This window comes from Helianthus annuus, chromosome 9 (genome assembly GCF_002127325.2).
Source record: "Helianthus annuus cultivar XRQ/B chromosome 9, HanXRQr2.0-SUNRISE, whole genome shotgun sequence".
In the NCBI taxonomy this organism is placed as follows: Eukaryota; Viridiplantae; Streptophyta; class Magnoliopsida; order Asterales; family Asteraceae; genus Helianthus; species Helianthus annuus.
Window position 1 is genome coordinate 91,101,799 of NC_035441.2, and position 72,089 is coordinate 91,173,887.

At 35.4% G+C, this 72,089-nt stretch overlaps 2 protein-coding genes and 1 long non-coding RNA gene across 7 annotated transcripts; 2 read left to right on the forward strand and 1 right to left on the reverse strand.

The window, feature by feature from the left end:
* The first annotated feature begins 23,112 nt into the window (after positions 1-23,112).
* Positions 23,113-30,828, forward strand: LOC110877731 (protein ENHANCED DISEASE RESISTANCE 2-like). Of its 3 annotated transcripts, none has more exons than XM_035977308.1 (19): positions 23,113-23,454; positions 24,328-24,402; positions 24,475-24,536; positions 24,626-24,715; positions 24,785-24,915; positions 24,986-25,035; positions 25,537-25,637; positions 25,731-25,826; positions 25,898-25,962; positions 26,083-26,154; positions 26,466-26,612; positions 27,676-27,923; positions 28,574-28,816; positions 28,890-28,991; positions 29,078-29,128; positions 29,224-29,367; positions 29,443-29,538; positions 29,804-29,905; positions 30,547-30,828. In XM_035977308.1, exons 1-19 carry the CDS (start codon positions 23,302-23,304, stop codon positions 30,646-30,648), a joined length of 2,130 nt encoding a protein of 709 aa, XP_035833201.1. In that variant the 5' UTR covers positions 23,113-23,301; the 3' UTR covers positions 30,649-30,828. The 3 variants fall into 3 exon arrangements, with proteins under 3 accessions (XP_035833201.1, XP_021981617.1, XP_035833200.1); XM_022125925.2 differs by having other exon boundaries at positions 23,114-23,454; positions 24,475-24,528; positions 24,612-24,715; XM_035977307.1 differs by having other exon boundaries at positions 23,114-23,454; positions 24,475-24,528; positions 24,612-24,715; positions 25,540-25,637.
* A 5,656-nt stretch (positions 30,829-36,484) lies between these two features.
* On the reverse strand, positions 36,485-40,161 carry LOC110874352. 3 transcript variants are annotated; one of them, XR_002555867.2, is made up of 5 exons: positions 39,893-40,161; positions 39,617-39,704; positions 39,227-39,393; positions 39,044-39,131; positions 36,485-36,779 (listed from the first exon to the last, which is right to left on the reverse strand). It is a non-coding gene; the product is annotated as an uncharacterized LOC110874352 (long non-coding RNA). The 3 variants fall into 3 exon arrangements; XR_004866395.1 differs by having other exon boundaries at positions 39,044-39,393; XR_004866396.1 differs by lacking the exons at positions 39,044-39,131; positions 39,227-39,393; positions 39,617-39,704; positions 39,893-40,161 and adding an exon at positions 38,021-39,037.
* A 10,410-nt stretch (positions 40,162-50,571) lies between these two features.
* On the forward strand, positions 50,572-51,297 carry LOC110875725 (uncharacterized mitochondrial protein AtMg00310-like). Its single transcript, XM_022123930.1, has one exon. The coding sequence runs from the start codon at positions 50,572-50,574 to the stop codon at positions 51,295-51,297; it is 726 nt and encodes a 241-aa protein (XP_021979622.1).
* Positions 51,298-72,089: the final 20,792 nt, after the last annotated feature.

Consider the following 72,089-nt stretch of genomic DNA (forward strand, 5'->3'; position numbering starts at 1 on the left):
TTGTTGAGCAATCTGATGATAAATTGCTTTTCTATGATAATCATTGTTTCCAAACGGATCTTGTCTTCCGGTTGCCTCTTTGTTTGTACGCTCTCGTTTAAAATGCCCCTTTTCTCGGCAACGGAAACAAGTAACCTTATATTTATCAAACCCTAACGGAGATGTAGCAGCATCACGAAGATCATCTCTACCCATGATTTGTTTGAATTTTTCTGCTCTTCTTACAGCACCGGCTAAACACCACTTGAGGTCCATCAACTCAAGTTCCTCAGGATCAATCTGGTCATAATCCTCCTTAGTAAGCATCGGATTTCCAATTCTTCCAGAAACTAAGCTTTCATAAGATTCTAACATAGTAACAAGTGATGCCATGTGTTGCTTAGCCATTTCTGGAGAGAAATTTTGACCATTTTGAATATAAAATGTAACATTGCATTGCAGATTTGTTGAACTCTGTCGTTGAGAACTTGGTGTTGGGAAATTTGGATCAAAACTTAAATAACCACTCTGAGTCATAGTGCTAACATTTGTTCCTGAAGTACTATCAGCACTGAACGCAGTCTAAATCTTCGGACTCAGAGTAGTCTCAACTCTGCTTCCTCTATAGTATAAACGTTCATCTTGTTGAGCACTGGGATTATTCATGATAGCAGTTTTCTGAACATCTAATTCATGTTCTTCAATCTTCTGAATGAACTTACACAAATTCAAACTTTCAGATTTTCTCATATGTTTTAAGATCAACAGATATGTTCCCCATTTATCTTGTGGTAACGCATCAGATAGCTTATCAACCCATTCATCATCTTCTTTTGTTATCTCCAATCTTTTCATTACCTGAACAAGATGACAATATCTATCGATAGTCTTCTTAGTCGTTTCACCTTTACTAGCTGTAAACATATCAAAAGATTTCTTTAGTAAAGCACGTTTATTTTTTATCATATCAGCACTTCCCTTAAACTTTTGAAGCAATGCCAACCAAATTGATCTAGCAGTGTTCTCATGTTGAAGCAAAACAAATATATCTTCTTTTACTGCTTGTTGGAGAATGCTAATCATCATTTTCTCACTGGTGTATTTTAACTTCTCATTTGCTGAATAGTCACTTAAAGATTTTTCATTTCCACGGTCATCTTTTGGTTTTTCATAATCTTTGTCCAACGAAACCCATGCATCAAATTTATAAGCTTGCACCCAAGTTTCAAAACGGTTTTGCCATCCTTTAAAATCCTCGATGTACATAAGCTTTGGAGGCTTTTGAGACGTTCCCGTTTCATTTTCGATTTCAACAGTTTCGGCAACTGTAATTGCTGGAGCGGTAGCAAATGCATTATAAAACTCTTCTTCCATGTTTCGGTAAAAATTTCCACAAATTCACAAAGTTCAAGCGAATTGGAGGTTCAAACGAACTCGACTACTTTGATGCGAAATGCCTTTGGTGCAAAATGGACCTTTGGTGCGAAATGAACCTTTGGTGCGAAATGGAACAAATTCAAGCGAACTGGGGAATCAAACTTCAATCCGTGCGAAATGAAGTCACTTTCAAACGAAATGAGCCGAATCTGTCCAATACGTGCGAAATGGTGTCTCTAAATGACCATTTCGTGCGAAATGAGGGGCACTTTCAAGCGAACTGACACTTTATGCAATCTAGAAGTCCAATTCGTGCGAAATGGAGGTCTGATTCACACGAATTGGGCCATTTCGTATGAAATGCTGCTGATGTCACTCAATCGGACGGTTTTTGACAAAATTTATCAGGTTTTAGGTTGATTTTTTGTCTGATTCTTTCAAGGATTGTTTAAAACTGTGTTTCGCACGTTATATGTAAAAATCAGTCCATTTTAACCGTAAAATCTTGTTTAATTTTGAAAAATGTGAAGAAGAATGAGTAGAAGATAGAATTTTCGGTGAAATAAAGCTAAATCGGTAAGAACACTTTCTCCTGAGCTCTGATGCCACTTGTAGGATCGTTTGCACGACCAAATGAGTCGTTCAGAAGAGATCTAGATCAATACGAGAGGCGGAAACAAACGTATCGACTTTGAATCAGCTTGATTTAGACACATAATCACTTTAATTGTCTTGTATATTGATATAACACGGTTACAGATCAAATGACACTTCAGCAGCACTTCGGCTGTGGAATCAGCAAATGTTACAAATGAAATGACAGCTCAGGTATATGTAGGGAATGGCATTTCGCATGGAATGGCCAAGATCCATTTCGTGCGAAATGGATAAAGTCCATTTCGTACGAATTGGCTCTTGCCATTTCGTGCGAATTGATCCAAAACCTCTAAAACCCTATTTTCTATGCTACCGAGCTCCATTCTATCCAATCTAGATACAAGACTCGATACAAGACGAAGTTGACAGACATATGCACCAACAATTATACACTTCATAATAATCATATTTTTGTGTTTATAAACTGATCAAAAATTATTTCTATCAATTCATTTTTAAATCATCATTTCATGCTTTCATATCATCATGCATGTTCATGTATGTGCATCTAATGCACTCATACAACATCATTATCATCACTTATGATCTAATCATACTCAAGAGCATATTAAATCCATGTTCTTATAAATCATTACGTATATCATCCATTATCACATATTCATTCATACATAAATGCAAGTGTTCTTACCTTTATGAATATATGACCAAAATTACATGCATGCATACACATATACATACATACACACGAAATATATACACCCACATAACCTTACACATATATATATTCATCCATTTTTATTTATCCAAAAACCCATTTGTTTTAGATTTCAAGTTTGTGATTAAATTCAAGAACAAGAGAAACTTCTATCATCATCAAGATCATTAAGAATCAAAAACAAGATTTTTAAAATAAATTTTATACCTTCAAGTTCTTGAATGATTTTTAGTAAATATTTGATGATATGGGACTTTATTGTTGCTTGAAACATCTTGAAATCATTTCTAAATCACTAAATAGACTTGAAAACACCTTGGAATGGATATGAATCTTCAAGATTAAATTTGAAAATGATAATGGAAGTGCCATAGAGGGTGTTCGGCCGTGGATTTGCAAGAGAGAGAGAGTGTGAATGAAGTTCTGAATTTGTGTCTTGGAATTGTGAAGTTTATGGAAGGGTTTACAAGCATCATCATCACTTACATTTCTATACCAACATGGGTAAGAGAGAGGAGAGAGAAGGCATGCATGGCTGCCATCTCAACCCTTTTGTCTCATATCTCTCACACACCTCACATATATACGTATATATATATATGTAAATTAAAGTTAAAACTGGTATTTAACTGGATACCAGGTATTTTATCTAGCGTTTTAACCCCGTTTTAGTGCGGTTTAAATTATTTTTAACGCTCTATAAAAATAAAATCACCAAAATATTATTGAACAATATTTTGTTTGCCGGAACTGGCGACGTTGCCGGTATTTGGCAGTATGCGCGCTGTGCTGCGCGTTACGCGCTTAAAATCGCAAAAATAGGAATTTAAGCGTTTTTATTTATTTTTATCGTTCTATAGTAATAAACTCATCAAATTATTACTAAAATGATTATCAGTTGTCTTGACAGGCTGTGTTGACAGTATTTTGTCGGTACACGCGCTGCATCACGCGGTACGCGCGCTGCATCACGCGGTACGCGCTTAAACTCGAAAAATAGAGTTTCTTAGCGTTTTAATTTATTTTTCCTCACGAATAGGATTAAAATTATTATTCTAATCATAACAGACTATTTTTAGGATTTTAACACTGATCGGGTGGTCATCAACATTCGTTTCGCATTTTAACCGTTACGCGATAAGCGTTTATCTTACCATTGCCAACATAATTTTTACCAAGGTTTAAATTTACCAACTCATTAAATTTCACATATAAACGTCATAATCAGTCAAATATGGCATTTTATCTATTCACAACACGTGTTACAATTGTACGGTACGGCCTGAAAAGCCGGGTGTCACAGTCTCCCCCTGTTTAGGAAACTTCGTCCCCGAAATTTTACTCTACAGGTTTTATTTTCGCACTAGGTGGAAACAGTAAAAACAGGTTTAATGAATATAGTCTTATAGTTTCTGCGAGAAACTTTGATTCTTACAAAGAATCTTTGTAGAACTATATTACATACACTCTTAATCCCTAATCTCACATCTCACCGCTCTCCACCCTTTCAAGGTTCAACATTTACAAGCACTTAATCAAGAAGATTAAGTCAAAATTCCACTAATTCGGGTTCTACGTACGTATATTACATATACATTACCCTGTACCTAAGATAGTCTGAGTTTACACCTGATTGATCCAACTCGAAATGGGCTCTCGAAAGAATCAAATCTCATGAACTCGTCTTCCTTCCTTCTTGCATTCAATTCAGATATCCACAAATCGCCAAATCAACAAATCGTATACACGACTAGAATGCTGTAATTGCCTGTCCGGTTATTAGCATAACTCCTATAGCTATACAAACTGCTTCTACGGTGCTTCGATAAACTTCCGTTTATCTTCCAAACAAATCTCTATAAAGAACATAATCTGTGTATTATCCATTATACACTTTCTCAACTGAACCCAAACATTACATCATGTACACTACTCCATCCTTCTGGTAGCTTGAGCCTATAAGCGAATGATCTAACTCAAGATGGGCTCTTGAAAGGACCTAATCATGGTGGCTCAGCTCTTCTTCTCTCTGCTAAACCTAATAGCACCTCTGCAAGATAACTCTTTTAACAGAAGTAAATCTTTAATCTGGAATCGCAATAATTCCTTCAATTGTCCATGTAATCCTTCTGGTGATCAATTGGCGACTTTTAATCTTCCCTCGATCTAGGCAATTCCTGTCGCTGGTTTCCTAGATAAACTAGGGTCTGGTTAATTGTCCTTTGTCACGTTAGCTCATCGAAGTGGAAATTAACATTTCCATCCATACAAGGCTTCAAACAGAGCAACCTCAATACTAGCGTGTTAACTATTATTGTAAGATAACTCTGCCAAGGGCATGTGAGTATCTTACCTTCCTTCGAAGTCCATCCTACACGCTCCCAACTTTTCTTTCAAGGGTCCGAAAAGCTTCCTACTATCTTGCTGTCCAATTAATTTCCCTTTTCCCTTTTGGGGTTATTAGTGTCGAAGGCTGCACTAATTTAGAGAAATTCTTAATAGATCTCCAGTAGCACCTAGCTAGTCATATGGATCATCATACTCCCGACGGGTCTTTGGCGCTCCTCATCATTCACCAACTCCATAGTTAACTTCAAATGTTACTCATGATTCTCCTTGGTTCGCACGTAGGCAAGTATGTCGTCAATGAATATTATCACGAATTCATCCCATTAGGGTTTCCATACCCTGTTCACAAGATCCATGAATATAAATGGCACATTAATTAAGTCAAAAGGCATGACTAATAACTTGTAATGGCCATATCGTGTTCGAAAAGCAGTCCTTGGAATATCTTCGTCAGCAACCTTCAACTGATGATATCCTAATCGTAGATCGATCTTCGTGTAGCAGTTGGATCCCTGTGGCTTGATCGAACAAGTCGTCAATCTTCGGTAAAGGGTACCGGTTCATGATAGTCAACTCGTCCAGCTTTCTGAAATCATCACATACCCTGAAGGATCCATCCTTCTTTCTCTCTCTCCACAAAACAGATGCGCCTCTAAGCAAAAAGCTTGATCGAATGAAACCCTCATCCAGTAGCTCTTGAAACTGACTCGACATTTCTATCATTTTTAAACGGTGCTTAATCTATAAGGAGATTATGCAATTGGGTGCAGCACCGGATGCTAGATCAATTTGAAATTCGATCTGTCTCGCAGGGGGAAATCCAGGTAAGTCTTTTTAGGAAAACTTCTGGATAATTAAGAACAATAGGAATCTCTCCAGTATTCCTACATTCGGCTTTCGTATCCACCACGTTAACAAAGAATGCTAGACAGCCTTTACGCAACAAATTAGGCATCCTCACAATACTAACGACTCTCAACTATCAACACTCAACACTCGAAACTCGTCTTCACGAACAACTACTACCTTTCTTCCGTCATCGGTACGAGATATCTCAGCTAAATTCTTCAAGAGATAGTCCCTGCTTCGTTCTTGGATAATCAATCCATCCTCGCATCTACGTCAAAGCTTCCCACCTCCACTGGAGATAAACCAATACTAGAACTACGATCACCTAACTAAATACTACAACTGCAAATGACCTTACTAGTTTCTATCAACTTACTAATTGCTAGTTCTATCGGGCACTTTATACCCAGCTTACTTGTTGGTGAACACAAAAATGGTTCATAGTTTCTCGAACAAAACTCAAGTCAGCTTTGGTATTAAAAGTATGAACATAGATTGGTTTTTGATTTGAAACATACCAGAAATTTACAGAGCTTGTTTTAAGTACTAAGGCTAATCAAAATTCGGAGTGTCTACATCAACACCCGCAACAAGTCTATATGAAATTTCCTTCTAAATATCTGAAAATTTGGCATGCAAGCCATAAATAGGGTTCATCAAATGAGACATACAAAACAAACAACAGAAACAACCAACAACTGTGACACCTGTGCCTCCACGGCCATCAAACAAATACCAAATCAATGAAATATTGTATTTCATACTTGGGATTTGTATAAATATGTGTATCATTTGCACATATCAATTCTTGTTCGATTTCGAGCTCTAAATCGCTTTCTGGAAAGTTATACTCGCACTGATGCGTAAACGTAATCAGTTTAACTCGACAAACACTCCGGAACAGTGACATGGGCTTAACATACCTTAAATAACCTTTACATGACTTAAAAATAAGTTTTGGAAGGTTTGGAGTGCCGAAATCAAGTTTATTCGCTTACAGGGACTAATTTCGATAAACTGCGAAAGTATGTCGATTCGTACTGTAACAAACATTTCGGAACTTGATCATAAGTTAAACATACCCTAAATATCCTTTACATAGCTTAGAAATAGGCTTTGAGGGGTTCGGTATGCTAAAATAAACTTTTTGGTCATTCAGGGACTAAAAGCGTCAAAAAGTGCATAAGTTTGCATTTTCGCGCATATCTTACGTTCTGAATATATCCGGACATCCAAAAATTTATGTAATCATTAAAATATTTTATTTTAGTGATTGGCATGATAAAATTCCATTCGTCACGTAATTTGGATCGTTTTTCGCACCCGTTCGTGTTTCGTTGTAATTAACCGAACAACGCGATTGTACGACCAAACGAACCGACATCTGACATATTTTTGAGCATTTTTCAAGTCCCCTATGTTTAGGCATCATTGTAGAGCCTTAAAATTGGCTTAACGGGCCTTAAATGGGTCAAAATGGGGCTTAAACACTTGCAGGGACCAAAACTGCAAATAATGAAATTATTTTGCTGATCTGAAGTTCAGGCCGGCCGCGTAGGCCTTCTCTGATTCCTACGCGGGGCGCCTAAAACTGCCAGATGTGCAGAAACTTGAAAACAGCTTGTTCCAGCTGTTCCACACACTTGCAAATGGTTTTTATGCATTCTAAGGGCTGTTTTGGAGTGCCCAAGGTATTACAAAACAGGGGGCACACTTGGACGGCCTAGATCGAAGCACGTTTTTCAAGAAACGATCCTAACGCTCTTGGTTTTCCTATAAATACCCAACCTACTTCATTTTCAAACCCACACCTTGATCTGATTGCTCTCTAAGTTGAAGTAATTACACTTCATACCTGAGAATAATTGGATCAAACTTCCATTCTTGGACCTTTTGTAAGTATTCTTTCGTTCTTTTACGCGTTTTTAGCGTGAAAGTCAAACTTTGTTTGACTTTCTGCATTGACCAGTTTATGGTCAACACGAATTTCGTTTGAACTTCATAACGTGAGCGTAATCACGATGGTTTTAGTCTCTTGTGACTATACCTACTGATTACCACGTTATCTAGGCAGAGTGACGAGTCGTAGTTTCGGCCAGAATGCGTATTCTTGCGTATTTTGTAACCAAACTACTTTTAGGTATCAAGACCCTTTGTTTTGATACCAAAGCTGTTTTCAAACCTTGTTAAACATGTTTTAGCATGTTTAGCTCGTCACTTTAGGTTTAGTGCTTATATAGGGTCGTAAGGTAAGCGGTCTAAACAACCGATTAGACTTCCGAACCCGACCCGTTTGGTCGATCATTAGGATCCGACCAAACACATTAGGTGACCATAGTTGTATAGGGAATAACCTTTCGAGGTTATACCTTATGGTTACTTCGTTTAAGTAGTTGTATGATAGGTAGTTTATATGCCTTAGGAAAATTACCAAAATACCCTTTTCACACATAAATTCATTTTAAGCATATTTAACCTAAATTTTGACATCTAAACTAATTAGGCAACATTATTAGACATGTTAAGGCATATATTACTTGTCATAGGACTAGTTAGACAGTCCAAGTGCGTTTTACGTGAATGACCCGTTAAAATAGCATAAGCTACCTAGACGGACCGTAATGGGTCATAAGCACTTAGGATAGGTTTCATTTTAGAATGTAGGCTTTGTTAAACCATATTACATGAGTTCCTATACTCATTTGGTTTACGAAACCTCATTCTATTCGATCTTCCGATTTAGGTCTGGTTATTTATGTAGTTACCTATATTAGGTGCCGTTTGATTCCGTGATCCCTCTAGCTTTGCTTGGTTGTTGTTCAAGACTCCTAAGCACCCTCAAGTGAGTACATAGTCCCCTCTTTTACTGTTTTTCAAGCATTTTGGGGTGAAACACATGCGCCTACTTGTTACTTTCGTGCTTTCCATGTTTTCATATCATATGCTTGTTATGTTCATTAGTACACTTATAATACATGATTTCATTGTGTTTTTGCTATGTGTGTCCATTTAGTGCATACTTAGTACATTGTTTTACATCACATGCTATGTGTGTCCATTGTTGCATACTTAGTACATTAGTTTTACACCACATGCTATGTATGTCCATTTGTTGCATACCTAGTACATTTGTTTTTCATCACAGGCTTACATTTTGGTATGACATTTGGTTTGTTTAAATGGGACAAAAATACGTTCATTAACATTGGCCATGCCGTTCATTAGTAGGTAGTGGTACCATAGGAATTGACAACTCCCGTTCCTGACATCCTAGGTATGTTTAGATGGAAGGAATGACCGAATTCGATACACATAACTCAGATAAACCTTTATTTTGTTTAAGGGTTTATCGCCACAGTCTCAAGGCTTGAATGTATGCATTTTCACAATACCACATAGATGTTTGTATCAGTAAAGCATGCATTATTTTACAAAACATAACTTTTGGTTATAATTCATCAAATGCATTGTTTTGTACATTTCTTCCTTATAGGGTTGAGTAAAAGCTTTTAATCAATAATTGTTTTTATTCACTATACATTACATTTGGTTATACATGAACATTTTTACATTGATGGTTTGTTTTGGTAAGTGATTTAAATAATGAGGCGTGTGTAATAAGATAAAAGCATGGTGGATACGCCGCTGGTACTTCCTATATATAAGTGCTTTTATAGTATTACATATCGTAGCATTATTTAAACCATTTTAGACATAATACATTTTTTTACACTCATATCATATCTTCATGAAACATTGTTTTACAAACAAAATATTTTATACAAACTCGTTTTACTTGGTTATTCATTTCATTATGCATTGTTCTTTTATATTATCTGATTTCTTATCACTTTTCTATAATTATAAAAGAAAACATTTTACAAGGATCATGACTGACTTCTGTTAAACATCTTTTTCTAAACTTATAAGTCATGAATCCTATTTTCAATAAAACCTATGTATCTCACAGGCATTTTTATGCTGACGTACCAATTTTCACATGTGTTTCAGGAAATGATGCATATGATTGATGAAGTTACACATAGGCAGACTCGGGCCTTAGTGACAATAAAAGATGCAAGACTAGTTAATTATGTTATGCTTCCTTGTTGTTAAGACATTATAATTTCTTTTAATCAATAAAACAACATTTAAATTTCCATGTGTTATGAAACAACGATTCTGTTACAACACTCTCCGATGATTCCGCCACGATTTGTTGTTTTACGTGGTCGGGGTGTGACAACAACTAACGCTTCAATCCCTGGAAGTCCAACATCTTCCTAACAAGCTCTTCTAGCTCATCATAACAGTCCATCTGTCCCTCTGAGTCCTTTCTCGTCTCCATGTCTCCGCGTAATGTGGCGAACTGGCGATCACAGTGAGAGCGATTGACCCAAATCTCCTTCTGCTTCTTCAAAGCGGACACTGTCACAGCTCTCGAAGTCGATGCGATATCTCTAACGGGTCAAGTCCTCTTCCTACGGCGAGTGTAGACTAAAAGAGGTGTGGTAAAACATGTGACTCGAATAGCAGAACAAACAATTCTGTAACAACGGACGAAAGAATCTTAAGCGTAGGCTCGACAGCATCAGTGAGCAGGACTACTGATGGCTCTATAGACCGAGACGTGACATATCGTAACCGTACAAAGTAAGTGTGTGATCAATATGAATAGTAACACATAAGTCCCAAATAAACGGAAAATCACGTATGCACATAAACACATAAGGGTTTTCATACATGATAAAATTTTCCATGTTTATTTAAAAATCTTGGCTTCGAGAATTCTGGACTTTAAATCTCAAAATTCTAAGGTTGAAGTCTAGTGTTTTCCTCCGAAAACATCTAGTTCGCGAACAACCAATGGCTCTGATACCAACTTCTGTCACACCCCAAAAACGTCGCAGCGGAATATAAAACGTCGCGGCGGAATATAAAGCGTAGTGGTGACGGAAGTTGGTGCCCATTTATATCTTGATGATCGATGCATTAATTTGTTGGACATATTATCTTATTCAAAACCTAAGTTTTAAACATTACGTTTTAAAATATGACACAACCATGACATAGTTAAGTTGTTTTGATCCTTATGGATCTTATTACATTCGTCCCAGAAAGTTTTAAAAATCAGTCCAACATTTTGAGTAACAAAACATGCATCAACAACCACAAGATACGCCATGATTCCCGAAGCCGAACTCAAGTACCTGTAGAACACGTTGAAATCAAGTGTCAACACAAATGAAGGTGAGTTCACATATTCACTTACAAACAATTTTATTCCAAGGAAAACTTTCTGTTTAAGTGTTTATTTGGAAAACATCCATATAATTTTAGAAAGTCCATTTTACTTTCTTAATAAAATCCATGGGCCTTCCGTCGCAGTTTCAAGAACCCGACAATATTGTTACTACCCTGGTTTTGTATATTAAATTATTGCGTCAACTTACAGACTCGTACGTTAGCTAGACGATACGAACTACATATTAACCATGCAGGGATAATCAAAGCTAGACAATAAACAGAATATTAATTCGTCGTTTGACATTAACACGGGGTGACCGGTCACGACGGGGTTGTCAACCCGATAGATCTACCAACAATTCATCGCGTGCAATACTTAACTGATTAAACGACATCATGGGCGCATGGTTGTCTCTTTGAGAACAATATGATGTCTGCCTCACGTATAATATATATATCCTACTAATATGACAATTTAATACACGATGTTGTACGAATCCCCTGAATCTCCATTATTCGAGACCCAGGCCGGCATCCGTCCCAACTATACGGTGATGTTTTGCCTAGGAAATACCGTATCATCCCAATGTCCAACATTTATTCATAAAAAACGTTTTTACTTCGAAACGTATGACTTATCAAATTTCATATATTTTCAGCGAAAATATATATTTTATATTAAAAGGTATGTTTTATTTCGAAAACATTATTAAACCCTTTTAACGACGTGTTCTACCCCCAAAATATGTACAAAGCAGTAAAAAGAGGGGTTTAGTGACACTCACCTTTGGGTGCGTATTTTAAATAGCGCAATCCCCTGGAGTAACTCGAGAACCAAACGTAGATGTTGCGCGAGTTCGGTTTTAGACTTCGAATAGATAAGGATATCATCGATGAACACGATGACGAAGCGGTTAAGAAATGGTTTGCACACACGGTTCATCAAATCCATGAAAACCGCAGGTGCATTGGTTAAACCAAAAGGTAATACAACGAATTCATAATGACCATAGCGGGTTCGAAAGGCGGTTTTCGGAATATCTTCCTCCTGAATGCGTAACTAGTGATAACCTAAGCGTAAATCGATCTTCGAAAAACATGTAGCAACTTGCAGTTGGTTAAACAAATCATCGATTCGGCACAAGGGATAGCGATTCTTGATAGTCAGCTTATTCAACTCCCTATAGTCGATGCACATCCGGAACGACCCATCTTTCTTTTTGACGAAAAGGACTGGTGCGCCCCAAGGAGAGGTGCTAGGGAGAATGAAGCCTTTGTCAAGCAATTCCTAGAGTTGACTCGAGAGTTTGCACATTTCGGACGGAGCGAGGCGATAAGGAGATTTAGCAACAGGGTTGGCTCCAGGAATGAGGTCAATACGAAAATCAATATCACGACTCGGCGGTAAACCATGTAGATCATCAGGAAAGACATTGGGAAATTCACGAACTACAGGCACCTTATCGATTGCCTTAACTTCCTTTTTCTCCGCTACTACTACGTGAGCCAAGAAAGCTTGGTATTCCTTGCGGAGATACTTGCTAGCCTGGATACACGACATGAGTTGGAGTTTCTTTGACGCGACTTCACCATAGACACATAATAAATCACCATTAGCGAGCGAGAAGCGGATCATCTTATCGAAACAAACAACTTCGGCACGATTTTCCTGAAGGAAATCCATGCCTACTAGGGGTGTGCAAAAAAATCCGAATCCGAAACCGAATCCGAATTATCCGAAATTTCGGATATCCGAAAATTCGGATATCCGAATTTCGAATATCCGAAAATTCGGATTCGGATTCGGATTCGGATAGTGATATTGAAAATTTTTGGATATTTCGGATATCCGATATCCGAAATATTAATTAATATTATTTTTAAATTATTAAATATATATATAAAAAATAATGGTTGCCCTAAATTCTATCCATTCCTTTTCCAGATCTCTCCCCACCCCCACGCCCCCACTGCAGATCGATTTGAATCTACTCCTTTCCTTCGATCTAGAGATCAAATGTTTACAGAATCGTTCGTCAACATGTTGTGTCACTTTGTTCGATTACAGAATCCTTCGAGCTAGCACGGGGAATGTGACATTGTTCGATCTAGCCCATGGTTTGTAATCATCGTTTGAGTTCATTTAAGTAATTATCGTTAGTAGCAAGCATCTAAATCAATTATGTTTTAATTTCATTTTTTAGTACACGATTTCTGATTTCTTTTTAGTTCTACTGCAGGTCTCTTTAGTTTGGTTCTTTCACGATTTTAGCACTCTCATTGTTCCACTAATTTGGGCCAAGGAATTAATTTGTTATAAAATTATCAAATCTCCAATCTTATCTTGTGTTATTTTCTATTTTTTTAATCAAATTTTCATGAATGTGTGGTATATTGTAAAAGCTGTTTGAATTTGATTGTGATATCGACATTTTAAGTTTTGATTGGCATATGGAATTCATAACTCATTTTGGTAAAAAAAATAGTTTTAAGAACTTTGGATATCCGTTTTACTATTCGAATCCGTATCCGAAATTTCGGATACCCGAAATTTTGGATACGGATTCGGATAGAAAAAATTAACTATCCGAATTTTCGAATATCCGGTTTTGAACACCCCTAATGCCTACTATGACGTCAAAACTACCGAGCTGCATCGGAATAAGGTCGAATGGAAAGATGTGATTGTTGAGTTCGAGAGTACAATCACGAAGAACAGAATTGACGGCGACGGTTCTTCCGGTGGCAATTTCAACATCGAATGACGAAGGGAGATGGGCGCGCTTACGATTAAGGAGCTTTTCAAATTCTAACGACACAAAACAGTTATCGCCTCTAGTATCAAATAAACACAAGGCATATATACCATTCACAAGGAACGTACCATTAACCACATTGTTGTCGATCTGAGCTTGGCGAACGTTGATGTTGAAAGTACGTCAGCATACTACTTGTTGCTGCTGCTGCGGTGGCTGCTGTTGTTGGGGCTACTGCTGTTGTGGCTCTTGCTTCACCACTCTGTTCAAGCACATGTTTGCGAAGTGGTTGGGATCACCACACGCAAAGCAAGCTCTAGCGTGGATCGCGGGTGCAGGAGCCGCTTGTTGGCCTTGAGGAGCGGTAAGAAGAGCTTGTTGAGCAGGAGTTGGAGCTTGGCGAGGACCTGTACGGCAGTTGGCGGAGAAGTGGCCGTACATGTTGCAATGCACGCAGTATCTGCAGGCGATTCCCACCGGGTGATGATAAGTACAAGTCGGGCAAGCCGGGTGAGGACTAGTATAAGCACGCTTGGCCAGCGGTGCTTGAGTAACCGGTGCCGCGACTTGGCGGTGTTGAGGTTGCTGCTGAGCTGGTACAGCTTGGAGCGGGGCAGCAGTGGTGACGGCGCAATTTTTGCTACTGTTGTTGTTCTTCCTCTTGCGACAAGAGGACTTTGATGACTGCGGCGCGGCGGCGGTTTCAGCGGTTGCAGCGGTTGTAGCTTGATGCAGACTCTTCGAAGCTTTATCTCAATAACCAGCTTTGACTCGCTTATCGTTGATTTCAGCAGCGAGTAGGAAAGTCTCCTCTATGGTTGACGTCTTGGCAGCTTGGACGAAATCAGCCACACAATCCGGAAGAGCACAGATGTATTTCTTGATGGCGATTTCGGGCGTAGAGACTTGCCCAGGGCAGATTATGCTGAGCTGCTTGAAGTAAGCAGTCAAAGCAGCGTTTTCACCATCCTTCTGCTTCAGATGCCAGAACTCGTCCTCCAACTTTTGGAGCTCGTGGGGAGGGCAGAACTCTTTAATCATCAGGTCCTTCAACTCATCACACGTCAATCCATAAGCTGCGTCGTTTCCTCTCTTGTTTCTCTCGGCCGTCCACCAGTCTAGAGCGTGGGACTGGAAGACCCCGGTGGCGTTAACAGTTCGGAGGTTGTCAGGACAATTGCTCTAACGCAGAGTGACTTCAATTGAATCAAACCATTGAAACATGGTCGTAGGACCATCTTCGCCGGTAAATTCCTTTGGGTCGCAAGCTTTGAACTGTTTGAAGCTAAAAGTAGCTTTTTGGCGAATCTGTCTGGGATTCTTCAGACGATTTGCTAGCGTTTTCGTTCAATTCACTGACGATCTGGGGGATGACTTCCGCTATCTGCTTAGCGACCAGAGAGGCGATGCGTTTGTCATCGTGGTTGCGGCGCGCTGATCGTGAGTGAAAAGATCCAAATGACGACATTGTCTGCAACAGATATCGCCATAGGATTCAAAACGCTATTTCGATTAAGCCTAACATGGTCTAGCGAAACACCAAAAGCTATTTATATAAAGCACAGGAACACGTCTACCATACAAGCACACAATCACATAATCACAGAACACATAAGCACGTAGGAGCACATAAGACACAGAAGCACGTAAAGCATAGAAGCACATAAGCACATGAGGCAGTCAGAATACAGAAACCTATCATTCAAAGTTCACGCGTTCGAGAATAGCGATTGCAATTAGCGAGTACACCGTGAATAATATAGCATAAGTGAGTAACATATCATGTGATCACCCACAAGTAGCAACGATTTGGTGTGTGTTGATCAAAGTGAGAAGCGTAAAAAGCGTAAAAATCACCAAAATCGAAGCACATAAGCAGGTAAAACCACATAAAACACATAAAGCTTCACATAAAATCGACAAATATTAGAGTCAGCAGTTGCGGGCTCAGAATCGAAACACATAAAAATCAGCGATTGCGAGCTTGAAATCGGAAATAGATTGTCTAAGGCTGGATAGACGTTGACTACCCAAAGCGATCCGACTATTCTCAAGGACTTCGAGTATACGTTTTGGCCTATTGGACTATGCTCTATCATCGGCATACGGTGAACGACACGCACCCTTTCGGTTATTCACGCAATTCGAGTCGTTGGAATCCATCGAGACTTTGGTGAGAGTTTTGTAAAAACCAGATTAAGGAGCGGAACGAGTCATCAAGGTTCGGGTTTCACCCCTAACTTAGCGACTACATTCCTGTTTGTGGGATGAGATCACGAGATTTAGAGAAGAATCTGCGCCAAAGTACGAATTTCACTCCTGATTCAACGCAAATTCTCGTGTTTTTATAGTAAAAATGTGGGTCGAACAAGCGATTTAATCGAGAGTTTGCGGTTTTCACACCTAATCTCGATCTAATTACTCGTTCATTTTTGAAAACAGTGCGGTGTGACTACCTTAGGAAAGGTAGTGTGATAGTATAGCGTGAGTGCATGTCGATCGAGGAATAGCAATCAAGCTTGTATGAAACCCCTAACGGGCTCGCACAAGTCGGTCTGTTGGTACTTAGACTATAGACTAGGTCGTTTCTAAGACATCGACCCGGACTAGGTCGAGTCTTGCCTAATTCCCTATAGTTATGGCTCTGATACCAATCTGTCACACCCCAACCGATGACGGAAACATCGGGGCATGGCACTTTGCGAAACAGATTGCCAAGAGAAATTCCATAACAACTAAATTACCGGATAGTTAATATTACGTCCCATACCATAATCTATCAAGCAATCAAATTATTACAGACATTGTTATCCTCAAAACAAAACATGTTCCAACAACTCAGATTTAGGTAAATAAATAAATTGTTTTTGTTTATTTCTAGACCCATCCTATCTTGATTCCACAAAAGACAGTAAGCAAGCACGGCATCCTAAGCATTCAAACACCTGTCACATATGTTAAAATAGAGGTCAATACACATAGTGTAAAGGTGAGCATACAAGTTTGATAATAGTACTAGAGTTCAAAATCGTTTACGCATAACCAGCATGTAACATGTACAAAGTGAAGGCAAGTAGGTTATCAACAGAGAAATATGCACAGACGTAACTGTGAATTATAGAATGCGCAACACATATCCCCACTGGGACATGTGAAGTAAAGCCCTTAACAACCCATGTCCACGACAGGTGCTGAGTCCAAACTATAGTACTATCGTTGCTAAGGTGTCAGGCAACAATCATTGTGTTAACATAACATACTAGCATTCATCGAATAACACGTATAACATGCGAGAGTGATTAGCGTATAAATAGTGTTTGCGTTGTGTGTAGATTGTGATTTGGAATAAGTAACGTATGTAACACCCAAAAGTGCATAAAGTAAAAAGGGTTCGAGTATAATCACAGATAGCGTTTAACAAGTAAACACTGCCTTGGATTGAAGGGAGCGCTGAGAGAGATTAGCCTGAACAGTTAACGATAGCATAAACGATAAGCGGTGCGTAAAACAGTGCAAAGTACCAAGTGTCGGATGGTAATCGGCCATCCGATCGGATGGCCAGTCGATCGGATGTCAATCCGTTCGGATGGTCATCCGATCGGGTGACCATCCGATCGGATTGGCATCTTGTTTGGTAAGGATGTGTTTGTGTATGATGGCTTTGAAGTTTTTGTTGTAGCATTTTGAAAACAGAGAAGTATCTCTACCCTTCAGGTCGATCGATCGAACGACGGTTACTGATAAGTATTGAACATGATGAAATTGTTAAGTGTTGAATCTCAAGTGTGGTTCGATTGGATGGCTGTTCGATCGGATGGCAATCTGATAAGACGGCAATCCGTCCCAACGACCTGATCGTCTTGGCACTTGTTTATTTTTGAAAGTTTTGTAGTTTTGATCGAGACGACGTGATAACGTGCTAAACAACAGAAACCCCATCAAGACCCAAATGGCCCGATCGAACAGGAATCACCCTAGTCCGACCAGTCCACTGTTTCAAGACGGTTGTTTGTTTAACCCGAAATCGGTAGTCTCGTCGATAGAAACCAGATCTTGAACCAACACATCACAAAGGAAGAGTAGAAGGTCAGAACGAGCTCCGATTCTATCGGTTTTGAGTGCATTGAGTGTAAAATAGTTGAAAGAAAGTTGGAAAACCATCTTTCAATCCTTTTAACCATAAATATGTATAGATTTATGCGAAAACATTGCTTAATCTTGTGGAAATCCTTCAGATCTGAGTTGTTCTTGGTGGAATGAGGCCAACACTTGAAGTTCATAAGAACTCCATGATGACATCACCCTAGAGCACCTCAACTCCATTGATTTCACGGTTAAAAGTTGAGATTCAAAAGAGAAAATGATGAAGAAGTGTGTGTAGATCATAGAAGTACAAGATTTAGGTTGAAAACTTACAAGAATCGCGAGAAAACAAGAGAAATGAGAGCTTGAGTGCGGCTGGTCGAGTGGAGAGCTGTCACATCACAAATGATGTGACAGGAAGGTATTTATAGGGTTTCCTAAAGAGGAAAGTGCACTAGTGTCGAATGGGTCACCGATCGGGTGGCGGCTCGATCGGGTGACAATCCGATCGGATGGCCACTCGGTCGGGTGGCCACTCGATTCGGGTGTCCGGCATGTTGAGTTTTGTCGTTTCGATTCGTGTGTTGAGCGTTGCGATGCGTTTCGAGCCAGGTTGCAATGCACTAGCATTAGACCATAATAACCTATCCATCGCTCGCTATATCTAACATACAATCATCATAATTAACTGGCGTTTAGCTTTTGCGATTCAATTGCGTTGCGATAGAGTTGCCCAAGTAACACATAAGCAACACACACACGTAAAACAATATTCAGAATCTATAATTCAAGGCGCGAATGCGATTGCGATGCGATAGGCGAATAAGTGATAAAACATGCGATAAATAGCGATTAAACCTCGATTAATAACAAGTACTCCACATAATACAGCTAATGCGATAAAATAAATAGATTAACTACAAGTCAAAGAAGTCAAAACAGGAGTTGAGCAAGGGGTGACAGATCGCAATTAGCAATCTTTTCTTCCTTTGACTTCAATCTTGACTTTGACTTTGACTTCCGTAACACGGGGTGTTACATATTCGGTTAGATTGACGGTTTTTTGTTTGGTTCATTTAATTTCATTAAATAGCAAAAACCTAACTTGGGCTAAAAACTTTTGCTTAGAAAGATATGAAATTGAGGTATAAATACACGAAATGAAAGTATAAATATATGAGATGGAGATATAAAATATGAAATACATGAACTGGGTATAAAAGCTAGAAAAATATGAAAATATGAATGATTCGGTTCGGTTCAGTTAACTTTGGTTAAACGAGAGTACAAAAAAACTGATAACCGGTTTTTGGTTAATTCGGTTTTTTGTTGATTTCGGTCCGGGTTTCGTCTATTTTCGGTTTGGTTTAGGTTAACAATTTAGTTATTGCTCACCGATAACCGGTTTGGGTTAATAATCAATAGGTGCGCACGCGATGCGGCGGGAAAAACAGACATTACCACAGTGTGCATTGTTCGGTTGGTTAGATTATTATCCTCAACCGAAAATGAGTTCATCGATTAGTCTATTTTATTAAGCAGTCCGTTTTCAGTTAATCGGTTTGGTTCATTCAGTTATATTCATGGTTTTGGTTTAATTCATTTAATTTCGATTAATAGCCAAAACCAAACTTGGGCTAAAACTTTTGATTAGAAATACATGAAATTTAGGTATAAATACATGAAATAGATTTATAGGTACTTGAAATGGAGGTATAATACATAAAATGGGGGTATAATATGAAATACATGAACTGGAGGTATAAAAGCTAGACATAAATGAAAATATTAATGGTTCAGCTCATTTAATTTTGGTTAAATGAGGATACAAAAAAATCGATAACCATTTTTGGTTAATTCGGGTTTCATTTAATCAGTTTTAGTTGATTTCGATTCGGTTTCGGTTAACGATTCAGTTATTACTCACCCTAAGACACTGCTAGTCACGTAATATATCAATTTTTCAATTAAAAAAAGCTATAGCAATAATATACTCAAATTAAAGAGAATAAAATACTCGTTTTGTATACTGTTATTTATATATATATATATATATATATATATATATATATATATATATATTAATATATATATATACATATACATATTAAAGTACCAAAAAACTATGACCGTTTAAAAATCGTGAGGGGATGGGGGAGTTAGTTTTTTATAAGGGGGTAAAGTGTAACTACTAACTAATTATCGATAATTTTGTTAAAGATGAGGGACTAAAGTGTATTCTGGATGAGATGATTAAATTGTCGGTATTTAATCACTTAACATTTTTTAGCTATTAAACATTCGCGAATAATGACTAAGTACGTTAGGCTTTAATTGCTTGTGCACTAAGGCATCATCTACTTGTACCTTTTAATCTATACGTCAATACTGACCAAGACAACTATCGAAATGTCGACAAAAACGAGTAGGTCGCCATGGTACTTTTGGATTTTTTAAAACATTATGGTTTATAAGATATGGCAAGAATACGTAAAAGAATTATAAGTTTGTTGTGGAGAGAGGAAAATGTAACTAGTTATCCATAATTATGTTAAAACTAAGGCATTTAAATGTAATAAAACGGGAGGGGGCTAAAATATAATTATTGTTTAAAAGACCAATTTACCCTTATTTTAGCGGTATATTTACAAATTAAGAGGAAAAGAGTTTTTATTTTTTAGTATCTTAAAATAGCCATTCCTTATGCATTATAATATAGTGTAGATAACAGTGACTTATTTATAAATTATGGTACTTGTATTTTTTGCAGATATCATATAATATTACGGCTTTAATCTTTACGAGGCATTTGATTGTCAAAATTCATTGTATTAAAATTTGAATTATATTCTTTGCACGCATGTTTTGTAAAGTTTGTTGTAATCCAAATTGAATTATCTATCTATACATATAATAAAGTAAATTAATTTGAGACATATGAAAATTAGTGAGGCTATCGAGAATTCTATTTTCCCGCCTGAAACATAATCCTTTAAGTTTCATTAGTTAATCTTAAGTTCAAAAAAAAAAAATCCTTAAATTTTAGAAAAAAATAATATAAACCCTACTTAATATTTTTATCCAAATCTTAATTTTCAAATTCAAATTAATACGATGACATTTTATTAATATTGTTATACTTATTTTTGTAATTTATAATTGATTGCATTTTATTAATATTGTTATACTTTCTATTTATATTTAATGTTATTGTACATAAAATATTATATTTTTTTTAATATAACTGTTAATATATATATGTGTGAAAAAAAGTAATATTGTTTTATTAATACCATTTACAGCCACTGATAAGACCTAAATCAGAACCGATAGGTCAGATCTGCTGATTTCTACCAGAAAACCACCATCTACAGCCGCCGATGAGGCCTAAATCGGAATTAAAACTCCACAAATTATTAAACAAAATCGTAACAGAAAACCTGGGAGAGAGAACGAAGGTTAACCTAAGATAAAGAACCACCATCTACAGCAGCCGATGAGACCTAAATCGGAACCGAGAGGTTAGATCTGCTGATTAGGGTTTGCTTGAACGGTTTAAATCAGAAACTGCTTCATCGAGAGGTCAGATCTTACCACCAATAACCTTGAATTTGAATGTAGAGGTCAGATTTAACATGGATCTGGTGAAATCTTCATTAACAGCCGTGAAATTTCTAGAATCGCTAGAGAGAGAGAGAGAGCGCAATGGGGGTAGAGATGAATTATGAGATGAGAAAAAGTGATAATAAGAGAAACCCTAAAAGGGCAATACTGAACGCATGTTTTTATTAAAGAGGTGTACATGTGCTTTAGAGGGTTGTACATCATGCATTAACGGTGTTTTAAGGGAAGTGGCAAATTACCTTAAGATGCCCCTTAGATATGCTTATATATATAGTATAGATAAGTAATAACAACAATGATAACAAATAATATAAAACAGTATCAAGTTTAGCCGCATCTTTCCTCTCTCCTCTTCACATCCGCAAGCTTTCCTCACTCTCTCTTCCACATGTGCGCCCACCAACCTTGGTTTTAAAAAGCGCGCCTAAGTGCAAAGTGACCTAAGGCGCGAAGGGGATCGCCTTGAGTGACATAAGGCGAGCTGTGTACGAAAAGCGAGCGCCTTTGTCTCTTTTTCAGGTGAAATCGAAGGCGCAAAGCATGCGATTTATGTAGAAAGACGTGAAATTGAGGTTTTATACTCAAGAATGGTGATGCAGATGAAAAAAATAAACCTTACCTGCGATGATGATGAACCCTAGTGAAAATGGAGCAGACGATAGAGATGGAGGCTGTAGATACTGACAACTGCTTTTCTTTCCTCTATTTTAACCTAAAACTCTTTTATTTACATATTTCATCCTCAATGTTTTTGTTTTCATAAATTTTAACCTAAATCTCTTTTTATTAAGTTACATATTTCATACTCAGGCCTTAATATTTTTACTTTTTTTAATTTAACCTAAAACGTTTTTTAATTGTTTATTTTTTTTCTTATTTCACTAAGGGTTGTGCTTCTTTAATTTGTACCTTTAGCTTTTTATGTTGCAAATAGAGGTTAGTTAAGATTAAATGATATATCTTTTATTTATTTAAAGTTTTATTGTAAAAAGATTAATATAATAGTAAATATTAGATAAATCTAATTTAAAAATGTTATATTAATACTTTGCGCCTCGCGTACGAAAATCTATCTGCTTTCGCGCTTTACGCTTCGGTTTTAGAGATCGTCGCTTTTGTACGTTTCACGCTTTTTAAAACCAAGCCACCAACTCCATAAACCATCATAGTTTTTGTATTTTAGCACTATATTAATCATTAAATACACTAAAAACTTTTCTTTTGTATTAAAAGAGCAAATTTTCTTTTGAAGATGATTTTTTGTTGCATTGGCAGCCCAATGATCTTCAAAAGCGAAGGTTATGGGTTCGAGTCTCACTTGGAGCAAAATTGCTTTAGGTCGAGCCGACTTTTACCACAGTAGGTCTTTGCACAGTGAGTTTCCTCTAAGATGATAACGGGCCGAGTGCATCTATGTTCACAAGCGTGATTGACCTTTTGCTATTTGATTTACCCGAGTAATCAAGCTTTTCTTGGTTTGTTTAAAAACAACAAAAATATATATGAAAATTTATTACACATCCTACTCAAGAAACACTTGAAAACCAAAACGGTTTATGGTTTCTTGTTTACTTTCGAAAACCCTTTACTCAACAATCTCTCTCTATCAAATTCAATCCCTAATTGGAACAGTGAATAACCACCGACCCATTTTTTTTACATTCGATCAGTACCCACAAAGCAACCCTTGTTAATTCAATTCAAATGGATGTGCAGAAGTCGGATGAAATTACGCAGGGTTGGTTGTATCTAATTCGATTTAATCGGTTTGGATTGCAATATGCTCGAAGAAGGTATTTTGTTCTTCAGAACCAGTGTCTCAAAAGCTTCAAATCGGTACCTTTGTCTGACACTCAGGTATAATTAGGGGCTGTTGACTTGAAGGGTTTTGGTTTTAAATGGTGTTGGTTATGTTTCTTTCTTTCTTTCATTTGTTTTTTTTTTTAATTCTTGTTTGTTTGTTTTCGTTTGTCATCTTTAGTGGAAGTATTGCCTGTTATGATAAGAGGGTGTTTGGGATTATGTTTTGAAGTGATTATTTGATTATTGCGATTGTAAAACATAAATAATCTAAAAAAGTGTTTGGATGAAAAAGTGATTATCTGCCTCCAAAACGCAGTGTTGGGGAAGCATGTACCTACATGTTTTTTCACATAAAAATCTATTTTGAAAACGCATAATCTATTTTGAAAACGCAATACCAAACACCCCTTAAGATCCATATATGAACTATGAATAAGATATAAATATATTTTAAAGTATCCGATACATATATATAAGGTAAATTGGATTTTAATAATTTGAACTATGATAATAGTACATATTGGCACTGTGACCAGTGTGGCAGTGCCACTTTGAAGTTGGAACTTTCACTTTTGTTGTTAAGGGCAATCCGGGTCACATAATCATCATAGATTTACACTCGATTGACATTTGATTTCCACTTGATTTCGCTCGCAAGGAAGGAACATTTCCCTATTACGCACATAATCGTCCCTATGAGCGAAATCGAGTGTATTACGATGATCATGAGAGTGAGATTGCCCTTGGAAGCGAAAGTGAAAGTTTTGAGTGTCCGTCAGTAAGGATTATTAACGGCCAATGAGTCATGGTTTGAATTATTAAAATCTAACTTGCCTGTATATAAATATAAAATATTATAATATTATGTAGATAAAGTTTCGTACACATGAAATTTCGGGTCATATCAAGATTTTGAATTTTGTTCAGGAGCCACTAAGAAGTGCGATTGTAGACTCGTGCATACGCGTCACAGACAAAGGAAGAGAGAGTTTCAAAAGAAAAGTATGCGTGTTATCTCATTCTCGTCTTTCATTTATATAACTGTTTATGCTATTATATGTTTTCAATATGCAGGTCTTTTTCGTTTTCACCATCTACAATACTTCTAATCACAAAGATCACCTTAAGGTGCGCGGGTATTCTTCGAATCAAGTTTCCGCTTATCGTTTTTCGCTTATTCAATTTGAATTTTATAAATTCTGATTATAAAGTTAGGAGCAAGCAGCCCGGAAGAAGCTGCTAGGTGGATACATTCGTTACAGAACGTTGCAGCGGAAACAGGAACAGACTCAAAAAGACGATGGCAGCCTTTTAGGTAAGAGATAACGTTGGTTAATTTATTTTAAAAAATATATGAAAAATTATCATGAATTTTTATTTACAGATTAAATGATTCTAAAAGTGCAAAGCGTACAAATTCTGTTGACTGGACCGTATCCGCAACAAGGCATGTGGATGCGATCATGCCAGATGTGATAGCACCGTCCCAATGGAAAATTTTCGGTTGCCAAAATGGTACAAACTGGAATTGCTATCTCAAATTTAGATATATAAACGGATAATATTTTTCTTTCCGCTTTTGCAGGGCTTCGCCTCTTTAAAGAAGCAAAAGATAGTAATAATTCAAGTGAGAGCGTAAGTTTCCCTACTGTTTAAAAATGTTGATAATGACAAGAGTAAACTACAAAAATCGTCCTTTATGTATGTCACTTATTGCAAATTGTGTCCTTTGTCTTCAATAATTACAGAAAACGTACTCGATGTTTACAAACCCTTGCAAGTTATGTCCTTTAGCCCTAACTCAGTTAATTTTTGTGGTTAAATCTGAACAAATGGACCCCACATGACGCTATTTTTGTGGTTAAATCTGACCAGATAGACCCCACATGAGTAAAATGACCAAAATACCCTCATGCGAGGTCTATTTGGTCAGATTTAACCACAAAAAATTAACTGAGTTAGTGCTAAAGGACATAACTTGCAAGCGTTTGCAAACATCGAGTACGTTTTCTGTAATTATTGATGATAAAGGACACAATTTGCAATTATATATATAAAGGACGATTTTTGTAATTTACTCTAATGACAATTGACTCGAAAATTTATTTTTTTGAATTATGTTTTTGTTATTTTTAGCAGCGGGCTGGTCAACCAGCTATAATGGCGGTTGGTGTGGTTGAGGGAACATCAGAGGCCGTTTTTAAAATCCTCATGTCTATCGGTCCCTCTAGATACGAGTAAATATATTATATATACAAAAACTTCGTGCTTCTTTGTTGTTTTTAAACTTGTGTAAATATCACATTTCCATGTGTTGACGACTTTCGCAGATGGGATTTTTGTTTCCATGGTGGCACGGTGGTTGAACATCTTGACGGTCATACAGATATAATACACATGCAACTATGTAGAGATTGGCTACCATGGTTTAAACTCTTAAACTCGAGATTAAATATCAACTAGAAATAGAGTTATTAAAGCATTCTACGGTTTTCAGGGGAATTAAACGAAGAGATTTGCTCTTGAGGCGATATTGGAGAAGGGAAGATGACGGGACATATGGTATATAATATTTATTCCAAATCAAGGGCTCTTAGATTTATTTTTGTTTTTTATGTATTATTTTTTTTATTAAGTATAGTGAATCTTATGCTTTTGTTGTTACTTTTGGTTTTTAAATAGTTATACTATATCACTCGGTGATCCATAGCAAGTGTCCACCACAAGATAGTTACATCCGAGCTTACATTCACAGTAAGTATATGCTTCCAGTTAGAGGTGGTGATAAGATGAGCAGGCCAGACGGGTTGGGTAATATGTCAAATACAATTGTTTTTTTAATTTTGACCCAGTTGAGATAAAAAGCAACGCATATTGACCCGTTTATAAGTAAATGGTTTGAGATTACACGTGCTTCCGATCTTCCACATATGAAGATTTTATTCAACTGGTTGGAACAATTTGCTTAGAATTTTGTTATTATTATTATTATTACTATTATTATTATTATTATTATTATTATTATTATTATTATTATTATTATTATTATTATTATTATTATTCAGGTGGAGGATTTGTGGTTAGCCCTGTGAATCAAGGAAAAGAATCTGTTGTTAAACACATGCTTTCGGTTGATTGGAAGTTGTGGAAATCCTATTTTCCAAAAACGTCTACAAGGTCTCTGACAATTTGTATGCTTGGTAGAGTTTCAGGTATTCTTGAACAATATAAATATAGAGTTAAGTTCTTGTGGAAATAAAATTATCGTACGAAACGTACGAAGTGAAAGAAAGTCAAAAAAGTGGCGGTGACATTTTGGTAATTATCAGCAACTTCAAAATTACTCTAGTAGAGTAATTTTGAACTTCTGTAGGGTAATTTTGTAAAAGCTCAAGTAGAGTAATTTTGGTCGTGTAGGGTAATTATCAAAATTGTAGGGTAATTATCAAAATTACACTAACCCCCCCCCCCCCCAACCCCCCAACCCAAACTAAAAGCTAAAAACTAAACCATAAAGCTAAACCCCATAACTAAATGCTAACAAAATTACTCTACAAGACATTTCCCAAAATTACCCTACAGAAGTCAAAATTACTCTACTAGAGTAATTTGATAATTACCCTACATTTCTCAAAATTACTCTACAGATGCTCAAAATTACCCTATTGATGCTCAAAATTACCCTACTAGAGTAATTTTGAAGTTTTTGATAATTACCAGATTGCCACCGCCACTTTTTGCTTTTCCCCAGTACAGTACTTTTGAAATTGCTGATAATTACCATATTGCCACCGCCACTTTTTGACTTTTCTTTCAATTCGTACAGTTCGTACGTTTATTTTATTTTTATTTGATCTTTTACCTATAAATATATGTCATTCCATTAATTATCCTTTGAGTAAAGTACACAGATGGTCCCTGTGGTTTACCAAAAATTTGGATTTGGTCCCTAGCTTTCCAAAAGTACATGCATGGTTCCAATGGTTTGCACTTTGTAACGCATTTAGTCCCTAACTTTACCAAAGGTCACATGGATGGCCTCTGTGGTTTGCACTTTGGAACACGGTTAGTCCCTAACTTGGACATGCTGAAACCTTTAGATTCGTTGGCTGGGGACCAAATGCGTTATAAAGTGCAAACCACAGGGACCATCCGTGTAATTTACTCTTATCCTTTTCTTGAAGATATATGGATACGGACAAATACTGAAGTTACCATCCTTAAAACACAAAGTCAATATATTTATAAATGTAAATCTCTTTTGGTGTTGGTTAGCATTGAGAGAACTGTTTAGAGCCAGAGCAGGGGAGCTATGTAGTGATGATTTTTTATCTAGAGAATGCGTGTCAATTCGTATAAATGAACAGCAGCAGCAGGTGAAACCAGAGGGTGGCCAAATAATGCCAATGGAAGAAGTCAAAGAATCACCGGTTTCAAATGCCTCTGATGAGTTTTTTGACTTCCCCGATCATTCAGATGATGAACTTGAGTGGGATTCTGAAAGCTCACAACATTGCTATGTGGTACTAGTTACTATACTGTTAAAATATAATGTAGATGTGGAAAATGGGTTTGTCGTAAAAATACGCCATTTTTGTACAGATTGAAATGGGTTGGGTATGGTACGCCCTAAACGCTTTTGCCCAAAATTCTTGATCTTTTAAAAGTTAGTTACTGGCTCAGATATGGATATACATATAATACACAAATAATACTTTTTCAATAACTATTTAAAGTTTTAGATAAAAGTATGTAGGAGGTTTTATGAATTTGAAATACACTTCAGTTGACTTTTGACTTTAACAACCTATTTAACTTTATTTAAGCTAAACGGGTTGACCTGAGTTGACCTGTTCATAAGTAAACGGGTCAAAAAGACAATCTCCAATAGATGTGTGTGTGTGTATGATAATTATAATTATTTTTATTGTTTTCTATTTAAAGGTAAAAAAGAAAACTAAAAAAAATAAAAATAGAAATATAAATAGGTGAATTGCCAAAATCGTTCTTGAGTTAACGATACATTTTAACTGGGTTTGTGATCTGGATAGAAACGACATTTTAACGGGTTTGTAATTTGGATAGAAATGGCCACAAAATCAAAATGTTAGGTATCCAGATATAAAAATAACACTTTTAAACCTTCTTTGACAATCAGTCTCCATCTATGCAGGAAAATTGTCAGCCTAAACTGTCATCAGCAGCTGGATTTGTGAAAAAACTGCACGATCTTGCAGTTCAAAGAAAGGGTTATAAGGATTTACAAGAAGTATTACGGGAATCAAATCCATCGTCATATGAATACGGATCAACGTTTCCAAAAGACTCAAACTGTAATCTCCCTTGCAGTTGGGCATCTACCGATCCTTCCACATTTCTTATTCGTAGTGATAGTTATCTCGAAGACCAACGAAAGGTATCATTTCGTTTTTACGTATCTATTTTTACACACAAAAAGAACGAATCGTCAATTTAAGAATTACGTGCAGTACAAAGCAAAAGGCACCTTGATGCAGTTGGTTGCTGCTGATTGGTTAAAATCTGATAAACGTGAAGATGATCTTGCAGGGCGTTTTGGTGGAATTGTTCAGGTTTGATCCATGTTTCATGATACTTTTATTAGTTCCACACCCGAATGGTTTAATAAGATATCGTTAAATCTACACGGGTTTTGCAGAAATACGCAGCACATGGCGGCCCCGAGTTTTTCTTTGTCATTAACATACAGGTGCAAACTTTTAACCCGTTTGACACGTTTAACTCGATCTGCTTTTTGTCAATTTTTTTGTGACATGTTTGAGATAAAACGCAACCCGAATACAGGTTCCAGGAACGACGACATATAGTCTTGCTCTATATTACATGATGAGAACTCCTTTGGGATCTTGTTCATTGCTCGAACATTTTGTCAAGGGTGACGATTCATTCAGAAACTCAAGATTTAAGCTCATACCATATATATCCAAGGTTAATATCATGGGATTTGCTTGAAAATGAAAGCCAAAATGTTGACTTTGACTTTGAGGATGCTTTGACTTGTAGGGATCGTGGTTGGTCAAGCAAAGCGTGGGGAAAAAAGCTTGTTTGATAGGTCAAGCACTTGAAATCAATTATTTTCATGGGAAGAATTACATTGAGGTAACGTACTAACGTTCTTCGTTTAGTTCCAAGAAGAGGTTGACTTTTGAAAGTCAAACAACCTACTTTCGGTTTCAGAGTTCATTTTGAACTTCATTTCATTTTTTTAAAAGGAGTTCGTATGGGCATCAAGATGTATAACATTTACCATCTATAAAGAAAAAACAAATGCTAAATAATTTAAAGAACCGGTATGAAAAATTGCATCTTGTAAATACTACGTTTTGACTTTGACTCATTGTATGTCTTCAACACTTTTATGCAGCTTGGCGTTGATATAGGTTCATCAACGGTGGCAAGAGGGGTGGTCGGTCTTGTTCTTGGTTACCTGAACAATTTGGTTATAGAAATGGCTTTCTTGATACAGGTGCGTGTGACACACCTTTAAAACATGACTTGCAACCAGTTTTGTATATATAAATTTCACTAATTATTTAGAGTAAATTACAAAAATCATCCTTTATGTATGTCAATTATTGCAAACTGTGTCCTTTATCTTCAATAATTACAGAAAACATACGCGATGTTTGCAAACCCTTGCAAGTTATGTCCTTTAGCCCTAACTCAGTTAATTTTTTGTGGTTAAATCTGACCAAATGGACCCCACATGAGAGTAAAATCACATGAGGGTATTTTGGTCATTTTACTCTCATGTGGGGTCTATTTGGTCAGATTCAACCACAAAAATACCCTCATGTGGGATCCATTTGGTCAGATTTAACTACAAAAATTAACTGAGTTAGGGCTAAAGGACATAACTTGCAAGGGTTTGTAAACATCGAGTACGTTTTCTGTAATTATTGAAGATAAAGAACACAGTTTGCAAAAAGAGACATACATAAAGGACGATTTTTGTAATTTACTCAAATATATATGACATCATCCATTTTGAAACTGGTCAAACTAGTGTACTCGTAACGTGGCCGGTCCATTGACCTGTTTGGTTATAAACAAAGTTATGAAACATTGGCATAGAACGCAACCTAACTAATGTTCTATCGTTTACAGGCTAACACACATGAGGAGCTACCCGAAACCCTTTTGGGAACTTGTCGATTGAATCACATGGATGCATCCAAATCGATATCCGTAGACTCCATGAACATCTAGCTTAAAGATTTTGATTCCGGTATAGGCGATTCTTTAATTCAAGTTAAATAGATGCATTGTATTGCACAATGAAAACATATTTTTACTTGGTTGTCTGTATGTTATTGTTGTTGTTTCATTTAACAACACTTGATTCATGAAAGTTGTATAGTGTATAATCATCCATTTGAATTCCTTCTCCTTCCATTTGATACATTTGCTTCATAGTCTCCCTACATATATTAATTAAAGCACTTTCCACAAACACATTAGATAAAGCACAAGCTATATGATACATATTTTGGAGTGTTTTTAATAATAATAATAATCAAAATCCACATGTATTAACCTAACCCTAAGTTTCAATATTAATTTCGAAATAACAATTTATTAAAATAATTCTGGATTTATTAATAGTGACAATAAATTTTTTACATTTTGAAATCCAATTAAAAAGGTGAAAATGGTAACATTTAAATCAATAGGATTTTAGGATTATTTGTTTTATAGATTTAATAATGTGTATAAGAGGACTTTTTAATAAGTTGATAATATATGATGTTATTATTTAGTTAAGTTATTATAAAATTAATTTAACTTAGCATGTGCTCCTTTGGGTGTCCCAAGTTAGTTGGTGTAGGTGGGGGAGAGCAGCAACTGGTTTTATGCAACAAAAGGTTCCTGAGTAAACTAAATGAGACGATTTATAGGATTGCAGTTAGGCCAACAATGTTATATGAGACACACTATTGGGCTATCAAGAAGTCATAAATGCATAAGATTGAAGTAGCAGAGATGAAGATGTTGAGATGGATGTGTGAACACACAAGATTAAACCAGATTAAATATGAGGCTTTTAGAGAAATGTTACGAGTGACTAATATATTAGATAAGATAAAGGATGGGAGACTGAGATAATTTGGTCATGTGAAGAAAAGGCATGCGACGAAGCTCATTAGAGCAATGGAAACACTCATTGTGCAGGGGAAGAGGAGTAAAGGCAGACCAAAGTTAACTTGAGATGAGCGGATTAGACAATATTTGCTAGAGTTGAACTTCTCTGAGGACATGGTCCAGGATAGAAGATCACAGAGACGTAGAATCAAGATTAATGATTTTTTTTTTCTTGAGAGGGGTGGGGCTTAGATTTTCCTAGACTTTACATATGTGTTGCTCTTCGGCATTTTATATGTCTATTTTTATCAAGTTACACTTTGACCACTTTTTTTTTTTTTTTTTTTTTTGTTATAGGTAGTTTTCTGTTGGTATATCTTCAGTTCTGTTTATTTTGGAATCAAATTTATTGGTTGTTGTCTGCTTGAGGGATAGTGAGCCATGTTAGAGATAAATATCAAAACAAGTTAACCGACCCGAATTGGGGAAACCGGCCTGAACCAAAACCGGTACCATATAAAATGGTTCGGTTTGTATTCCAAACCATAGGTTCGGCACTGTTTCCACACCCCACATAAAAAAACGTCCCGAACCATTTTTTGCCAAACCGGTTTAGGACCGGTCCAAAAATAGTACACACAAATTTGACTTTTTTTACCGTTAAAAAATGGTCATATGACCGCTCGGGGCTGTTTATATCGTTTTCTTTACCACCAATTTACCATTTTGCCCTGCTAAGTTACTATAAGTATTTGATGTTTTTAGTTGATCATAACACCAAAAAACCACTCATCTTGCAGACAATTCACTTCACCATACTTTCAAGCCGTTACTTCAAACCTACCAAATCTTGATGAAACCGAACCGATTTCAAACTGAAACCGATCAAAGTCAAAACCGGTTTGGGTTGAAAAAAAAACGATGTGTTCACCTTTAGCCCACATACATACATACATCTGGCCGAAGTCCTTTTAGGTGTCCATTTTTTTTGACACCTCATGTCTTCTAATAAACAACCTATCTTACATATTGGGCTCGTTCACTTTCTCAGAATAAAACCTAGGGGTGTATACGGTTCGGTTCGGTTTGATTATTAGCATTATCCGTAACTGTAACCGAAGTTATCGGTTAATTGGTTCGGTTAATTCGGTTAATTTGTCGGTTTTCGGTTCGGTTCGGTTAAATTTCGGTTAATAACCAATTCAAACAAGGGTTATTTTTTTTTTTGCTTAGAAATACATGTAATGGAGGTATAAATACATGAAATAGATGTATAAGTACATAAAATGGATGTATAAATAAATGAAATGGAGGTATGAATGCATGAATAGATGTTTAAATAAATGAAATAAAGGTTTAAATAAATGAAATGAAAGCATAAATAAATGAAATACATGTGTTACTACATGAAATGAAAGTATAAAACATGAAATACATGAAATAGAGGTATAAAAGGTAGAAATATATAAAGAAATAAATGATTCGGTTCGGTTCGGTTAATTTCGGTTAACCAATGGTAAAGCAATATCCGTTAACCGACTTTCGGTTAGTTCTCGGTTCGGTTCGGTTAATTTCGGTTAACCAACGGTAAAAAAAATATCCGTTAACCGACTTTTGATTAATTCGGTTCGGTTAATTTCGGTTCAGTTTTATCGTTTTTTGGTTCGGTATCGATTAACGGTTCAGTTATTGCACACCTCTAATCTCACCCAAGGCCTAATATTCTTATCCTTGTTGAATATTTTCATTACTTACTTGGGGCACGTTCTCACGCATTATTAGGAAATAAATTAACTCTTTATACGGGGATTTCAACTTTTATTTGATAGAAAAAAAGAAAACTTATTCTAATTTGGATGTAACATTTCTAGATTATTTTTTTTGCTAATCACACGGGAGAATCCAATCAGATTTTGATCTATGAGACCTGAAAGCAGGTCATGTTCCACTTGTAGTTTAACAAAAGGATGATATTTAGTTAGCCCATTTAATATTCATGTTGTGTTTAAGTTGGTATGTTTAATTAATGAGTTAACCCTTTAACCCGTTTATGGGTTTATCAAAATTTTCTTATTTGGATTTTATTTGAGGTTATGTAAAAATGTTAAATTTGATACTTTGATTTCAAAGTTTACACTCTTGAGGCTATGCACTATGGTATAACGCCCAGGTGATATAGCATTGTGAAGGGCGTGATGGGGGTTGCATGAGCCTCCTCATGGTGTGAAAGGGGTATGATGATGTTATAACAACCCTCGAAAACATCCTATAACGCTTCGTAATCACGAAACCGAACCTGTATAAGCTTATTTTTTATAAAAAAACAAATAAAATATTAATTTTTACTCGGTCGCCGGTCGCGACGGGATCTACCCAGGTGTGTCGCGGGGCGCGACAGGCCCTTTCTTACCGGACACTGCTTGTGCCACGTGTCAGACACGTGTTGGACCTAGCCACTGACTCGACAACCCTAGCCGTAGCTAGGGTGCCCTCGCGGGGCGCGAGAGGACCCCCCTTAGGCCGGTCGCAGGGCGCGAGAGGACCCCCTTGGGCCGGTCGCGGGGCGCGAGAGACCCCCGGAAAAGCTATTAATTGAGGTGATCAGCCACAGTCTCAACCCGCTCACAAATCTTTCTTTCTCTCTATAATTTCATACGAAAATAACAGATAAATACCCCCTAAATCACGAAGCTCTGCCCCGTTGTAAGTATTTTAACCCCCGATCACTAATTCGATACCTTGTCCGATTGATCTGGAACCCAGCAACTGATGTCAAAGTGCTTCCTGTTTAGGGTTATGCTTTGTAAACTAAGTTGGGGTTATGTCTCGTGACGTATTGATAAGTTGAATTTGGGTTATTATACTAACGTGCGTGCATTGTATGTCTTTAATAGGAACTCAAGAATATTAGCAGAAAATACTTACAGGAAGCCTGTAGAAAAACATAAGTTTACAATGTGACTCATTCTCCTTTTTATCACATTTTTGTGATACATTTATATTTAAAATGCTTTACAAAAACCCTAAATGTTTATCAGTTATATTTACAGTGATTAAGTTTTTGTATTCTACAATTACTATCGGTATGTGGGGTTTTGTATACATTACTTGTCACTCGTTAATATTGGATAAAGAGTTAGCCAATATTAGCATGACCACAAGCACGAGGGAAAATGGTGCCCCAGTAGCAATACTGTTTGGGAAATTGGTAGATATAAACAAATGTAAAAACTCTTGATGCTGTAATGTGAGTGCATAATGTCTATCACTTCCGTCAATCACGTATCGCAGCTTATTAGATGAAACAAGACCGGTGTTGAACTGTACAAAAGTCAAAGTTGGTGTATACTGAAGTGCATCCGGACGAATGGACATATAGTCCATTCGGACAGATGTGCATTCTGTTCATTCGGAAACTTATTGACTTAGTCCATCCGTCCGGATGGAGGCCATCCGCTAGGTTGATGCGTCCGAATGAGCACTGCTTATAAATAGGAGTGTAAGGTCTTGTCATTTGATAACTTTGGTGATCAGAGTGGGGAAACTCTGTCCATTTGATTTCGTGGTTTTGTATTGTCACAATATCAATAGAAATCAGTTTATAATTACATCTAAGTGTCTGATCCACACATATGATTGGATTCCGCAGAACTCACGTGTTCGTATGCATTCAACGGTCAAGGAATCGATCCAGAATTCGAATTCACATCTAAAATATAGCAATGTGCCTTTTCATAAATCGAATGTACTCGCCAGTATTTTTGCTGATAAAATATTTTTAAAACGCGTTTCAGGTAACTTGATTGGAAGCTAAAAACTCAGCTACTGAGCACTGAAGGCTTAAAGAAAGTGGCTATAAAAGTTACCTAAATAAAAGGAGGAGTTTATGTTTTCAGCAAACTAGGGTTTATCCCTATAGAAATATTATAAGTGAAATATGGGTTTTATCCCATTTGTTTAATACAAACAGTTTGGTGTTTTGCAAACTTTGAATTTATTTCCTGACTACGATCCCGATGTTTTAATTCCGCTGCCAAATTAATAAACACTGATACCACCGGCTCGTGCTCGCGGCGCCCGCTCCCAGGGTGGGATCGGGGGGTTGCGACAGATGTGGACCGTGTTTTTTAACCAATTAGAATATTTTTTTTTTGTTTTTTAACTTATTTAAAAGGAATATTGGAATTTAATAATCTCAATTATTCGTGATTTCCCGCCAACAGTCCCAACTTCAAAAATAACTACTGATAGTCCCAACTATCACCAATGGACCCTGACTAACATAACCCTAACGCTGTTAGTCTCCGGTCACCGGAAAACCTTTTTTGGCCAGCAAAAGGTTTTTAAAGCTTGGATCTAAGGTTACAAAGAGGCTTGGGACGAAAATGTTGAGTTTTCCGGCCAAAAAGTTGAGTTTTCCGGCGACTTCAATAATCGGGGCTTTTACTAGAAAAAAGTTCCTAAAGGTCCGTAATAAGGTTACAAAGAGTTTTGGGACGAAAAGGTTTAGTTTTCCGGTCAAAAAGGAGTTTTCCGGCCAAAAACGTTTTTCTGGCGACCGGAAACTAACGACGTTAGGGTTCTGTTAGTCAGGGTCCATTGGAGGCCAAAATGTTAATAGTTGGGACGACAATAGTTATTGTTGAAGTTGGGACTGTTAGCGGCCAACGATAAATAATTTTTATTATTAAAATCCAATATTCCTACTTAAAAAAAGTATTATTTTAATAGGTAGTGGGTAGTAAAAACTAGTGAAACCATAGTGAGTGTTAGTGAATATAAGTGATGTGAAGAGGTGGTAGTGACGTAGAGTGAAAAAATGTGAATGATAATAGATTGTTCAAACATGAGTTACTATTTATTTCGAGAATTGAAAATATATTTTTCACTTGAACTACCTACCATCTCTACGTTTCGTCGTTTCAGTAGCTTTATTTGTTACTCTAAATTACATATTATCAAATAGAAGTGTTACCCGCCGCAATGCGGCGGGATTATATTTATATTTCTGCTAAGCCGTTTGCTAGTTACATCCTCGTCAAAGTTACTTAATTACATAAGTTTTACCAAAAAACAACATCTCATGTTATGATTGCAAGTTATGTTAGTTGCATAACCTGTGCAAAAGATATTTTGTTAGGTGATGTGGCTTCTATTCATACGGCTTCCAGTTGCGTTGGTATCCTACTGTGCAACTGTACAAAAGACGTTTTCCCCTTCGATCATTCCCAGCGTCCTCTTTGATGCACTGCTAGAATCTGAGTTAGAAGATTGTTAAAGTTAGTAGGATTTATATGTTAACATACAACATACTTAAGTAAGAAAAGTATTGGTGGATGACATTACTTCCTTCATGTGTGTGTAATTCTTCCTTCATGTGTGTGTAATTCGCAAAAGACATTCTTCTTCAATACTCATTTTTATAATAAAATTGTTTGATGAAGCATTAATATAAACTTTATCACCGCTCGGGACACGGCCAACCCCTAATACCGAAATAAACTAAAAAAGGGTAAATGCACGGTACCCCTGACCGCGGGAGGGATCCCCCTCCCCAGTTTGCTACCCAACCAAGCGCCCTAGCGGCAGTGGCGGATCCAGGAATTTTTTTCACTGGGTTCACTTTTTTAGGACTGAACATAAAGAACTTCGGGTCGGTTCGACGGTTCGCGTCGGGTAAGGTACATCACATGTAAAATGGATAGTATTTCCTAGTTTTACAACCAATAAAAATAAGCGGATTAAACGGGTCGCGAACCTCCCAGGGTGTCCTGAACATGGCATATTTAGCTAAACTGTGTTTGCGGGTTCGATCCTAAACTGACCCAAACCTGTTTAGGCTAAACTCAAACCTGTGAATTTCATGTTATGTTTGTGTTGTGTCAAATGATTATTTGTTCAATTAGGCATATAGAAGTTACTATTCAATTCGCATTTCCACTTAGCAAAAACATTGTTGTTGGCTAAGTTGTAAATTAGTTACTTGTTCAGTTTATTATTCCCGAATATAGGAAAATGGTTTACAATATTGGAATTCGGTAAAAGGTCCCAAGTTTTCAATTAATTTTAGGACTCTACTGCAGAGTTAATAGTAATATATTTTGATCTTATCTTACTCCATACTTCATGTTCCAAACAGTCTTCTGATTAATGCAAGCAATTGTTACACTAAACAGTAATCGTTTAGAAGATCAGACATGATGACTTGAAAAAGTAATCACCAAAAGAGCTTTCTCTTTCATCTAAAGATTAATACATAGAATTTTAGTGAAACAAACAGATGGTTAACCACTTAATCGAACTGTTTCGGTAGCAATAAAACATCAAAAGCTGAAACTTTCAGCAACAATATTAACTTAAAAACCCAATTTCAAACCCAATTTATGTAATCAACAGATTATAAATTGTAATCACTGATGTAATCAAAAGCTGTAATCACTGATGTAAAACAAACAGATGTATAACAAACTGTAATCACTGATGTAATCAAAATTCTAACCTTAATCGCTGATTCGAATAAGAAAAACAAAGTGTCTGGCAGCAATCGGCAGAGGCGGAGCAGCCGAGCAGCCGAGCAGGGGAGAGGAAGGACGTCGCGGTGTTGGCAGACGGCAGCAATCGGCGGAGAGGAAGCCAGTGGGAGGTGGACTGGTGGAACTGCTGATGTTGCTGTTGGTTACTTGTTATGTGGCTGTGCGGCGGCGTGTGTTTTGTGATATAACCCTAAATGGGTTTTATTACATTAATAAAAAAAATTAAAAAGAGAAATAAAAAAAAACAAAAAAAAACACTTGATACGGGATTCGAACTCGGGTGAGTTAGAAAGAAAAGCGCGGACATAACCGGTGGAACCAAGGCTTTTTTTGTTTATGGGTTTCCTTTATAATTTACTTATGGGTTCCTTTTCAGTTTCTTATATATATTTACACTAAAAATTAAAAACCGAATGGGTTCCCGGGAACCCGTAGTTTCTACATAAGTCCGCCCTGCCTAGCGGTGAATTCCCCGGTCTGCTCAGGGTAAGAATCGAACTTGCGACCTCCACCTTGCAGGTTTTAAGATGGGTGTCGGTGGCCACTGGGCTGACACCCAGTGGTTAATACCGAAATAAACTACCCATGACTTAAATAGTTAAAACTGACTTCGTTACCGAAGCGAGTCGCAACAGGATGAACCTAATCATATCTAGAGAATGCGGATCACGGCTGCAGCTGGGTTGCCCACGGCTAAGGAATGGAGCCGCAACTGCAAGCTACAGTTGGGTGTTGTGAGGCTGTGAGCTGTAGCTGGTGCTGCACTTTTGTCACTTAAGCTTCACAGTTTATACTCCACTATCTCACTTAAACTTTGCTTGTCAGGCATAAAAAATGGCTAAAAAGTTTCGCAATGCAACACTATATTCATATGCTAATTCTACAGCAAGCATGTAATTGCACACGTGATTATATAACAGATGAATAACTATAAGAAAAATTAGAGAACTACATTGAAGAAACCTTTCAAGAAATCAACAATGCAATACCATTTATCCAAAAGGATATAGAAGTTTTTCCTTGATAGACTCCCGGCTCGAAAAAGAGCAAAGTTTTTTTTTGAAATAATATAAAAATCTGCAACATAGTACCAATATTAGAAACCGATTAATATAAGAACAATAATGCATAAAAATCCGTAATACTATAGTAGCTTATTAAGTCTCACTTACCAATGATAATCTATGTGAAGTGCATTAAAACAATATAGGATGAAAGTTTTAAGTCCTGTACAATTCCACAAATCTAAAATTTTCACTGCTATGGAATTTTGTACCAGGATGGATCCATGTATACAATCAGCGGCCAACATATTGGGTATTTGTTGCTTCTTTGTGTCCTGGTTGGAAGAAAATCCCAACAAAAACCAAACGTGTAATGGTCATGAATACGATGTTCATCTATAATTATGTATAAAATACCAAATCAACAAACGACAATATTTGATTATTTAATGTCAAAGAACCCAGAAAAGTAAATCAAAATGTAGAGCCTTGAACCAAAAAGTGAGAATACAAATCAAAGTAACACAAAATACGAATGAAGACCCAAAATACACATACCTGAGACTTGGGAGGTGACTTAAAACACGTAAATTGAAGCGAACACGGGTGAATCAGGAGTTACGTCGGTGCAAGAGAAGGCAAAACACTGATTTAGGGTTCTAAAATTAGTCCATGGAAAAGTAAATCAATACCAAAGAACAAATAATTAAACCAAACCAAAACCCATTACAATTCTGGCAAAAAGATGTGAAATTTCACATGGGAACAAAGAATTCGCCAGAACCAAACAAAACCCTCGACCCAAAAATAATAAAGATTAAAGATTTGTCAGACCTGATGATCAGAATTAGGACCAGACCAGCCGATTAATGGATTGCATGTGTCCGCCCAAATAATCCCCAAATCAAAGCCCTTGAGATCGATTTATTCAATAACCTGGTGGTTGATACGGTGGTTATGTGGTGGTCCCTCCAAGCGGGGATGGATGTGAGCTTTTAAGAGAGAAAGAAAAAGTTGGTGGCACTATTGTGAATAGCATCCTAAGTATGTCTAATTTGTATCCTGTTCATAAGAACCTACCGCAAATGTTATATAGAATAATTCTTCATTCTTCAATTGTTTCATTTGGCGTCTATAATCTTGAGCTAAATACACAAAGATAAGTTTGTTACCTGAGAATGTAAGAAAAGAAAGAAAAACAAAGTAAAAAGGTACAAATTTTATTATATTATAATATATATATATATATATATATATATATATATAGGGGAAGGATGTATAGAAAACCCACTTTAATTTAGAAAACCCGGGAAACTCAAAGCTCCCGATGTTTTTTTATTTTGAAAAAAATTATACATGTTATATACATGTTTTTAATGGTTTTGGGCAAAAAAAAAAATCAAAAAAGCGCCGAGTAGATATTTTTTAAAAAAATAAACAAGTTTTGGTGTAACATATGTTACATTCATCTGACATATTTGTAACATGTGTTACACCAAAACTTGTTTATTTTTTTTAAATATCTACTCAGCGCTTTTTTGATTTTTTTGCCCAAAACCCTTAAAAACATGTATATAACATGTGTAATTTTTTTAAAAAAAAAAATTTGGGAGGTTAGAGTTTCCCAAGTTTTCTAAATAAAAGTGGGTTTTCTATAGATACTTACACTATATATATATATATATATATATATATATATATATATATATATATATAGGGTAGGGTTCAAGAATGAACATTAGGTTGAGAGTGAATTGTGTGAACTAATCTGGGCCATTGGATTACATCATCTAGAGATTTTTAAAAATGACAAGATTGTAATTATAATGTTGTAACTCCCTTTTAAAATAAATGACAAAAGGGTATTTGTGTCTTTTGTAAATTGCATTTATTAAACAATATAATCAAAATCCCTAAAATCTCGCAAGTTTCCGTATATACAAGATACATAGTTGTTAGTGTATACACATGTGTACAGTCTCGCTAGTATCAGTTTATACAATATACACAGCTGTTAGTTTATACACATGTGTACAGTCTCGCTAACTATCACTTTATACAAAATACACAGCTGTTAGCTTAACACATGTGTACAGTCTTTTATACATCTGTGTCTTATATTCAGAAATGGTTACATATGTGTATATTAACAACATATAGTATATTAGGCATACACACGAGTAGATTCATACAAAAATTATGAAATTAATGAAAATGAAACATATCACATGTATGCAAAAATAAATAACTTCATCCCATATTAAAAAAAATAAAAAATTAATGCCCAAAAATAATTACAATTTCAATCTCAGAGAAACTTTTTAATGTTTATTGAAAATTATAAAAAGTTAAAAACAATGTATTATGATATCTATATATACAGATAATAAAAGAAAAACAATATTCAAGTTAAAATAAGAAAAAAATCTATGGATAAAGAAATAATGGAGAAATAATTAAAAATGAGAGAGAGAGAGAGAGAGAGAGAGAAAGAGTTAAGGTAGTGTTTGGTATGCAGGAATGAGAGGCGTAATGGAATGGATGATTACGATGGAATGAAGAAAATGGTGTTTGGTTAGTCAATGGAATGGAATCACCCATTCCAAAAGCCATTCCATTCCCTCAAAATCATTCCATCCATCCCCCATGTTTTTTTTTCATTCCATCCCCTCTTTCACCATTCATCAACAACACCACAACCCACCATCTTCGCCACAACCCACCACCACCCATCACCGACGCCATTGCCGCCACCCGCAACCCGACAACCACCTTCGCCGCCGCCGCCACCCACCCGCCACCGTTACCACCCACCGTCGCGACCAACCGCCAACGCCCCTCGCCGCCGTCACCCACCACCATCGTCGATGCCACCCCCACCACCACCAACCACCGCCACCTCCGCCGCCACCCACCACCAATGGCCGCCGCCACCGCCACTCGTCATCGTCGTCGCATCGCCACTCGCCGCCACCACCACCACCTATCGCCGCTGCCGCCACCCACCACTGCCACCTATAACCACCCACAATCACTACCACCGACCACCACCACCACCACCACTCACCGCTAATTTTATTCCTTCGTTTTTCTTGCCACCAAACAATACACAATAATAATTCATTTCATTCACACATGGTAACCAAACAAGACATGGAATGGTAATGATCCATTGCATTCCCTCGTCCATTCCATTACTTCGTCCATTCCATTCCTTCGTCTATTCCATTACCCCATACCAAACAGACCCTAATAGATGAGAAAATTAAGGGATTTTAATTAAATATACTTGGGTAATGTCAATCTTACCCTTTTAATCTGAAAAATGATCAATGGCCAAGATTAGTTCACTCAGTTCACTCTCAAGAAGTTGTTCACTCTTGATCCTAATCCTATATATATATATATATATATATGTATATTGTTTTTGAGGGATGATGAATAGTTAATTTATTTTTATAATAATATATAGTTTTTAATTATTTAATATATTATAATATAATAGTTTTTTATTACATTTATGTTATGAATATATCATTTATAGTGACTCTCCGCATTCTTAATAGAGGCTATAAATAGAGGCTTTGTATTTCATACATGTACATCAATAAGAAACTCATTTCTCATTCTCCCATTCTTTTCTATACATTGCTAGTAGGTCGCTGTTTCACAACATGTTATCAGCACAAATTGCTTTTGAAGTTGGATTGTATCAGCACAAGACACCATGTCGTATCAACGTTGGCGAAAGAGATAAAAGGCAAAATTGTTGATCTGGTATGAAAACCCTTAATTGTTTTAATTTTATTTCCTCTTTTCTCATCGATTGTTGGTATGATAAAACTTGAAAATTAATTTAAGCTTTTCTTGATATTTTTTATTGGTTATTATTTAAGATTAAAATCATCATGAACAACATTGACATCATCCTTATTTAACCAGGATCATAATGTTTTTATTTCTTTATTTACTTTCCTAGTTACGTATCTGAATAGTTTTCTTTCACAAACAAACACCTACGAAAAACATTGAGATGTGAAGAAAAGAAAGCAAAAGTAAACCAAAAACACAATGGTTTTTTTATCAAGAAAAAGAATCTTTCTAGTTTCTCTAATTGATTATTTACAATATTGTAACTAATTTATTACCCACCTTGGTTATCTTTTTTTTTATCATTAAACATTTTATTGGACTTCAAGGGAAGTTTTGGTACACTAAACTGAATAGGTATGTTTCATTAACGGTTTGAAAAGTTGCTGTATCTAGTGAATTTATGCTTTAATTTAGTTGCCCAAATATGCAATATATATTTAAATCTCCACAATTGGTCATTTTGAAACTACTCTAAAGATTTTAATAATATAATTCTACTTGTATGTCAACTAACTCTTGAAAGATGTAGTTATGTATGGTATGTATTAAACGTGAAATTATTTAGATTGGGAATGTAGTATGCCATGATATGCCGTAGTAGATACATGTTATACATCTTTGTAAAAGCTAATAAATTAAGTTGTATATCAGTTTTGGTTTTTGAATTGTAATCGACTTACTACTTGTGGGATAAATTGTTTTTATTATATTTTATAGTTAGTAATTAATTAGCCTTTTATTGTTCTAAATTTTATACAACGAATTACGTTTTTGGGGTTTCAAAGAGACATTACAAATTCTAAATCATTATGTGCTTTTAATTTACAAAATTTTGTTGATTTTGGGATGATGATTTTGAAATCGCCGATAAATGATCCGCAAGATTACTTAGAAATTTTCAATATATTAATATATAAATTTAATTTTGATTTGGTGAATGGATGTAACTATTATTATGGTTTTGAATTTTGATTGGTCCATTAATTAGTTTTTGTTATTAGTATTTATACAATTTTATGTTGAACTACCAAAATACAATTTGTATTAAAAGGTGATGTCTAATAGTTCTATTTGAAGATAATCATTAGTGCAGTTCTGTTAATGAATTTACAATAATGCACATGTTTATATAATAATATGTTATAATATGACAACTACTTAGTTAACTTTGTTGTATATCATTGTTATTGCAATTGTATAAGCCTTTTAGTTGCTATTAGATATTTAAGTATGTGATTTGATTCTATGAAATATTTGTGTGGTAAAAGATATTATTTGAAAATTTACATGACACTAAAATTCTCAAGATGCCTGATATATTTTCTTGAGCAACAAAATTTATTAGTATAAGAAAGATCATTACAAGTAATAAAGATTCATATGTTATTATATGATCGAGAAAGTTGATAGTGACATTTGTTTATTTTTTAAACTATAGTGACAAATATGTGTATATATGATATACTTGTGATTGGCTATATCATGCTATATTTATGCATAAATTACATACATTTTCTTGCAAGTGATGAAAAGATATATGTCTTATTTTATAAAGTTTTTCTATAACTTGTTTTCTACTACAATATGTTGTAACATAGTGTATTATGCAAATTGACTCTACATTATACCTTGATTTTATCATGCATCATGTAAATATTGTTGAATAAAAAAAAACCAATGTGGTTTATATGCTATCATAAAAAAAGTATAAATATGCTTAAATATGACATCAGAAGTGTCATACTCTCTGAATCTGATTATTAATTTATAAAAGGTCATAAGATTTATAGACCGACAATACTACATGACTCGGTCATGTAACGATTTCTCAATTTATAATATATGAAAAGAAGATTGTCTTTAATGAAAAACTGGATAAAAGATGTTCATTTGTCACACCTGAGATATGCTCATGAAGTAGCGATACCATTAACAAAGTATGAGTTTAAAATGATTTCATACCCATGTGACTAAACAAAGAATGAGAATCCATGAATGTTTTCGGATTCTATCTCATTGCTTAAAGTGAATATGATGTTGATCAGTGTAAAGGTCACGATCATTAGGGTTGTGCAACGGTTCAGAACCGAACCGAACCGGAACCGAACCAGAACCGTTAATTGCTAAATTTAAGAACCAGAGCCAAACCGTATTATAACGGTTCCGGTTCGGTTCCGAACCGGTTAAACGGTTCTTGTGTAAACGGTTCTCGCGGGAACCGGTTGACAATTAAATCCTAAAATTAACAATTCAATTGAAACAAATCAAACCATTTAAAACATTAATAACTAAGAGTTGCAACATTCAAGTTCAAACCAACCAAAATAAAAGTAGCAAAGAAACAATAAAAAAATTCAAGCCATAAAACAAACTCTAAATAAAACTATTACAACCATCGTGTTAACAATTAAAACAAGCGATACACTATTTACATACACATTTACAATTCGATCAACATTGATTTGATTATTTTTGTTCAATTTTTATTTTCACTTACGAAAAACTATATGTATCAGAAAGCAAACATCTAGAAAGAAAATATATGCAATCACAAAAAAAGGTCATGTAGAATAGCGTACATGTATTTGCAGGTTGTTGATGGAGATGAACTTGTATGATAGCAATTAGGGTTAGGGTTGAGAGATGGAGAAGAATTAGAAGATGAAAGATGAGATCGTGGAATGAATATAAGAGAAGGGAATGAGAATTAGGATGGCCGGATGATATTGAAAAGCTCATTAATAAAATAGGGTTTTAAATATTTATAATCCCAAGTGGTTTTAGCGGTTCTTTAACTGGAACCGTGGTTTTAACCGAAACCAAACTGGGAACCGTTTTTACCCAAATGTAAGAACCAGAACCAGACCCTATATACAAAAATACGGTTTGGATCTAGCGGTTCCAGTTCGGTTCCCCAGTTCTGGCGGTTCTGAACCGTATACTGCTCAGCCCTAATGATCATGACCAAAGGAAATTAAAATGATGCCACCATGAAAGTTTGTTATTATGCTCATGTGAATAATGAGATCAACCATGTTAATTATGTGGCGATTATACAATGATCGTTATAAATGTCGTGATCATGGTAAATGAGAGAACTATAATGATCCTATATTGATAGTGAGATCAACCATGTTAATATTGAAATCAACCACAAGAAGTGACTCACTAAGGAAGTGTTTATACGAAAATATAATATATGAAACATGTATAACATGAATATTTGAAATAATAAGATACGGTTCTCTCATATTTTATGTCGTGTATTAAACAAACACGAGTGAAACTAAAACATGTATAATCCATAAAACCTCCGATGAAGAATGAAAAGTTATAAGACTTGTTCTGGTTCTACTTCATTCCCTGAATTGAATGTGATTATATAACGATCATTGAAAATATCGTGATCATGGACATAATTGAGAAATTTGTAATGACGATCATAATAATAATGAGATCGGTCATCAGAAGTGTTATAATAGCCAATTTGATAATGAGATTGACCATATCAGAATGATATGATAGCCAAGTTCAGAATTGTAATAATGGTCATAATGAGATTGACCACTATAAGTGGAAAATTATGGTAGTGATTATACGAGAACAAAATGTGAAAAAGGATAAAGTTATATAACACAATAGTTTGCAATGATAACACGTTCTCTCGCATAATGCAACTACTACACATACGATCGTAAACTAGAAGTTTATGTATCATGATTATTTACTTAGGCATGACTGGTTAGACCACACCAAGTCAATGATGATGTGAAACATATTGAAGAACTAGAAGGAACTGGCAGATTCTTCAAGAAAATAATTAGCATGTAGTGTTCGCTCTCAAGGGAAATTATATATTTGCAAAATAAACAAGGGTGTGTATACCTAAATATTCTGGAAGCGATTAAAGGATATGCATATCCCAACATGATACCATTTAGTGTTTTAAATCGATGCATCGTCTAAATGGTTATCAAATCCACAACCTGAAGCTTGTGTGATTATGGCTTAGCTAATGTGATAGCAAGCATATTAATCCAGATTAGTATATTTATTTGATAATAGTGAATTTGATTCCCAAGTTATTAACGATCATTGGAATAAGTGTTATTGTTGAGATGACCACTAAACATCTACTATTGGTTACAAAGCCAATGAACATGAGAGGAGCAAAAGTTCATTTAGGTACATGTAATTTTAAATATAGTTCCATCAATTCACATCAAGCCAATAAGTTATAGTTCTCCCCATACAGTTGGTTTTTGGTCAGGAACAAAAGATGTCTCATCAAAGATTTTGGTTGTACGACATATATTGAAACTCATCCACCACACCGCACAACGATGGGACTTCTAAAAAGTTTGAGAATATGTTGGGTAAAAATAATCGTCTATGATTGAATACTTAAAGCCATTAGTGAGAAATTCGTTTATGGCTCATTGGTTTTCACTTTAGTGAATGAATGTTCCCAACATTAGGGGGGAGATAACAAGCAGTTGGAAAGTGAAAAGTGAAATGAATTATCATGTCATCTTGATCCTCAGACTATAAACTATGAACTATAAGTTTAAAGTATAATTCATTTACCAATATCAAAGAACAAATTACCAGACAAGTTCACTTACCTAAATAGCGTGACTAAGTAAGTCACATAATCAACTGCTTATGCTCCAATTATATGTGTGTCCCAAGAGGACAACCACATATTTTTGTAATGAGTCTATTGCAGGCCTAAAGCGTGGTAGACTAGTTGATTCCAATAATAAAATTCCTCGAAAGTTTAAGCAACTAATTAAGATGGTCAAGTCGAGGTTATAGTAATAAGATCTCCTGAAGAGACAATAGACATGATGGTTTAAGAAGAACCTCAGGTACCTGAAAATAAGGAGATCTCGATAAGTTGTATCATGTCTAAGATATGTATGGAATCGAAATAAAAATCGACGTCGTTATACTTTTGTATATAATGTAGCGCTTAAAATGATTAAATGATGAGGATCAAGATTTAAGATCTGCCTATGAATGAATATTAAGAAATGATTGGCCAAAATGGAAAGACTCAAATAAGGCAAAGCTGAATTCTCTAATGACATGGAAAGTATCTGGACCAACAATACATACAACTGAAGTTGTAAAATATGTAGGATATAAACAGGTCTTTTATGCGAATTATGTGAAAATCAAATTGAGTGATATAAAGAAACATTGGTGGCACAATAATTTTCGCAAAGACCTATGATTGATTATGAGGAGACGTATTCTCCAGTGGTGGATGCATTGACTTTCCAATATTTTATTAGTCTGGTAATATAAAGAGAGAATTGATATTCGTCTTATGAATGTTATGTATCATTTGATACTGAGAGTTTACATGAAAGTCCCGAAGGATTAAATTATATAGGTCATGTAAAGAAAGTTCTCGAGAACAATGTGATCATTGTATACATATTCGGATTTTGAATAGGTTATGATTTCTTACATGTTGGATATAATTGAAACTCCTGATGAGTTTCTAAAGTAATTGGGTGCTTAAAAGGTTAACTGAAACATCTTAACGATGTAATACTTGTGCACCAAGAAACGTACATAGAAACTTGTACCTAGTGATTGTGATATCTCAATAAATAGTGTCCACGCATGGTACAATATGGATTTTGGAGATAAAAGCAAGTGTTCATGACATTTTTGCATATGATATAGATATCTATGTGTTAAATGGGCAAATTTATGTAGCAAAACTTCTAAAGAGTGAAAGCACATGCATATTTGGATAAGATGGAAAGAATTCCCTCATGGATTGATAATGCTAGAAGCATTAATGATGTCAAAACCTCAAGAACGTATTATATGAAATTGACAAAATACGTATGGACTAAATAGTCGAAACGAGTGTTGTACAACTTGAGATATTCGCATAAAGAGGGATATAAGTTTGATTAAACTAGCCATGTTCTATGAACATTCTACTTTTAAAAGCTCACTATAATCGCAATTTACAGTAATGATGTCTAGGCATCATTGAGAGAAATTGTCGAGCTTTCAGAGGGAGAATTTTTGAATGAATATGGCACGGTTTAATTATTACTCGAACTGCAGTTCGAGTATATATGTAATTATATTTTACAAATCCACCAAGTACATCTAGAAGATGATGTTTGGATATTTTAGTATGGACATAGTTGAACCTTAAAGTATGTTAAAGGTTGTTAAGTCATTTGTTATAAGAAATGCCGATTATCATCTCCTACCAAAGTAGAGATTCTCATTCTAGAAGTACCATCATTAAATGCATAAGTGTATTAATATGTTTTGTTAGCTATGCATGGTTATAATATCTTTCACTTGAGCTTATTGTCATGATATAACATTTGTCAAGCGAAGAGACATTGGAATGAGTTCAAAGAAATATTTCAGTTATAAACGATATTTGATTATATTTTACTAACCCATCAAAACAAGTTTGGTTAGTCTTGTAGATGCAGGAATGTAATAAACGCAGTCGTGCACACTAAGGGATCAAGCGACAAATCATTAGCTACAAAAGCTTTGTTCAACTTCTAAGGAAGATGGACACAAGTCACTTAAAAGATACATGTTAAAATGAGGGGGAGACTTATTCAAGTTGCACTATTTTTCCCTTGACTAAGTTTTGTCCCATTGGGTTTTCTTAGTAAGGTTTTTAATGAGGCAACATACCTGATCCAGAAGTATTAGGGGGAGACAATACGCGCTGCACTCTTTTTCCCTTAGCTATGGTTTTATCCCACTAGGTTTTCCTAGCAAGGTTTTTAATGAGGCAGCATCACCAAGCTTACAAGAATACTGTACTATTTTATCATGTGGATCGTCAAGGGGGAGTGTTATGAATATTTTATAGTGACTTTCCACATTCTTAACTCCTCATTGTATTTACTCTTATGTTAATGTTGAGCCTATAAATAGAGGCTTTGTATTTCATACATATACATCAATAAGAAATTTAGCTCCCATTCTCCTATTCTTTTCTATACATTGCTAGTAGGTCGCTGTTTCACAACAATTTACTTTTAATAACATATTTTTTAAACATATATTCATTTACCTTTTTTAATAATTGTTTTTTTTCCTTTTTTTGAACATATATTAATTTAATGATCAATTTGATACTTCTTTAATAAGTTACGTTTGTAACTTTTTTTTTTCTAAAAACTTAAGTAGGTAGTTGTGTTTAATTTCTTTCCCAGATATTCCGTTATAAGTTTTGTTAAAAACAAGGTTATTCTCAAAATAAAGTATTTATTTGGTATTGTAACGCGGATAACTTATTTCTTTTTGCTAGAGGGGATCACAATTCAGCTAAGGTCATCTTGGATTCCCTTAACATTTAGAAATATGTCGGGTTTGGTTCTGAGCATGACAAAAAGTACTGTATTTTTTGGTAATGTTGCGGACTCGGTTAAAGCCCGGATTCTAAATATTATGCCGTTCGACGAGGGGGTTTTACCGGTTAGATATCTGGGTGTTCCGTTAATTTCTTCTCGGCTGCACTATAAGGATTGCAAAAAACTTATGGAGAATATGGATGCGAGAATTACGAACTAGAAGACCAGTGCTTATCATTTACAGGTCGGTTACAACTTATAAAATCAGTTTTATCTTCTATGCATATCTACTGGGCGTCGGTATTTATTCTTCCTAAACGTATTATTCAAGAGCTTGAGGAGAGGATGCGGAAGTTCTTGTGGTCGCAAGGAAATAATATCAAAGGTAAAGCTAAAGTTAATTGGAAATCGGTATGTATGCCGAAAACGGAAGGAGGCTTGGGGATTCGGCGGGTGGTCGACATGAATAATGCTCTAATGGCTACACATATTTGGAGTTTGCTTTCAAATCGGGAGTCTTTATGGGTCAAATGGGTGCACTCTTATCACATCCAAGATCGAAGTTTTTGGGAAATTCCTGTTAAGAGTAATATTTCATGGAGCTGGCGAAAGTTGTTGAGTCTGAGGCCTCTTATTCGTGATTATGTATGGACTAAAGTGGGGGATGGCACAAAAACGTTTGTGTGGTTTGATAAATGGGATAATATTTGTCCGATTAGTATGTTTATTACCCCGAGACGTATATCCAATGCCGGTTTTAGAATGAATACGAAGCTGGCGGAGGTGTATATTCATGGAGAATGGAGATGGCCGATTGCCTGGATCAACCAGTTTGCGGTGCTAAACAGCTTGAGAGATATGGAGCTAGCCTCAAATCGACATGATGAGCTTGTGTGGAGATCGAGGTTGGGAGTAGAATCGGAGTTTAACACGGCTTTAGTTTGGGATGACATTAGACAAAGTCAGAATGAGGTGTCATGGGCGAACTTGGTGTGGTTTCCGTAGGCTATTCCAAGGCACTCATTTCTGGTGTGGCTCATTATTCATAAAAAAATTGAAAACACAAGACATTATGTGTAAATGGAACTCCTCGGGTAATGCTAATTTCAGTTTATTATGCTGCTCTTTATGCACGTTGGGGCCGGACTCGCATGACCATTTGTTTTTCGAATGTAATTATGCGGATCAAATATGGAGTGGAGTTAGGGATAAAGCAGGTATGGGAACGATTCAGAATAAATGGGTTGATATTTTTGATTATCTGGTGGGTATTGCGCAATCTAAGACGGCTGAGCATGTCATTGCTAAGCTTGTGGTAAATGCGACAGCATACTTTGTTTGGGAAGAAAGAAGCAGGCGTCTCTTTACAAACAAAAGAAGAAGTAAGGACCAGCTGATTCAGGTTATCTTGACGACTGTTCGAATGAAATTATCGACTATGAAGTTCCAGAGTACAATTCAGGTGGCTCATGTTTTGCAAGATTGGAGTCTTCCTCGTGGTCTCCTTGTAGCGGATGATGATAGCGGTTGATTAGTTAGGAGTTGCTAGTCTTGTTTTGTCGCTTGTTGGCGAGATGTTTCTTTAGTTAGCGTGTTGCTGGTTTTATGTTTTGTTTTACTCTTGTATGACATGTCATACTTGAGAACTGGAGGATTTCCTGTCCTTCACTTGTGCTTTATAGTTTCATGGTTGGTATAAAATTCACCGGGGTAACCCTTTACCAAAAAAAAAAAAAAAAAAAAAACACGATACGATGATAAACCAAATCTTTCCAATGGTTTGACTTTTTAAATAACATGCTTTATTTTTAAATCACATTTGTTTTACATTATCATTTGCTCGGTTTCGGCGCAACGCGCGATATAAAAAATGATGATGAATAGTAAATTTATTTTCATAATAATATATAGTTTTTTTATTATTTTATTATTTAATATATTATAATATAATAGTTTATTATTATATTTACTTTTAATAACATATTTTTTTAAACATATATTTCCTTTACCTGTTTTAATAATTGTTTTTTTCTTTTTTTGAACATATATTAATTTATCGATTAATTTGATACTTCTTTAATAAGTTACGTTTATAACTCTTTTTCTAAAACTTAAGTACGTAGTTGTGCTTGATTTCTTTCTCTGACATTCTGTTATAAGTTTTGTTAAAAACGAGGTTATACTCAAAATAAATTATTTATTTGGTACTATAAAACGGTACGATGATAAACTAAATTGTTCTAATGGTCTGACTTTTTAAACAACATGCTTTATTTTCAAATCACGTTTCTTTTACATTATCATTTGCTCAGTTTCGACATAACGCGTGATATAAAAAAACTAGTTATAATAAAAAGACATAAATTGTTAGGAATGTATTTACTTATATTCATAAATAAATATAAACTGGTGGATGAAACCCACGTATTGCGGTGGAATCTTAAAGTTTGTATTTACTTATATTCACAAGTAAACACAAACTAGTGGGTGAAACCCACGCTTTGCGACGGGAATCTTAAAATTTGTAAGGGCCGGTTTTGACGACTATAAAAAAGTTTATTTACAATGCTTTATCACACAAAACTTGTATGGTATAATAAAAAAAGGGAAGACATTTATGTCTTATATTGACCGACAACCTTAAGAAGGAACACCGATTCTTAGGGCTGCAAACGAACCAAACAAACACGAACAAGACCTTGTTCGTGTTCATTTGTTAAGAAATATATGTGTTCGCGAACCGTTCACGAACACTTATCGAACGAGATATTATGTTCGTGTTCATTTGTTAAGGAAATGAATTTGTTCATGTTCGTTTGTGTTTTTTGTTTCTTTTAGGCAACGAACGTTGACGAACACAAATGAGCACAAATCAATGTTCATGAACACAAATGTAAAAAAACGAACAAAGAATCGTTTAGGAACAGAATATATAATACACCGATACTTATTAGATATTTAATTTGTCGGAATTTTAAAGTATTTAAATAAATATAAAAACTAAAAACACTAATGAAGTATCGAACACAAACGAACACGTTACCGAATGTTCACGAACATAAACGAACGGACACGACCTCTGTTCATGTTTGTTCATTAAACTAAACGAATGAAATTTCTTGTTCGTGTTCGTTTGTTTAATAAACGAACGAACACAAACGAACTTTCCGCCGAACGGTTCACAAATTGTTCGCCGAACGTTTGATTCGTTTGCAGCCCTACCGATTCTGATAACACTAATACCGGTACCTATGTTGTTTGGTCGGTACCTGCTCAGTTCGTCATCGTACCACTATATCAAATATAACTCTGTTTATAACACTAATACCGGTTCCTATGTCGTTTGGTCGGTACCTACTCGGTTTGTCACCATACCACTCCGTGTGTATATAGTTTTTACAAAAAAAAAAAAAAAAAAAAAACTAACAAATGAAAGTTACAAGAGAATGATAAAACTATTGGGTTAAAGGTGATATAAGAGGTGAAAATGAAACTTAAAAAAAAGGTAAAGTTACTATTCAACACATCTTGCAAATATATGTATATTAAAAAAAATTGTATTGAAATGTCGAGAAAAAAATTAAATGCAATTGTGCATTTTGTTTTTATAAAATTAAGCAAACAACGAAAGTTACAATATTATATATAAATCTAATTTGCAACATATCTATGCATTATGGTTTGTACCATAATGCTTAGTGACTTGTACCACTAAAGACAAACTTGTCTTTCATTTAAACACTATAAATAATTTTGCGAGTTAACACGACGCAACGTGCGTGTGTGGTTAAACGTTTTTACGTCGTCTATTTTTTTCCCGTTTGACAGGTTCATCGTAACGCTCGGGGTCCTAAATCGACTTAGTTATTTTTCATGTATTTTACGTTTCGGTTTAATTTCTTCGCATTAACACAAAGACAAATTTTTATTTCATTTAAATACTATAATTATATATAAATCTAATTTGCAACACATCTATGCATTATGGTTTGTACCATAATGCTTAATGACTTGTACCACTAAAGACAAACTTGTCTTTCATTTAAACACTATAAATAATTTTGTGAGTTAACACGACGCAACGTGCGTGTGTGGTTAAACGTTTTTACGTCGTCTATTTTTTTTTTCCGTTTGACAGGTTCATCGTAACGCTCGGGGTCCTAAATCGACTTAGTTATTTTTCATGTATTTTACGTTTCGGTTTAATTTCTTCGCATTAACACAAAGACAAATTTTTATTTCATTTAAATACTATAAATAATTTTGCGAGTTAACACGACGCAACGTGTGTGTGGTTAAACTTTTTTTCATTGTCTAATTTTTTTCTGTTTGACATGTTCATCGTAGCGCTCGGGTCCTAGATCGACTTAGTTATTTCTTTATATGTTTTACGTTTCGGTTTAATTTCTTAGCATTAACACGCTGCAACTTCAGTGTTGGAGGTCGCTGGTAATAGTGTGGCATTGGTGTTCGCTCCAGCCGCAATGCGGGGGGTGCTTAATACTAGTTATTATGATAAAGACGAATATTATTGATATATTGGTTCACTGTCGATATAATGTTGTAAATGGTAGAAAAGTGAACCTTAGCCAACTTTCCAGAATCTTAGTAATACGCATCAAATGCAAGAAAACACAACTCTTCATGTTTACTTCTCACGTAAGAATACCACAATGAAAAGAAGTTTGTTTTCGTATTTATACATGGGTTCCACAATGAAAAGAAGCTTTGTTTTCGTTTTTAGTGGTGGATCTATAAAATCATTATAGAGGCAACGTTTTATTTTTTCTTTTAAAGAGGTAACGAAATCGAAAAAAGTCATATTTTTTTCAAATTTTAAACTACCGCCGCAGCCAGGGGCGGACCTAAGTTACGAGGAACGGGGTCCCCGGACCCCAATCTTTTTTTAAAAAGTAGTAGAAACGGTATATAAAATTGTCTATGGACCCCATAAAATAATTTAGTTGGACCCCATAACAATGAAAGTGAGCCTAGTGCAGTGGTAAAACCCCTTGTTTACACACAAAAGGTCATGGGTTTGATACCTATTTCTTCGTTTTTTTTTTGTTTTTTGGACCCCATTTAATCCTAGGTCCGCCACTGCAACGTCAAGAGACAACAGGAGTTACCACTTTTCACACTCTATATCCACCCCTGTTCGTATGGGTGCAATAGTAGCGTATGTTTCCACTCCTTTTAAATCATTGTGTAACCCTATAACATCTATGAATTATTTAATAAAACTTCATATTAAAAATCTAAGATTTATAAATTATAGTGCACCTTCATTATTCTTTATAAGTTTAGGGCGTCAATTCCCGACACAACCCCAAAAAAAAAAAAAAAAAAAAGACAATTTAAATGTCAAGGTTAGGATTAATGTCTTAATACAAACAAATATACAGACCGTGTGGGTTCACCATTCATCCTGTTAATCTGAAATTCATTAACCCGACACTCTTTAAATTCCTACCTAAATTAATCTTTAAAAATAAAGTAGCCTAAATTTTTTTTATAACTAAGAGCATTCACAATGGATCCTCCATATTTATGCGGAGTATAATCTTTATATTTGTGAGAGTGGTTGTAAATTGTTGTGAGGTCAAAAAAAGAGAAAAATGAGAAAAAGTTACTGTTCGTAGGCCTGCAAACGAACCGAACGAACACGAACAAGACATTGTTCGTGTTCGTTTGTTAGAAAATATATGTGTTCACAAACACTTATTGAACGAGATTTTATGTTCGTGTTCGTTTGTTAAGGAAATGAACTTGTTCGTGTTCGTTTGCGTTTGTTTGTTAATTTTAGGCAACGAACAAAAACAAACGTTGACGAATACAAATGAGCACAAACTAATGTTCATGAACACAAATAGAAACAAACGAACACAAATAATCGTTCATGAACAAAATATATAATACACTGACACTTATTAAATATTTAATTTGTCGGAATTTTGAAGTATTTAAATAAATACAAAAACTAAAAACACTAATGATCTATCAAACACAAACGAACACGTTACCGAACGTTCACGAACATAAACGAACGAACGTGACCTCTGTTCATGTTTGTTCATTTAACTAAATGAACGAAATTTCTTGTTCGTGTTCGTTTGTTTAATAAACGAACGAACACAAATGAACTTCCCTCCGAACGGTTCACGAACTGTTCGCCGAACGTTTGGTTCGTTTACAGCCCTAACTGTTCGCAATAAATTTGAAGGAGAGTATATTCACCTCTATAATTTTTTAATATTGAAATTAGTTGTGAGTGGAGAAAAGATAAAAAGTATTGATAAAAAGTATAAAATAATATTATTTAATTGAAAAGAAGAGAGAAAAAAATAATGTTTTTAATGTAATTATAGAGATTGAGCAAGAGATTTGATTGTGAATGCTTTAAAAACAGATTAAACCGAATTAATTTATAGGGTCAGGATTTAGAGAAAACGGTGAAAAGTGTGAGAACGATGAGAACGATTTTGGTGGTGACATGTGGAATTGATGCCAAATTACACTAAGGGGTAATATTGTCAAAAAAACCCACTCACATGAACTGAGTGTTCAAATAAAATGCCATAAAAACACCCAATTCAGAAAAACGCCATGAAAATACCCAGTTAAAAACGCCATAAAACACCCAGTTTAGAAAAACGCCATGAAAAAATTCAGTTAAAACGCCATAAAACACTCAGTTTAGAAAAACGCCATGAAAATACCCAGTTAAAACGCCATAAAAATACGTAGTTCAGAAAAACGTCATGAAAATACCTAGTCTAAAACACCATAAAACACCCAGTTCAGAAAAACGTTATAAAACCTAGTTAATTTTTTTCCGAAAAATATATCAATAGTATATTCGTTGGAAAGATAAAAAAACGCTTAGTTTTATGGTGTAATTATTTTCGAAAAATAATCACATATAAAAATGTTATTGTCGTTTAAATATGATGGGGGAAAATGGCATGTGATTAGCATGTGCACCTTTGTTTGGATCTTACTATTTTAACCCTTCTGGTAGTTGGGGGAGGTTCATTTGAGAAGAAAATTTAATTGAGAAGAAAAAGAACAAAGGGTACAATTGTAAAATATTAAGTAGTTATTTTTTCAACTCATTTATTACAATCTTTAACTAATTAATTACTCATAAAGAGTTTATTTTCTACACTAATTTTCATTGCCTAAACACCTAGTAATTTGTCCTACACTCTAATTTTTTTTTTTATTTTTTGAAAAAGTATTTATATTTTGAAAATAAGTTACAAATTTAATGTTTAGCTATTAAAAAGGAAGACTAGATATTATATTAATGATCTATGTAAGTTTACAAATATACCCTTACATTAAAATTAAATGCAAATATTAGGAATGGGATCAAATACAAACACTTAAGTTTGTAAGAACCATAAGAACCAATACATAATTGACAAGTGTCCATCAATAAAAAATTAGTTTAGGGGTAATTTAGACTTTTTGACCATATTTATTTATAACTAATTAAAAATAATTACAAAAAATATAATCAGCACAACACTATATAATTAGCACAACATCATTAATCGTTCTTCATTATCAGCACATAGTCCTCGAATCGTTCTCCATTATCAACATAAACGACATTAGCACAACATCTTCAATCGTTCTCCATTATCAGCACACCAGATGTGCTGATTATATCTACTTTTGTTGTTTGTTTGTATTATTTTGTAATTAACACATAATCAGCACCTTATTAGCACAAATATAAAACACCTTTTGTTAACTTTTTTTAAAAAACACTTTTATAAATACAAAAAGGTATAGCAATATGGTACTCATATTAAAGATAAAAAATACTTGATTTTATGGTATATATTTTAAAAAAAAATAATGAAGTATATAAAAGTTATTTTAGTTTAAAAAACCTTGGTGGAATTTGTATTTAATAGAAAATGGTCAAATGACTAGCAATTTTACAAAATTACCCCTAATTTGTTAGTAGTAATTTTTAATTATAAGAGTTTTATTTATAATCAATATCAACCCTTGATTTAAATTAACAATGGTTCAGATCTGTTCTTACGGTTCTTATAATTAGCACTGTTTGTACAGGATCTCAACCCGCAAATATTAAATGAAGTAAAATGAAATATTCATATTGGTTGAAATTTATTCTTTTTTATTCTTACAAAAAATTTGTTCTCATTTGAACCTTCCACTCTGGTAGTTTCAATGCCCCTATTATTTACAAAAACGTCACTGCATCAATCTCAGCCATAAATCACTAAGATCTTGTGGCTGAGAATCGTTCTCACCGTTCTCACACTTTAAGGCGTTCTCTACTGATCTTGTTCCTTAATTTATAAATAAAAAGACAAATCCTCGATCTCATCTATAATATAATAAGTATTTAAGTTTAAACTACAATTTACCTCTTTTGTTAGTACAACAAGCGACAATAACTAGCCCATTAAGATTCAAAATTTCACATTTTTAATAGGGAAAATGGAATTATTAATTAACCGGAAGAAGTGTGTCGTGTCGGTGCCGACAGTATACACACCGACAGGATGACCGGTGGCAACCGGTAACATGTTTCTGACGCATCTAATCTTAACCGGAAAAAAAAGGTCATCGTTATCGTGAATAATAATAATTTTTTTTAACGGTAAATTTGGATCACTGACGGACCACTGGAGTATCATCGTGCTATCCGCGGAACTACCCGATCATATCCATCTCCACTAGGCATAACGTCTATACACAAATTCAGGAGGAAACCCAATAAATATGGAAAACCCTCTTTGTGAGAATTAAACCCAGAATCTATTGGTCTCAAAATTTTATCCCATCCTAAGATACAATTAGGCTATAAAGCCATGTACGAAGAATAGTAATTTTGAAGTATCTATTTTATATGTATCACGAAAGCACTGTTTTGTTTCACCGACGATCGCCTTTTCTCGTGATTCTGACATCGTGTTTCCGACGATTTTAACTCCCCTTTTAATTTTATTATGGGCATCCTTAAAGTTATTTTTACATTATTTAATTATATTTAAGCTAAAGTTATTTTACATGTTAAGTATGTAATTATATGGGATCTGACATCGTGTTTCCGACGATTTTAACTCCCCTTTTAATTTTATTATTTATTATGGGCATCCTTAAAGTTATTTTACATAATTTAATTATATTTAAGCTAAAGTTATTTTACATGTAAAGTATGTAATTATATAGGATATTGTTATCTAATATTTCTTACTAGACGTCATTAGCCATTGGCAGTCTCACATCTTTTTATTTTACTTGCCAGTCTCACATTTCAATTATTTTTCTTCTATCGGTTCTTAGTTAAAAAAACTTAACGGAGTTTTTTTTTTTTTTTTTTTTTTTTTTTTTTTTTTCCAAATTACAAACTAACATTTTAGGCCTTTTGATAAAAACGAGGATACGAGTCTATCGATGTAAACTTACCTCGAAACGGTGCTTCAAACGATTTGATTTTTGTTAATTGGAAATTTAAACACCCGAATTGAAACACCTTTTTCGTCGTTTGGAGCACAATTTCAAGGTAAGTTTTACATCATTCGACTCGTATTCTCGTTCTGATCAAAAGCCCTAAAACGTCAGTTTGTAATTCGAATAAAAAAACTTAACTCCGTTGAGTTTTTTTTTTTTAATTGAGGAACGGTGAAGGAAAAATAGTTGAAAGGTAGGACTAACAGGGGGAACAAAAAAAGGTGAGACTCTTAATGGTCAATGACGTCTAATAGGGATTATTAGAGTCCAATATCCCTAAGTATAGTTAAACTAAAGTTATTTACATGTTAAGTATTTAATTATATTTAAGCTTTCTGTAAGTATAACTTAATTTTTTCTAACATCAATTCCTAGATGTTTTAGGATAACAGTACGAAGGTTTATACCCAACATAATTTGAAGTATCAATCCTTGGTAACCAGTAGGATGTTTATTTAGAGGCTGTTTGGTAGCCTCTGAATGGTCATTAAGAGGCTACCTTTTAATAGAACCATTAGGAAATTTTACCAATGAGAAGATAGAAGAATGTGACATGTGATGATTTACCATTCAGATGTTACCTCTTAACCATTCAGATGTTACCTCTTAACCATTCAGACTTGAGGTTACCTCTTATTCATTCAGAGGTTTTAAACCATTAAGAGGTAGCATCTGAATGGTCATCAAGAGGCTACCAAACAGCCCCTTACTTTTCCACATTTCGATGTAAACTTTATAAAAAAAAACCAACTGAAACGTATTGTAATTTACATAATACGTTATACATTAAAAATTGACAAGGAAATGCAAAATCAAATTAAAAATAAATTAATTAAACACTTAACATTGCACGTCAAACCGATGAAAAGGTAATTTCAAGAATACAGATTAATCAGAACTAAATTTTATCATTTTACTTGTGTTTTACAGTTTGGATATTCACAATAATGGAAGACTTTAGATAGTATTAGTAACCAAGTGTTGTCTATCAAGTCGAGTTTGTGTTTAGCTTAACATCATCAAGCGGAGGTCAATCACCGCATGCTCTAGCTCTAATGAACTCTTTCACTGTCCATAAAATCAAAGAAAACTTTGTTTCCAAGTTATAACATAAAGAAAGATTTTGTCGACATCCAGATTTTTCTAATTAGGAGTCCTCGTTTATTATCTTAGATGGTTAGAAAGTTCTAATGAATACAAATTTCTAATAACTATGCCTAAATTTTATTTACAATATATAACATAGAGTATCGGGAATGGTATATTTAAGTTTTTGGATTTTTTAAGTAAATTGCCATTTTAGTCCATAAGGGTTGGTCCAAATTGACATTTTAATACAAATAGTTTTTTTTTCTCATATGGGTCCCTGACTTTTCTATTTTTTGCCATTTTGATCACATTGCCTAACTCAGTCTAAAAATCTAGTTATAAGGAGGGGTATCTTTGGCATAACTGTTGTGTAGTGATAACCAGAGGTAGTTTACAACATCATTTATAAACCTCATAATAATTTAATGGCAAAAATACCCCTGATTATAACCTGGTTTTTAGACTAAGTTAGACAGTGTGATCAAAATTACAAGAAAAAGTAAAAGTCAGGGACCCAGAGGAAAAAAAAAAACTATTTAGACTAAAATAACAATTTGGAAAAAAAAAACTCATGGACTAAAATGAAAATTTAATTTATTATTATTATTATTTTTTTTGGTTTCATTCATGAGGTTTGGGTGATCGGAGGTGGAGATAAAGTGTAAGGCGGGTCAGGGAGTTAATGTGGGGTACGAGGTTTGAATTGCTAGGATTGGTTGGTGCATATAAATAAATAAATAAATAAAGAGGGGTGGTGGTGGAGCGGAAGTGGTGAGGTACAGGATCACACACATGCACGTGACATCCAGCGAGCGCTAATTTAAAAAAGAAGCCATGATCTTGACCCTCAACGTGAAATAAGTGAGTAGCCACCCACTTCACCCCACTATTTTCTGCTTAAACCCCCCAAAAGATAAACTCCCTTTTCACATTTTAATATATCTAACCCCTAATCATAAACATTAAACAAGAATTCTTTTTTTATGATTGACTATCAAAATAAACTACGATAGTTCCTATGTGCCAAACACGAAAACTAGGTTTTGAGTTGATTAATACCATCTCTATTCGTTTCTAGGTTGACACTTTTAAAAGCAATTCAGGTTAATCTGTTTAAATATTTAGAAAAAGAAAACATTTATAATATTATTTTTATTTTCCAATTTACATGATTAGTTATAATAATATTATTTTTGTCATACCATATTATTTATTTATCACATTCATACTCACTATTTGACATGTTACTGATAAGCTACTTACAACCCAGCAACTCGTTTATAACTAGACAACATTTATGACTCATTTTAAAAAAATAGGTTAAACAGGTCATGTTTAAAGTGACTTGAATTCATATGTGTGCGGGTTAGATTGAGCAAGGGTGTAGCTTTGTGGGGGCGGGAGGGGGGGCGGGCGACCCCCCGAACTTTTCACTCAGTAGTGGAAAGTATGTAGTTTTCGTATAGAAGTTTTTGGGTATATGCGTTTTCGACCCTCGGTTTTATATAAATTTTTGGGTATATAGGTTTTCGACCTCGCGGTCGGAAATTTCAAGCTTCGCCACTGGGGTTGAGATCTTTGACACAAATAATAATATGGGTCATGTTTAGATAGCACATTTCAACCCGCCAACCAGACACAATTGACATGCCAAACATAAGTGGTATTTATAGGGATGAGATAGGCATAGTACCAGTACCGAAAATACTAGCACGGAATTTGAACAAAACTGGGTACCGAATACCATACTGAATATTTTGGAATGATACCCGCTTTGGTACCACTTTATTTTGTTGTTTCTTTTTCTTTGTTTTTTTTTGAACACTAGTACGGGAACCACATAGGTAAAATTGGTACCAGTACAAATATAGTACGTGTACCAAATAGGTAAAATTGGTACGAGTACCAATACGGGTACCAAATAGGTTAAATTGATAGACTACTGTAAATACCACAATATGAAATAAAACATTACATAAAAAACTCTTAAAGTTTTATACAAAATTTGGTAACAGTATCAGTTTTTACCCGTACTAATACAGAAGTATTGAATACCGAAATCACTAAAACTAACTACTAATATATGTACCGAATAGCTTAAATCAGTAAGGGTGTAAGTGTGGTACATGTACAGGCATTTGGGGAAAAAAACTCTGTAATTATGCCTTTTTTTTAAAGAATAGGTTGATTTGAGCACACTCAAATTAAATAACAGGTAAATTAGGGTCTACCAAATTATTAAATGCGTAAAAATAAGTACTTTTTAAAAACTTGTAAAGGTAAAACATATATAAATGGGTTACAACGATTGTTTGTCTCTGTCACAAACTGTCATCGCCGACTCTACCGCAATCATCGTCAGGTCCTCCATGATTGTGGTTGGTACCAATGCCACTTTCACCGCCACCACTCCCGCCGCTATCGCCACCCCACCCCACCCACCGTCGCCTTTGTCTTCACCATCAGCAACGCCCCTTCCACTACTGACCACCTACCACATGTTGTCGTCTTCGCCGCTGCGCCAACTCACCCATCGTCGCTAGCTGGCATAAGCAAAATATAGCGAGAAAAAATATTTTGACATTTTTTAAACGACTCGTTATAGATAGAGCCCATATTGGTTAGAATCCATTTTAACCCGATCATATTGATAATTTTTGAAATAGTTTTTTTGGTCCGAATCCAATTGATATTTTCTTAAAACCTGTTTTTTTTTAAACCTGAACGCAATTGACTCTAGACTCATGTTGACCCTAACCCGTTTTGACTTGTCACTTAACCACCTTGTCCAATTTACCACGCTCGCTTAGTGCCAAGGCTTTCCACACCTTTTTACCATTTTAGTTCATTCCTCACTAAAAGCCATATTAAGAAACTAAAGATTTCACGAAATATAATAGAGAACGTTTTCTATACGAGAAACCAACCCGGTCCTCGTCACATCACCCATGCTATTGTACTATTCATAGTAAAAGTACACTAAGGGGCCGTTTGGCAACATCTGAATGGTTAAGTGCTGAATCAGTAAGAGGTATGAATCATTAAGTGCTAAACCATTAAGAGCCTATATAATACTTAACCGTTCAGAGGCAAATGTCTTTCCAATTCAGATTAGAGGTCTTAACCATTCAGACTCTGTATAAATCTTAACCATTCAGAGGCAAATGTCTGAACCATTCAGACATCTGCTCGTGAAACAAACAGTCTGAACCATTAAGTGCTGAACCAGTAAGAGGTCTGAACCATTAAGAGCCTCATTAAGAGGTAAATAAACAGCCCCTAACTCAGGTTACGTACTTACCTTGTATAAATCGAACTACTCGCATGGAAGCTTTCCAATGCTTTATTTGATCATGATTCATAGATTGGGACACTATATGCACAATAGTAGAAATCTAGTCTAGTGAAATCCAAATATATAGGAGGTCCCACCAAATATCGATATTGTTTGCGATCCTTGTCAGTGGCGAAGCTTGAGATTTCCGGTCGGAGGTTCGAAAACGTATATATAAAAAATTTCTATAAAACCGGGGGATCAAAAACATATATACCCAAAAATTTCTATAACAAAACTACATACTCTTCACTAACGAGCGAAAAGTTCGGGAAATCGGCCGCCCCCTCCAGCACCCACAAAGCTACGCCCTTTATCCTTATGCTATCAATCTTGTGCCAGTCCCAAAAACGGTTCAACTTTAAAAAAAATTGTTTGTGATTTAGCTATAGGAACCTAACTTTAGAAAGAAAAAAAAAAATACTACGATGGAAATATTAACAAGTGTAATCTTAAGATTAAGAGTTGTTGTATATTCCTTTTCAACGAATTAGAGGGTTTTGCATCATGTTACAGCAAAAATAACAACTAACCTACACTATTGGTTACAACCGAAATAACAACTAACCTACACTGTTGGTGAAATTCTGCCAACTTTCGCTAAGATTGGATTAAAATGATTTTTTTTTTGTTGTAAACCTTATTTATTGATGTAAATGAGTTAAGACAAAAGTGTTGGATCAGTTCTGTTTACTCATAATGGAAAACATGAAAACATACCTGTAATAGCAGACAGTGCAGAGGAGAATCCAGTGAGAGATGATGCCATGGAGTTCGACATGTTGTCAGTATGATCTGGTTGCTCCTTAGGGTGCTGACTAATGATGGTGATGATGAAAACCGAATAAGGGAGTTCGGTTATGGAGAGGAGGTCGATTATGATGTTATACTAATTAGGTTATCTGTCTAAGTGTGTAACCTTTTAACCTCCACATAAGTCTCCTTATATAAGCACCCAAGAGGAAACCTAATTAGTTAATAAGGGTAATATGGTCCATCAACAATTACCAACTAATTATTTAATAGGTTATTATATATTTTGATCTATATTATGTAAATGATTATAATGGCTACTAGATTAAATATTAAACATAATATATTATGTAAATGATTATAATGGAAAAATTATCATCTAGTTCTAATCTATATAAGGTATCATAAAGTTTAATACATAAACCAGTTTTCATAAATAATTGTAATGTTCCAATGGCCTTCACTTCTAATTCTCGATCATCCCCAACCTTAAGCGTTCTTTGGTTTCTTTCCAGCTTCCGGATTGTAAGGAATCCCTGAGTTGAATTGGTAACATGAACCATAGAACCAGAATCAAACCACCAAGAATTAGCAGGAACGTTTAAATTATAGGACTCAAGTATCATAAAATAATCGTTACCTTTCTTAGCCAGCCACTCCTTAAAGTCAGGGCATTCCTTCTGCATGTGTCCTGCCTTTTTATAGAACTTGCAGTGGATTCTGCCTAAGGAGTTCTTAGAGCTGGAAGGTGCACTTGTATTGGGATTGGGCCTTTGGACTTTAGAAGCATCCTTCCTCTGATGATTGTTCTTCCTTTTCTTAGAGTTGGAGGTGGTGAAGTTAGCAACATCAGTAGTGCGATTCATCCTCATACGCTCTTCCTCCTGTACGCACATAGCGACTAGCTCACTCATCGTCCATTTGTCATTCTGTGTGTTGTAATTGATCTTGAATGCTTCAAAGGATGAAGGAAGCGAAGTAATGATGAAATGAACAAGGAAACCATCACTGATTTCCATTTCCAGCCCCTTCAGCTTATTGGCCATGTCATTTATCATCATGATGTGCTCGCGAATGCCGCTCCTCCCATCATACTTAGTTGTCACCATCTTGAGGATAAGGGTACTAGCGTGTGCTTTAGACGTCCCTATGAACTGCGCCTCCACAGAAGCCAAGTAGGTTTTAGCATCTTCAGAATCAGGAATGGCTCCCCTGATTGCATTGCTTATGGACTGCTTCATTAACATTAGAGACATGCGGTTACACCTAGTCCACTTTTCATGAGTTAACTACTCAGCAGCAGTACTTGTGTAGTAAGGTCCGCTGGCTTATTCTCTTTTAAGGCATAATCGAAATCCAGAAGTCCAAGTGTAAGCACGAGAGCATCCTTCCATGCAACAAAGTTATCACCAGTCAAAGGTGGAATCCCGCAATTGGGCGCTGATAGTGGAAATAAGATGAGCAAGTTATGATACTAAGGAAGAAGTCCTAATGTGATCCAAGGGCACGTTAAACTAAGGCAGGCATAAATAATGACCATTTTATATTATGAAGCTGTGATATTGTCTATTACTAACATCAAAATAGTTAAAATTCTACTTAAACGAAGAAAAATCAGCTTTGGCCAGAATTGTAATCATTTAAGCATGTGTGCAAAGTGATTGTAACAAATCAGCTTTGGCCAGAAATTGAGACAATCACTTTAGTTATGCACTTGTTAAGTATGCCATCTATGAAGGAATTAAATCAGCTTTGGCCAGATATTAAGACATTCATGTTTATGATGCACACTTAACATAGCTTTCGTAATACTTGAATGATAAGTAGATGTATCGAATCAGCTTTGGCCAGAAATGATACATCAAAAGCTCATTCAAGTTAAGCCATTTTGGTTTTGTAAAACATTATCTGATTCTGATTAATTAACTAAGGAATTACAAAACCAATTATTTAATAGCAAACCACCTGTTAGCGCGGATCGAGTGAGATTTCGACTCAGTTATGAGGTCTCGAGTGAGATCTCGACTCAGTTATGAGGTCTCGAGTGAGATCTCGAGTCAAGTCTCGACTAATCTTGTAATATTATGAGGTCTCGACTCAGTTATGAGGTCTCGAGTCGCAACCTCAGTGTCTCGAGTCATAATCATGGTCTCGACTGCTATGTTTTATGAGATCTCGACTCCTTGATGAGGTCTCGAGTCGCAACCATGGTCTCGAGTTGTGAAGATTGAAGCCCTTAGTCGAAACCCCAGTGGTCTCGAGTCGAAACCTTATGGTCTCGAGTCGAAATCGTGTCTCGAGTTGTGAAGATTTGAAAACACTTATGATTTCAAGTCGAGACCTCATGGTCTTGAGTCGAGATCTTGGTCTCGAGTCGAAACCTGTTGGTCTCGAGTCCATTGTTAACAGCTGTTAATGCAAAATAACTGAAAACTCGAAATTTTAGGGATTGTGTGATAGTGTTTCCTGTTTTATTGTTGATCTAAACTTATCAAGGATTTTGAAAAATTATAACTGATTATCTTGTAACAGTTTTCGAAGATTCTAAGAGATAAAATTCAGATCAAAACAGTAATAAACACCCACTAATCCAGATTTCATTCCAAAACTTAAGGAATTTTCGAGTTTTTCTTAGAACATGTGATGAACCCTAAAAAAATAAAACATAATTCTGGAACCTGAAACCTGAATTTTTTAAGACTTTTAAACAGATTTCGGTCATAAAAACATAACCCATTTGATTTCGAGTGAACATATAATTAATCCTTTTCCGAAAACAGGGATTTCGAGTGGTTATTATACGACTCGAAACCGGCTGTGATTTATATGAGGCTTTCAAAATTCCGTTTTCCAAGTTTCTATCCCAGAATTAATGGATAAGAAAACATAATTGACTAATCAACATATGCTCTGATACCACATGTTGGATCAGTTCTGTTTAATCATAATGGAGAACATGAAAACATACCTGTTACAGCAGACAGTGCAGAGGAGAATCCAGTGAGAGATGATGCCATGGAGTTCGACATGTTTGTCAGTATGATCTGGTTCCTCCTTAGGGTGCTGACTAATGATGGTGATGATGAAAACCGAATAAGGGAGTTCGGTTATGGAGAGGAGGTCGATTATGATGTTATACTAATTAGGTTATCTGTCTAAGTGTGCAACCTTTTAACCTCCACATAAGTCTCCTTATATAAGCACCCAAGAGGAAACCTAACTAGTTAATAAGGGTAATATGGTCCATCAACAATTACCAACTAATTATTTAATAGGTTATTATATATTTTGATCTATATTATGTAAATGATTATAATGGCTACTAGATTAAATATTAAACATAATATATTTAATCTTACAAAAAGATCAAATACAAATACCCTTATCATACAAAACGTACGAATAGTGTGAAAAACCAAAAAAACGTGGTGACATTTTTGTAATTATTTACTCGTAGAATAATTATCAAAATTACTCTACAAATGATCTTGTAGGGTAATTTTGATCTTATAGAGTAATTTTGTAAAATGTTCTTGTATGGTAATTTTGATCTTATAGAGTAATTTTGTAGAGTATCATAATTACTCTAAAAATGATCTTGTATGGTAATTTTGATCTTGTAAGGAAATTTTGTAGAGTAATTTTGAATTGTATGTTGTTTGATAAACTTGCAAAGTAATTTTGATACACTTGTAGAGTAATTTTGATAATTACCATACAAGATCAAAATTACTCTTCAAGATACACTTGTAGACTTGTAGAGTAATTTTGATAATTACCCTACAAAATCAAAATTACTCTACAAGATCATTTTTAGAGTAATTTTGATAATTACCCTATGAGCGAATAATTACGAAAATGTCACCGCATATTTTGGCTTTTTCATGCCTTTCATACGTTTTGTACGATAAGACACTTTTTACATAAACTTAACCCAATGTATTAAAACTACTATTACATTTACAAATGAAGTGGATGAATATCGATGTATAATTGTTAAACTTGATGAAAACGGTAATTTTAACATGAAATGAGAATTTGGTGAATTAGTAGACCAATTGGTCAACCTTATTGTTGAATGATGGAATACACATTTACACTCCCATTGGTATGTTTTTAACCCATATGGAATGTGACCAAACTTAATTTAACAGATTAAATCTAGTAACAGGCATCTAGTCATTGACTGATTGAATACTAAACTGATTATTTTAGGACTATGATATCTACACACGCATGGCTTATTTTCACACCTCTTGAAGTGCTGTGACTTGGCTAAAGCGCAACGTTTAGGGTTTCTCTCCGACAAAAGGTGAGGTGATCGTTATGACTATTGACAAAAAGGTGACAAGCTGACACAGACATAGTGTCACGGGGAACCATAGACGCTGCGGTTTGGCCAAAACGCAGCGGTTCAAGTACGATGTTGTCTCCTTTTAATCTGACCGACCATGCATACGAGTTTTGCAAGATTTCAAATTCTGTTGTGTTAGTAGAGCATTTTTCAGTGCTTACCGATGTCGTGGTTTAGCAACTACCTTTTCGGTGAATATTCTTACAAGTCCGTTGTTCCAGATTATTACGAGGGGACCGCTATTTCTAACTCATACGAGAAACCGACCCCGTCCAACATGAGGGAGGAGGAGGTTGTCTCTGGCATTCGTTATCTTGACAATACGGTGCAACTGGACTTGAATATCCATGTGGAGGACTCGTACGCACAACACGGCTATTCGAATTACGGATACGAAGATGAGCCATATCCTTAGGATGAATATTCGTACGGTCAGCCAAACTATCCCGACCATGGTTACGGTGGTGATCAGAGCTTTGTACAACAAGACTACCCCGACCACGGTTACGGTGGTGAGCAGAGCTTTGTACAGCAAGACTATCCAGACCAGGGAGATGGTGGTGAGCAGAACTTTGTACAACAAGACCATCCAGACCAGGGAGACGGTGGTGAGCAGGAGGATCTGTTGGTTGATGAGTGATGTGTGTAAAATGCAACATAAAAATTACATCAAATAAGGCAAAAAACTAACCTTTTTTAAGTACTAATGTTGGAAAAAGTGTGTTTTTGTCTTCCTTTTGAATTTACAGGGCCAAATGAGCTTAAACAAACAAAAGGAACAAATATACAGCCAAAACCAACATAAATACAAAGAAAAGGAAGAAACGTGGCATGCCCGACCCCTCAACAACATCTCCCAAAGCAAAAAAACAAGAAGAAAGCTGAGCATGGGGCTGTGCCCAGCTGAACACGGGGCGTGCCCAGCGGACACGGGGCCGTGTCCAGGCTTCTGCAGAAAAGACAAAGCTATAGAAGCTTCTATTCCCGACACGGGGGCATGCCCAGCTTAACACGGGGCCATGGTCAACGCTAAGATTCGCAGAATCTTGCAAATCTTTATAGTACAGATACGCTTCTGCACACGGGGCCGTGCCCAGCGGACACGGGGGCGTGTGGAGCTAATAAAGACAAATTGTAATTAATGAAGAAAGAGAAAAAGGGTGGACACGGGGCCGTGTCCAGGCTTCTGTGCAGGCTATAAGTAGGGATGCTGGGTTCACTTCAAAGGCATCCCTTGGCACACCACCTCTCTCACACTTCACCCACACTCCACCACCACCATAACACCATCATCCATCATCCATCATAGAGTGGTTGAGTAGTCTCGGGATCCAAGATTGATCTTAAGAGTTCTTGACAATCAAAGGCCATGTTTGCCTAAGTCTCTTACATCACTTGGTGAAGACAAGTGTCTATTGTAATACTTTTTACTTTTAATCTTTTCGCACTTTTTATTTGGTTATGTATTAATGACTTTAATAACTAGTTTCTTATGTTGAAGGTGAATCTTCCTTATCATTTGTCTGTGGTGTCTTGGCATTATTTTACTGTCTATATAAAATAAAAGATTTTCACCATTCATATCTCCACGGTCTATATGGAGATATGTTGGCTACCTGGTCGGGGGTTAAGGGAATGGTTTGGTAAGAGTCTTGCCTTGTTCAGTGTATAGATCCTGCAAGGACCTGGGTCAAGTTTAGTAGGACCTCCTTCAATACCCACTGGTATTGGATGGCGGGGATCCAAACTCTTTGATCCCCTCATATGTAAGCTACTATTAAAACTTTTACCTGACTACTTAGGACTGTATCCCTGCTGACTTAGACTACTTAGCCGAGGGCAACGTCACCTTCAAAAGAGGGGCCTACCACATTACGCATTAATAACTTAATTAATTATCTTTCAATAATCCAACCCTTTATGATTGTATCCTTGCTGACTCAAACTACTGGGTTGAGGGTAACGTCACCTTCAAAAGAGGGGCCTACTACAATAACTAAGATAATCTCTTAAAAAGTGCAAAAGTGCGGAAATAATCAAAGGTTACACTATACACGAGTCGGATCCAAGTGATTCATCTTGTATCTGTTTTTATTTATTTTATTTTTCAGCGTTTTAGTTAGTTTTATTTTTCTAGTTTGAAAAATCTTTTTCTAAACTTTTGATTTGATTAGACGTTGAGGATAAACCGGTATTAAAAGCTCTTGTGTCCTTGGACGACCTCGGTATCTTGCCAACACTATACTACGCTCACGATGGGTGCACTTGCCCATATGTGTGTTTAGTGTTAGTAAATATCGTGTTTTATAAATTTAAAACTTGGCTAAAAAGTGTTAAAGGGCTTAAAATATACATTAAAAACTATACAACACTTCACACGCATCAAGTTTTTGGCGCCGTTGCCGCGGACACAAGGATTTTAACAAAGTTTAAAATCGATGGCCTAATCAGTTTTTCAAAACCTTTTTAAAATCGTGCGCATTTTTACCTTTTTTAGTAGTTTTTGCATTACAGTAGACTGAACACGGGGCCGTGCTGCATAATTTTTTACAAACTTCCAGATACAGAGTCTGAACACGGGGTCGTGCTCGCTGAACATGCCCCCGTGCTGCACATAACCAGTTACATTTTCTAAAATTCCCAGATACAGAACCTGAACACCGGGCCGTGCTCACTGAACACGGGGCCGTGCTCAGCCTCTGTTTCTGTTTTTATTTTTGTTATCTGGTCCCGAGACTCTGTTGTGGTCTGCTGAGTGATTCTTAT

Bases quoted from the DNA above. Each gene is read 5' to 3' on its own strand.
- LOC110877731 (XM_022125925.2), top strand. From the start codon at position 23,302: ATGGATGTGCAGAAGTCGGATGAAATTACGCAGGGTTGGTTGTATCTA. The intron at 24,916-24,985 runs GTACAAACTGGA...CCGCTTTTGCAG, and splicing joins AATTTTCGGTTGCCAAAATG to GGCTTCGCCTCTTTAAAGAA. The intron at 29,906-30,546 runs GTGCGTGTGACA...TATCGTTTACAG, and splicing joins AAATGGCTTTCTTGATACAG to GCTAACACACATGAGGAGCT.
- LOC110875725 (XM_022123930.1), top strand. From the start codon at position 50,572: ATGCATATCTACTGGGCGTCGGTATTTATTCTTCCTAAACGTATTATT.